This window comes from Rhipicephalus microplus, chromosome 4 (assembly GCF_043290135.1).
Source record: "Rhipicephalus microplus isolate Deutch F79 chromosome 4, USDA_Rmic, whole genome shotgun sequence".
Taxonomy (NCBI): Eukaryota; Metazoa; Arthropoda; class Arachnida; order Ixodida; family Ixodidae; genus Rhipicephalus; species Rhipicephalus microplus.
Genome location: NC_134703.1, coordinates 49427483 through 49499571, shown reverse-complemented (window position 1 = coordinate 49499571; position 72089 = coordinate 49427483). Strand labels below are relative to the sequence as shown.

Sequence of the window (72089 nt, the reverse complement as noted above, 5' to 3'; positions counted from 1 at the left end):
CTGGTTCTCTTGTATGGCTCTCAATCCCGACCTCTGTAGCTGGCCTTTCTTCCAAACTACTCCCGAAATACGAAGGCCCCTACCGTGTCATCGAGCGCACATCTCCGGTCAACTATCTGATCGAACCAATTGAACAAACTTCGGACATGCGCCGTCGCGGGCGCGACATAGTCAACGTGGAGCGCCTAAAGGCTTACTATGACCCGCTCATAGTGACAAGCTGTTAGGTCGCCAGGCGGCTCCCTCTTCGACCCCGGGGTAATTGTAAAGAAGCTTCCGAACACTGAAATTGGTGGAACTCTCAGGTGCCTTCTAGTGGGTCTACCCAAAAGGGATGCCGCTCGCGCTGAGAGCCCGTGCTTGGCCGTTACTGTCGCCATTGTGCTTGCTCGCTGTGGGCCGGCTAATAAACGCCTTAACAATATATATATATATATATATATATATATATATATATATATATATATATATATATATTTATGTATATATATATATATATATATATACAAAAACAATCTTTTCAGATAGTATGCTACAACCTAGGGTCACTTTGAATTTCTTGCGACAGTAAAGTGCTACATGACGCCGACACGCAAAATCAAAAAGACGCGTTGTTCCAGACTCACCGTAAAGGCTACTGGCGACTCTGACTGACACTCTACGTTTAACTGCACATATATAGTTGACGGAGAGTTGACCGCCGCCGTAGCTCAGTTGGTGTAGGACACGTTATTGGAATGTCTTTCATTCAGTCCCTGCCGGCTGCAAGTTATCTTTTCGCCCGCCTATATTTCTTCAAATTTACATTACAATTGCGAATAATAACATCCGCTATACCTTCCGCAGCATCTTTGTCTGTTAATTCTTATTAATGCGGTAGGAGGAGTGTTCTTAATATCTCAGCAGAATCCTAGACTCGATGTCAAAACATGTGAATAGCGCAGGGATAGAGTGGTTTGTAGCTTCCCTCGTATTCCAAAGTGTGTAGCTGCACAGATGCGCGTGGCCCGTACGGATGCATGGTGGGTACTGCGTGAACTTACAAAAAGAAACAATGCGGTGCAGTGGGCACTTAACAACGCGACTTGCAGTATGCGTACCGGATAGGATGGATGGATGGATGGAAACAACTTTATTTATACGTCCTGTACAGGGTGTAGCCACCTGCCTGGCTAATCCCACGTTGGGACTGGGAGGTCAAGCCTCCTAGCCCTGTCATGGGCGTACTGGACAGCCAGTACTTTGGGGATACGGTCGTGAGACTTTATCATTCCTGTAAACCGTTCCCGGGAAATGCCAAGGCCAAACCACCCACATTCTCAGAGCATATGATCAAGCGTGCATACTTCTTTCTTACATGCCTAGCAAACAACATCCATATCTTTTATATCGTACCATTCTTTTACCTGTGCCGGTGAGTAGTAAGACTGTGTCTGTAATTGTCTAAGTGTGACCGCTTGTGCTCTGTTTAGTCTACTGTGAGGGGGTGCAAACTCTCTCCTCCCCAGGTAGTAATGTTTAGTAATTTCATTATATGTCATGGGCGTATCCCGTTGTAGATTTTCGAATCCAGCAGAATCAAAGCCACTTGTAAAAGCGTCCCGGTCCGTAAGTTTGCGGGCAACGCTGTTGGCCGATTCATTTGGATTCGTGAGAATGTAATCGAGTGATCCAAGGTGCGCTGGGAACCAATATATGTAATGTGTATCAATGGCCTGTTTACTAGTAATAACTCGAACTGCTTGTGGTGTGATCCTGCCCCTGCAGAAGGCTCTGATGGCTGGTTTTGAGTCACTGTATATCTCTGTGTATCGATCACCCGTCAGGGCCAACGCGATAGCAACCTGTTCAGCGACTTCCAGTTTGGAAGTGTAAACTGTGGCGTAGTTGGTACACCTGCCCTGGTGGTCACCTACTACCGCGGCGAACTTATTTCGGTCTTTATATGAGGCTGAGTCGACAAAGCAAACCCCACTGCCTCCTTTATCCAACTTAGTAGTAGTAGTAGTAGTAGTAGTAGTAGTAGTAGTAGTAGTAGTATTTTTATTTACAGTAAGCCAGATACAGAGCTCACTGCAGGGGCAAAGGGCTAAAGGCGAACAGCCTGACAAAGGCCCTTGTTCCTCCGCAGTCCGTGACAGTGCAAGCTTAAACAATATATATATTCAATACATTAGTTTCAAGCAACCTGAAGTTGTAAACACAAAATTCAAACATAAATAGCATAAGAAGTTTACATAACACATTTAAAAAATTATAGGTCACTCTCGTTATAATTCACAACTAAACAATATCAATGAAACAACTCAAAAACAGACATAAGAGGCATGTGGATACAATGAATTCCGCGGTATACACTCGTGTAATTGACTTATAAGTTTATGAACAATTTAAGCATTTGTAGAGGCATGAGACTCCAATACGTAGTTTCGATAGTGTAGACCGGTGGTTATGAATAAGTTCTTTATTTGTTTCTTGAAAGTCGCACTACTAGCCCTAAAGTTCAATTGATCTGCAAGGGTATTTAAAACCTGAGGCACCTGGTAAGCAATACTTTGTTTTCCATACTTGGTTCTTGTTCTAGGAGCTCGCTTCTTTTGTTCTCGCATACTGTAGTGTGGTCTTTAGGTGCAACTTTCTTCATATAGCTTAGTCTTTTGTATTAACTGAAGTAATTTAAAATGATATAATTGATCAATTCTGAGTATCGAATGTTTAATGAATAGTGGAGCAGTGCGCAAGTCTTGTAGATTCCCCCTGTAATTTTCAAAGCAGCGCAATATTTTCTTTTGTATAGTTATTAACTTATGGTAATTCCCTTGTGATGTCGTTCCCCAGACTAACATCCCATAACTTACTTTAGAATGGAAGAGTGCATAGTACATACTTATTTTTAACCTCAATGGGATTAAGTGCATTGTTCTAAAAAAACAACCAACTATTCGCGCTAATGCGGTGATCAAATGATTTACATGTGTATTCCAGTTTAATTCCTCCTGAAACCATACACCAAAAAACTTTTCTTCCCTAACATGTGCGATGCAATTTCCTTCGAATTTTATAGCTATGTTACTAATAGGTTTATTTACAGGTCGGAATATCATATAGGTTGTTTTTTTTGCATTCAAGCGCAGTCCATTTTGCCTTAACCAATTTGAAAGATTGCTTAGATAATTATTTACACTGACCTCAAGCGATATTAGATTGTCTGATGAAAAGAAAACATTCGTATCGTCAGCGTACATTATAAGTTCAGGAGAATGAGGTATATCGACAATATCATTTATATAGACAAGGAACAATAATGGCCCCAGTATAGACCCTTGGGGGACTCCTTGGTTCAACTTTATTTTTGCAGAAATAGTGTTATTCAGTTTTACATATTGATAACGATCTTCTAGATAACTTTCAAACAGTTGTAGTGCAACTCCACGCACCCCATAGCTTGATAATTTATGAATCAATGATTTGATTATGAATCAACTTCTTTAATAAAGCCTTAGCCCGGGCTACCCTTCTGGCGACGTTGAAGGTTGGGTGCATATTTCTTGGCAACGGGGCAACGACGATGCTCTCAGCATAGTCCTGTGGTATCTTGGTGTACCTATCCTGGTCTATGACAGGGTTGAGCATGATTCTATCGAAGATCGATCTCCCCGTGAAAGTGGTAGAGAGTCTTGCCATTTGTGACCTTTCTTGAGCCTCCGCAATTTCTCTAGTCATGTTGTGTAACCCTAACTTGAGCAATGTTTGAGTGCTGGTGCGAAGCGGGAGACCCAGTGCACTCTTGATGACTTTCTTGATCACCGCGTCGAGCTTCTTTAGTTCGGTTTGTGTCCAGTTATACATAGAAGCTGCATATGAAATATGACATAGCACGAATGAGTTGATCAACCTGATAAGATTGTCCTCTTTCATGCCTTTTTGTCTCCCTGCAAGTCGTCTGATCATCCGGTATGCATTCTTTGTCTTGAAGATAATTTTCTTGAGCGCCATGTGATTCGTGCCATATGCATCTATAAAAAAGCCCAGTACCCTCATCGTGTCGACTCTGGGTATATTTACCCCGTTTTCGGTCAATATATGTATGTCACTTTCGGATAGTGGCTTCCAGCCCTTAGGTCTCCCCCTTTCTTTGTTCTTTAAAGTAATAACTCCGATTTCTGTGGGGAGCACCTGAGACTAGTGGGCCTCAAGTATTCCTCCACTGTCTGCACCGCTTCTGTGAGTGCATCTTGTACCTGTCCTTCACTACCACCAGCACACTATATACTAAGGTCATCAGCATAGATGGTGTGGTGAATGTTGCTGATATTGCTCAGTTTCCTGGACAGGCCGATCATGCACAAGTTGAAGAGGACGGGAGAGATCACCGAGCCTTGAGGGGTTCCACGATCACAGAGTTGAACCATGTCTGAGTTGGTGTCTCCTACCCTTAACCTCGCCGTACGTGCCCCTAAGAAAGATTTTATGTAATTATAGATTTTCGATCAAAGTCCAATTTCCTCTATCGTTTGAAGGATGTATTTGTGCCTAATGTTGTCGAATGCTTCCTCCATGTCTAGTCCGAGGATGGCTTTGGTATCTCTAGAGTATCCGTCTAGAATGTCGTGTTTAATCTGCTTCATAGCATCCTCAGTAGATAGTGAGGATCTGAAGCCTAACATATTGTAGGTGTATATGTTATTGCCCTCCAAGAAATCCTTAAGCCTGTTGAGCCTGCATACTCGCCAACTTTTCCTACACATGATGTTAGCGATATTGGTCGCAAGTTCTACAGACTTGGAGGTTTACACGGTTTTGATATTAGTATGACTTGAGAAAGTTTCAATTCATCTGGAACTTCACCCGAATTCCATGCTTCGTTAATAAAATTAGTCAGTGATTCAATAGAGGGCTCGTCGAGATTCCTGAGTGACTTGTTGGTGACGCCATCTGGGCCAGGGGTAGACTTTCTGTTTAACTCACTCAACACCCTTCTGATTTCAGATAAAGTGAAGGGTCGATCGGGTTCCGGCTGAGGGGCTCCCCGGTATTCCGATCGTGGAAATCGTTCTGGCTCTTTAGCGACTGGTAGGTATTTGTCTATGAGTTGTTTAGTAACTGTTTCAATGTCCTGATTTTTAAGGGCTGTGTGTATGGCCCGGGCAAGACAATGTCTCTGGTTGGACCTGGTGCCTTGCTCGTCTAGGAGGTGCTTAATAAGTTTCCAAGCTTTGCCGTTCCTGATCTGCCCATCAATCGTTTCACAAAATTCATCCCACTGCTGCTTACATAGGTTGGTGCAGTGCAGTTCGATTTGTTTATTCAGTTCTGCTATTTTCTTCCTTAGTTTATGATTCAGTCATTGAGTCCGCCATTTTTTAGTAATGGCCTGATTCGCTTCAATTAAGTGGGCTAGTTTAGAACCCATGGCTTCGACGTTAGCGTCAGTGAGAAGCTTTCTGGAGGCCGATTTGATATCATTCCTGGTGGATTTGCACCACTCTTTGAGGCTGGTTTGGTAGTATTTGGTTCGCTTTGCGTTCTAATTCTGTGAAAGACATTCCAATCAACAACATCAAATTCTCGAGTGCGGCCTTTCTCAACCTCCAGCGTAACCTCGAGAACATAGTGATCACTGCCGAAGTTATGACCGGTACTTGTCCATATGGGATGCTCTATGTTCTTGACAAAGGTTAGGTCGGGTGTGGTGTCTCTACAGACAGAATTGCCGATTCTTGTGGGATACCCTTTATTTGTAATCAATACCAGGTCTTGCTCGTCAGCATAATGCCATAGATTCCTGCCTTTGGGGTTTGTCGCAGTATATCCCCAGAGTTCATGAGCAGCGTTGAAGTCCCCTAATATGATTAGAGGCCTATCTTCCGCGAGTTTCGTAGCTTTCTCGAAAATTATCTTGAACTGTTGCTTGTAGTGCTTCGGGTTACTGTAAATGTTGAGGACTAATAAGCTGTTGCATCTTTGACTTTTGTATGAGACCGGCACTAATACCTCCACCATGAGATACTCTAAGTTATTGTCCCGAATGCCTCGATCGTGAGAGATGTGTGTCAGCTGCCTATTTAGAAACACATATAAGCCTCTACCACAGTTTTCGCACTCTATAGCTCTATACCCAGTGAGCGTGACGTATGCGTACCCAGTTTCTTGGAGTAGTATTATATCCGGCTTAGATTGTAGTAATCTGAGATATTGCTGGAGTGTGGCACGTTTGTTGTTGTACCCCCCGCAATTCCATTGCCACACTCGAAATTATCTTTTAGTGTGGGTCATATTAAATATTCGTATCCCCTGCCTGGGGAATAATGGGGGCTGTGAAAAACGATGGTCCACGCTGCGCCCTGTCGTTGCCGGACATACTCATCACTTCAAGAGTTTTCACTCTTTCGCTAAATGCCTTAAGCTCTTCCCTAGGATCATTTAATGTACTCTGCATTTGTCCCACACTCATCGTCAGCTGTAAGACGCTGTCCATGATCAATTTCATTTTATCTGCAAATGAGGCTAGTGTTTGTTCCAATTCCTCAATGTGCGTTTCAGTATTCTTGAGCTTACTTTCGACGGCTCTACGCTTAGCTGACATGGCCCCATCACCCACAGGCGCGGGAACTGGCGTTTCCTTTGGCGTGTTTTTGTTCTCGGCCTGCTTGGTTTCACTTAAAAGTTTTTTATTTGCTGCTAATTCTGTAAGCATAATTTTGTTCATTTTCCTTAATTTTTCATTTTCTTTCTTAAGCCTCTCTATTTCCCTACTTTGCTCTGGGGGTGGGTCGCAAAGCATGACACTTACCGGTTCGGTTCACACACCATCGGCCCAGGCAAGTCGTCTGTTGTCGGAAGATTGTCCTCTGGTAGTCGGCGTCTTGTCCGTCCTTGCCAATCCCTTGACTTTGTCGGCCCACGTGCAACCAATGCCTCCTTCGGATTCTGGGTTGATCAATGGACTCCGATTCCCAGACCTCATCCCGGATTTGGACCTGTATGCACTCCTTCTTCTCGATATAGATACACTCCTTCCTCTGGATCGGGAGCGATTTCGAGACCTGGACCTGCCGCGAGATGCTGCTGATGGCTTCGAGTCGTCCATTGGAGCTGATGCCGTGGAGTGCAGCTCAGATGAGTGCAGGTTCAACAGATTGTCGACTTGTTCCCTTTCAGCGTTGGCTGCCATTGCTCTTTCACTTTTTCTTCTTCTGACAACGTATGGAATTGTGTAACGCTGTCTGCACATCTTGTCCGCCGTGGGGTGTGGACTATATCTTGTCCGCCGTGGGGTGTGGACTATTGGACTATACCTGACGAAATTTGGAACCTTGTAACCGTCGAAAGCGATGATCACCGTGCCGGTATTCTTAATTCTTTTAGCCGCGAGCGCCAAGGGGTTTCTCGGGTTGACAATAATTCTCTCAAGCTCTGCGAGCCCGTCGGCGATGTCGATGTTTCTTATCACTCCTTTGCACGTATCGTCTGGTGCAGCCTCATAGGCGTTGATCTCATACTTGCAACCGCCCAGGTCTATTGACCTTATTCTCACGTACCTCTCAGCATTTTCCCGCTCCGGTGTACTCGCCACCATTATGTTCTGGCTGACGTTGGGGCAGATGATGTCTGACGCCGTCAGATCTGAGTCCAACCCTGCAGCTTCTACGATGGCTTTGCCTACCTTGGTGGAACCCATCTTGCTAATATTGATGCCGCCACGTAGTCGTACGATAATCTTGAAGTGATCCTTAGGCATGTAGGGCATGCGGGACGCCCTTGTGACTCTGTTCTTGACCTGATTGCCTTTCTCAAATATTCTAGACACCACGTCCGTGTTAGGCCCAGCTCCGGCTGAGTCCCCGCTAACAGCGGATTTGGTCGACATTCGCTTGGAAACTGCTGCTTGCCACCCGTACTCTTCGGTACCCTCATCGGGAGATATGCTCTCCCCGTCCATCATTACTTGCATGTCGAACGCGCGGCCACTCACCCCCGACGAACGCCACTTGGCGCGCGTCCGTGTGGCGTTGACCCGGCTCGGCGTAGGCATACCTCAAGAACGGCGTCGTCGGCACAAAAAGTCTCGTAAAATGACGAATAGTTTACCCACCGCAGAAAATTTATGTAGCCTTGTTCTCCTCGATGTTATGCGTTGATCGATGTAATCCATTCAATGACACACATTGATTCAATAGCGGAAACAGAAACTGAGAGCGGGAGCCGATATTTTCCTTCCTCACTGTTCGGCGCCTCGACGGGCGGATGCATGCGTTCCGGATAATTTGATACGGTCAAAGTTACGTGCACAAACGTTTTTTTTTTCTTAAGGCGCGGTTAAAGACAATGCGCATGGGGCCCCATCACATTTTTTGTTGATCTTTTCAGTAACAAGCTCAAGCGACCTAGAAGGTTTCGCACTGCCTCCCTTACCATCCAACCTTCGACCAAGCGGCGATGACATGTTATTACATATCATTTGGTGCCACGCTACGTGACGTCAGGATGACGACACAAATTGTGGCGCTATCGGACGCCAGATTATGATGCCATCACTTGGCGTCACAAGGTCCTAAGGATAACGACTTGTTGCCTCTCTTATTTTCATGACGACACAAATTGTGGCGCTATCGGACGCCAGATTATGATGCCATCACTTGGCGTCACAAGGTCCTAAGGATAACGACTTGTTGCCTCTCTTATTTTCACGCTGACACCCTCGATTAGCAACTGCCACGTTTTATTAGGCATCTAAAGACAGACTGATGGTCACAATAAAGCCAATAGATTGGCAACGCCTGCAGCAACACGAGTGAGACAAAACCTCACCTTCACCACGCCCTCGAGATGTCACAAGGTCGTGGCGATGATGGCTGTTCGACATTAACGATATCGGGTAACGTTGCGCCGATGCCAATCCCACCGATGATGAATTGTCACGATTGATTAGTCATCTAAGGCATTCACCATAACACAAATTAATGGTCACAGTGAAGTTATATAAATGAAAAGCTACGTTGTACATTAGCATATAAGACAAGAAGCTAATAGGTACCCGTTTGGAATAAATTGGCGCTGACTTGGACTGTGTTTACAAAAAGTGTTTAATTATTTCGTGTACTTCGTACTTAACTAAGAGCCGTCCGGATTACTAATAATAGTTGATAGAGCTGACCATTTTTTTACATGTGTTTAGAAAAAGAGGTAAGTGACTTAAGGTGAAAGAAGGAAGAAAAATAGGAGGAAAATAACGGAAGGGAGGTTAATCATGCCTACAGACAGCCGGTTTGCTACCCTGCGCATGGGAGGGGGATGGGAGAGATGAAAGATTTAAAGTACTCGGTGCTTTACTAGGGGAAAGGATAAAGCCATCCCGTGGTCCCGACACTTGATGAGGCCATGTTGACAAACATTACACTGTGAACGAGTTCACTTCGACGTGTCAGCAGCCGCTCACTAGCAAGATTGGACTGTCAGCGGAGATTTTCGGGCTGGAGACAGGGAAGTTTATTGCAAACAACTAACAGCACTTCAGATGAGTACAACTGTCTAGTGTAACAAAATCCCTTCAGTGGCGTGTACGAAAAAGGGAACATAGACACGATGAAACTTACAGCACTGCAATACTCTCACAGGTCACGAATCACCGAAAGAAACCAAAAGAAAGGGAAAAAGAAAGATCTGTTGTGTTGTGAATAACAAATGTTTGAAGGAGGAGGAGGACGATTGAAGGAGGAAGGACAAGGAGTTTGCCAGTTTTCATGGAACAAATGTTCGACGATTTATAATGCAGCAGTAAGCTGTCCCGGTAAAAATGAAACAACGCAACTGTGTTTGCAGAAAATGTTTAACAATTTCGAGTATTTCGTGCTCAACTATGGGAGAGCACTGAGCCATCCCGCTAAAATACTACTGCCGCGTGTAGCGGATAGAACGAGGCGCGGACTCGAATGAGACTACGCTTTCAACCAACTCGGAGCACACGAACTGTTAATCTGCGAGTGTGCGGTCACTCACATTTTCTTCAACGTTATGGTAGCTTGTCTACCAGGTTGATTGCCCAGGTTTATTTGTTCACGTCTTTCTACTTTTCCTCCGCTTGCTCGTTCCGCAGTGAAGAGCACCCGACCTGTCATAGTCCTGGTTAACGTCCTTTCCTAGTCTTTATTCTTTTACTTCTTTCACGCAAATAAATATAAATGAACGATAACAACAACAGCGAGAATGAGAACAAAGCGTAAGTATTTTGCTTTTTAATGCTGGCCGGGCTGGCCATCTGGTGATATCCATATCAAATTGTGATAGTGACATTGAGAATTGAATGGGAGAATTCCATAAGAAGGTCTGCAGCATTTTGAACACTTGAGATATCAATGCGTTTTGAAATGCGCTTACAATCCGGATAAAGGGCGTAAGGCACAAACCGTTCGCAATTCTCGTGCGTCACCCTCTAAGCCCCGCCCAATACGTCAGCATTTTGTGTAGAGCTGCGACCACCGGAACTAACAAGTTTTTGCTTTAAAAAAAAAGTGCATGTATATAGATGAAGAGAGATTCAGAAGGAATCAAAGGTTGCCAGAGTAGAGCAGAATAAAACAAGCTTCCTGCAGAGAGCTGCGGCCCTCGTGGAAGAGCCGGGAAAGGAGGACGTCATTAAACGCACACCTGCTACTTCGAAACTGAAAGGACTGGAGCGCCCACCGCCCATCTGCCTGCCTGCATACCCTGGCTGACGTTATAGCTTATCAATTTTTCTATCCTTGTTTATCAACGCATCTGCATCTCACGCGGTTTACCCTTTCTCTCCTTGACCTTCTCATTCCCTATCTCTTCTCCCTTAGTGCCTTGGTGTGCCTTTTCGTGCACGCTATTTCCTCCTCACTTCCCCAATCTTTTGTCTATCCAGAGGCAGGAAGTTACCGCGCCGTCGCCAGCTGGCCGGCGCTTAGTTAGCGTCTGTTGAAATTACTCGCGTACGCTGAGCTTGCGCGACCAAGTTGCACGCACGATTTTTTCCCCTTTTTCTCTCTTACGCGAGAGCGCTGAATAAGCGCTTCGCTTTTGGAACGAGCGACGCTTGCGGCTTGGACGCCACCGCGGCGACAGTGGGGCCGAGAGCTGCGTGCGCCTGACACTGTTGAGAGAGAAACCTGCTTTCTCGCCCGCCTAGAAACGTGCAACGCTGTAGAAGCCTTCGCCGGCACTTGACTGCCGCTTATAGTTACGTTTACGATAAACTTTGCCGACCGTAATAGTAAAAATTGGGCCACAAACTTGGTTTAATTTGCCATTTTCTCGACGATTCATGCTTGTGAATGTCGATTTTAATGTTGGCTCATTTGCTTTTGTTTCATCTGCGTTTATGAGGCTGTACACGTATTCCAAAGCAATAGAATACATTTTTTAATTACATAATAGTATATTGAGGCAGAACTTCGAACAGGCCTTGTTGGGGAAAATCTAAATTGAAACGCTTGCGCAGCCACACGGAACACAGGAGAGCACACCAACGGGCACAATCTAACAACTAGATTGCGTCCATTTATGTTCTTTTCCGTGTCCCCCTGTGCCTGCGCAAACATTTCAAGAAAGAAGAAGAACAATAATGTATCACGCACAATGATCTCGGCGATTCGTGTCTTGCGAATTGCAATATTACTGTGAGATACATATGAAACATTCATGACGAAGTAGAGGCAAATTTTCGGCATATGCGTGTCTTAAAATGAATCATACTTTGCAGTAACCACCATGGTTACAACAAAACTTGCTAGAAATTGCATGGTTTATAAGCATCATCATCGTATTGGCTTGTGGGCGCTTTGCGGCTACTCGTAAGCTATTATACGTTTCTCAATTAATATAATTGTCACTTTTACATACGGGGCTTCCAAGCAGAGTTTTTCGTTAGATAATCGCATTGTGGTTGCCTGGCCATAAACCTCGAATAAAGGTGCGCTATTTTTATCCTCAAAAACTCTCCTTTTTACGAACTACTCAAAATTTTCTGATGCTCTTTTGGTTTCTCTGGTGCTGCGCGCAACTAATGAGGCAAAGCTTTGGAAGCACCCCATGTTGGATCTATGATGCAGAGGAAGACCAGACAATAATGGAGTCAGCCTCGACAGGGGCGAAGTTTAGTGCAAAGTAAAATGGCTCAAATCTCGCAAGTTCTAGTGTGGCAGATAAGAAATCGGCGCAGCGATTATGGCTTGGTTTCGCGGTGCATATCAATTCAATATTTAAACGAACGAGATGCCACAGTGCATGCGTTCACCAACACGTGCACGGTATTGCAGATGCCAAGAGACGTAAGCGTCTTCGTGTGATAAACATCTCACGTGAAAATGCGATGACGAAAAGGTCACAAGTTTAATGAGCTAATTTTTTTTCAAAGAGGTGCCCAAAATATTTCCCTGATTAGGAAACGGCTTTCGAAAGGTGATTGTGGCCGTCTGAACAAAAATCAGTCTTTGTCCATTACCCGTGGCGCTTCGACCAAAGAAGCACTGCCAATGTATCTATACGTGGCGGCTTAAGACTACAAATTTCCTGCTTGTGTGTCACAAGGTGCTATCAGCTTTGGGATAGGGCTCAAGTTTTCTACCATAGTTGAAATTTCATCGCGTAATAGGAATCACACGGGAGCTGAAGTGACATACATGTCATCGTTAACGCCACCATTGTAGGCGCATCTTGCTCGATGGTGCACACGTGCCTCACGTGTTTATGGCTTATAAGACGTCCAGAGACGCTACCGACATGGGCGTCGTGAGCGCGCCACTTTAAATAGCTATGGTCTTGCACTGTTGTTTGTAGGCGATTTAAGGCATCATTCGAAGCTGAGCGCTGTTATGCCTGCGAGTCCGCAGCGAACGTCCATGCCTCGGAAAAAAAGGAAATCTGTGTCAAGGCCAGCCCACGAGCCCGCCTGACGCGATGAACAACTCAACGGCGTCAACACGCGACGGCGCCTTTCTGTCTGGCGGGTCTGACGCAATGCCTGGCGACGTCACTCGTCCTTGGGTGCAGCCACCTGCAGCGCAGCCTCTCCAGATTCGATAAGAAAGAATGACGCGGCCCAGCGGCAACCCCATTGGAGGAGTCTGACCTCACAACCAGCGGTGCTTTTGGTTGGACATTTGGTTGCTCAGAGAATCCACCTGGCGCATATAAAAGAAGCCCTGCGGCGCGTCGCGAGTAGCAGACCCATTTGAGAGCAGACCTATGTGTTAGAGAGGAGTGCTCGGCTCTTCGGGTCTCTAAGCTGTCGGCCCCAGTGCCGAATTTGTAACGCCTCTGTATATATATGCTGTACATAAACCTTGTTTAAATCACCGCCGTCTCGTCCGCTCGTCTATCAGCTCTGCGCAGAAGCAGTCGCGAGCTGAGAAACCTACGCTAACAAACAGCTGGTGACCGTGTAGGCGGAGATCGGAGCAGTGGCGCCTTCGGGACCGTGTTGGCGTCGCCGTCTTTCGCAACAGTGGTTGGCAGCTGCGGGATCGGCCGGCGTCAGCGACATCGATGCGGTGAGTGCCTGAAGTTTTCCCCTCAGTTCACCAGACTACTCTAGCTCAGGTTATAGTAGTTTAGAGAAGGGCTGTGTGAAGCATTAGAGTGAGCTTTGATCGTTTCAAGTAAAGTCGAAGTGCTTTAAAACCAAAATTAATGTGGAGGGGGCTAACACGGGAGTGTTAAAAATTGCTTGCGCGTCTTGCTAGTTGAATTATAGTGGGTACGGCAAGTAAATTCTTAACAGGGGCAAACAGCAAGAGGCTAGTGTGAACGATGGAGAACCTTAATGTGAAGGAGCTCATCGAAATTTGTGAGGAACTCGGCATTACTTTGGGTCGTGCGAAACGAAAGCAAGCGATCCTTGAGATCATGAGGGATGAAGGAGTGTCGGCTGAGGAAGTCGATGAGGCCTGGGCGGATATCAAAGCACGCCGCGAGGAGGCTGAAAGGCGAGAAGTAGAAGCTCGCGAACGTGAAGAAGCTGAAAGGCGAGAAGTTCGCGAACGTGAAGAAGCTGAAAGGCGCGAACGTCGCGAGCGCGAGGAGGCCGAGAGACAGGTACGTCTAAAGTTGAAACGAATAGAATTGGCAATCCTACAGTGTTCGCAGGCGCCTAGCGTAGCTTCTCCGACGATTCACGTCAGCGGTTATAGAATTCGGGACCAACTGCCACCGTTCGTAGCAGGCGAGGACATGGCGAAGTATCTCGTCAAGTTTGAACACGTCTGTGAGCGAAATGCTTTGGAGCGGTCTCTTTGGGCGCGGAACCTGTTAGCTCTTCTTCCCGGCGAAGTGTCCGACGCGATAACTTGCTTGTCGAGGGAAGCGTTTGAGAGCTATGACGAGGTTAAGGAAGTGCTCTTGAGACGGTATAAGTTGTCACCCGAGGCTTTCAGTCAAAGGTTCCGGTATGCTAAAAAGGGGAATGAGTCACACGTTCACTTCGGGTTTCGTCTTAAAGCCGATTTAATTGAATGGCTCAAGGGCGAAGGTGTTTATGACGACCGCGATAAAGTGGTGGAATGCGTTGCATTGGAGCAATTCTACCGCTGCATCGAGGAGGATGTCAAACTTTGGCTGCAGGACAAACTTGGTGAAGTACAGCTAAACAAGGCAGCAGAGTTAGCTGAGGAGTATTATACTCGCCGAAAGTTGCATAGCAGGGCAGTGCGCGTTGGAAAGGATGAAAGGAAAGAGGGCTTTTCAAAGAAACCTGATCAACGGAAACCCGCTCCGCACCGTAATTTCAAGAAGGACCCGTCTCTTACGAAGGACAGTGTAGGGGAAGGGCAAACGGAAGCGGAGAAATCGAGTGAGGTTCCTAAACAACACACTGATACCACACGGGCGTTTGAATCACGGAAGCCACTAATCTGCTACAACTGCAAAAAGGAAGGGCACATCGCGATAAACTGTAAGCAAAAGTTTGCTTTTGCAACAATTCGAGAATCGGAAAAGAACATGCGGTTGTTAGAGCCGTATATCCAAGAAATTAGTGTGAATGGGAAAACGTGTCGAGCACTTAGAGACTCCGCGGCAACCATGGACGTTGTCTATCCTTCATTGGTGTCTCCGGATGACTTTACAGGAGAATGCGCGTGGATCAGGCAAGTCGCCGAGGAGCAGAGTGCTTGCTTACCAATCGCCACGGTTGTCATTGAAGGCCCGTTCGGTAAGCTTCGCACCGAATGGCTGTGTCTGCCGCGCTTCCCGATCGTTTTCCTTATCTTTTCTCCAACAACTCAGAGCAGCTTCTCTGAGAGCAGGGTAAATCGTTCTTCCCCAACTTAGCGTACATGGCCTTCACGCAATCGCGCGGAAGCTTTCGCAGGAGCTTGATCTTGTTCAATGCCGTGAACTCTCAAGTGACCTTGTCGGCGGGTCGACGGAACCTCAGAGAGGAAATAATCCGCGTGATTCATGTGAGCAGTCACGCGAGCGGCCCGTCGCCGAAGCGACCGGTGCGGTTTCCGTAGCAGGGGGAGACGACATGGCGCCATTAAATCAGAGCGAGAGAGCTGCAACGCTCTCGCCTGTAGCGGAAAGTTGGAGTGAGCTGTCGAGGGTTGATCGAGAAACGCTCATTCGAGAGCAGCGTGAGGACCTCTCGATAAAAGCGCTAATAGAAAGCGTAAACTTGGGAAAAAAGAAAAAGAATGTTTCTTTTTTTGAGAAAGCAGGGCTTTTGTATCGGAGCTACACAAATGCGCACAGGTCGCAAGTATGAGCAGCTCTTGGTGCCACAAAAGTATCGTCGCCAACTATTATAACTGGCGCATGAAAACGCATGGGCAGGGCATCTCGGCATAAAAAAGACCAAGGCTAGAGTTTTCCTTGAGTTTTATTGGACGAAATGCTGGAAGGATATCGAAGAGTTTGTACGCTCATGCGACACTTGTCAGAGAGCGGGGAAATCCACGGACAAGTGGAAGGCACCCATGAAGCTTTCTGACACCAATTATGAAGTGAAATTAGGAAGGCGGCCAAACAAAATTTACAACTTGATGAAACCATACGTTCTACGTCAAGCGGTCGTAAATCTGCTGTTGAATGCTTCAGAGGAAGAGGGAGCAGAAATTTGGAGTTTTGGTGATGTAATCGGAAGGGGATCGGAGGTGATCTTGGAGCAGTTGAACCTAGAGCCTAGTTTAAGTGAAGTCAAGAACAAGGAGCTGAGAAGGAATGTTCCTTTTCATGAGAAATCTGGACTCCCCTATTTTAGTTACACAGATGTTGTCACTGGTCCCTTTAATTAGGGAAGCGATCACCGGGCTAATTTCAAGGGCCGAAGTATCGGCCCCCCGAACCGCACCACGAAAGCGTGGACAATTTAGAAGTGGTCCTTTTTGGCGCGCCAGCGGACGCCAGCTGTGGCCCAAAGAACAAGTCAGAGCCGAGAGTTGATAAACAAAACAGAATTATATTCTCAATGATGGCAGATCAAAAACAATACACAAGTATGCACACTCCACAATAGTTGAATACAATATGTCACCCACCAAACAATGAACTACACAGTACAATCAGCCACACTGGAAACAACGGACACAGACAACAATACGCACTACAATGTAGGCGTATGCATTGAACAACCACGACACTTAAAAACTAAAGAGATAGAAAACCTATTCAGTCCAAAGTTCTTGGAAGAAAAGCCTAGATGATACTCTTCCGAGAATCACTCACTCAAAGTCCAGCGTTGTTGTCGTTCAGCTGCCCCCGAAGTTTCTCTTCCAGGAAACTTCGCCGAAGTTTCTCTTCCAGGAAACCTCGCGTCTTCAATTGGCCACTCTCCAAGCTTCAAACTTCTTCGCCGGAAACACGTCGGCTTCACACACGCGGCGGTTGCCACGCGTTTTCGCACGATAGCGGTAAACACACACTCTTGCCTGTAGCTCGAGTCGTCACCCCTCAGGTGGCAATCATCTTCTTCTCCTGCTTTGTCTCTACGGACAAAACCTTCGCCGACTACACGGCGGGATACCCTACGTGCTCTGTCGCTAACTTCCGTCTTCTCCTGATCTTTCGTCTCGGCTGCTCGATTAAATACCTTCCGCGCGAGATTCCAGATAGTTCTCATCATTTCGTCGGCGCAATGCGCAGCGAAGGCTGGGGGAAAGGTCGAGACGATACGAGGGCCGTCCGCGACGGATGACTCACGACGGATGAAAGGGATGAAAGGGGCATCATCACGCCCCTTTCCATCTAGAAATTTCGAGTGCTTGCTCGGCCGCCGATGTGGGGTGAGAAGGTTCTTCGGTGAGCCTACATTTCCGAGGGGAGAGGGAGCGTGCCCGGGGAGCTTGTTTTCTTTTTTCTTTTTCTTTTGACCTCGCAGTGTCACTCCGGCGTTTCGTCGCGAGTATTTGGCGGCGCGTCCTTTTTGAGCGCTCGTTCTGTGACACTGCCCTCCACTTTAAGAATATTATCTCATAATATTCAAAACCACACAAACGAGCGCGAACAGTCACCACACACTCTTTTTTTTTATTGCCTCCTTGACTACAGGTCAAGCTAATATGACAATCACTATTACACGTGTTTCATGCGTGACAACGCGTCAAACAAAGATATTACATCTTCATTACAGTCGGTAGTCTTATACACATCTCGCACTTTAATAACAGCTTTCACGAAACACTCATTAACGGATAGAACTCTCACATCACAGTGTCTGTACGATAGCATACTACGCCAAACCGAATGAAGACCAAGTACAAATATAACATCCAAATTTTGCACAGAACTATCACAAGGCAAAAAACGAATTCCATATGAAGTAAGAGGTAAATCTTTTTTTTAAAGTTCTCTGTAAAATGTCCCAAAAGAAAATAGCGTTCTTACAATCAATAAACACATGTTCAATGGTCTCAGGTTTGTTACACAGGAGACAGCTGCTTCCCCATGGTACATACATCCCTCTCTCTTCAAGCCACGTTTTTACTGGCAAGGTTCCCGTATGAAGTTTAAAAAAGAAGGTTTTCACATTGGGTGGTATACACATGTTTTTCACTCGCTTTAGTACGTCATGACCATATGATTTTTCATACCTTGAACGGTACAGGGGCACAGGAAAAACATTCTGTATTAGGTCTTTCATAAGGCGCTTTCTTTTCACATTAGTTAGGTAATCTATCGAAAACCTCGCCCTTAAGTTCTTTTGGAAATATTCAGTGGCTCACGACGCCTAGTCGTTACCTTGGGGTACCATTGGACAGGTATCAAGACAGTGAAGCATTTTGGCTTGAAAAGGCTGAAGAACTGCACGCAACCGCCGAAGGATGGGGCGGTCATGGCTTATCAATTTTCTTTCGGTCAGCTGTATGCAACGTTTTTCTGGCTGCTAAAATTATGTACCTTTTGCAAGTACTTAGCTGTAAGCGTAAAACCATTCACAAAGTCCACAGGATATTCGCCACGTTCATCTGGAGCTCTACGTGGGAGAGAACATCTAGAACGAACTTGTTTCGGCGAGTTAAGCAAGGAGGGCTGTCTCTGTGCCATCTGTTTCTTAACCAAGTAATATCACGTTTCCTGCTCATTAGAGACCAGAGAGACTCTTTTTTACGTTCTTTATTTCAAACAACGCTGTTACACCACATGCCTGACTTCTTTGTATCTTCAGACAGGCGAGAACGACACACCTTGTCACCGTTCTTGCGCGAAGTTGTGTTCTCAGTCACCACACACTCTGAAAGACTGTAACACAAACCGTCGCTCATGACACTTCACATTCACAATAGATCACTCAATACAACTGTACATTGCAATTCAATCTCACAACACATAGAATATAGCCACCGGTACATGAATACAATACTAAATCACATATTCCAAACAGTACAAATATACAAAGTTCTCTCCTTACCACAATTGCACAATACTATACATCACATCACCGCAACAAACATTTTGATTCGCTCGACATACAGTTGTGACACAGGATAACAAAACACAACACATTGAGGCTCAACACAGCCAAACGCATTCCGATTTGACCTCAGCACCTATCCTGTGCATTTCGAGTGGCGCTTGCGCCCTTTCTTGCGGTGCTCGCTCGATCTCTTCTTGTGTTTCCACGTTCTTTTTCGGCAAGCCCTTTCTAACGACGGTATCTGAGGCGGCGTCTCAGCCGTCGTTGTCACTTCCGACATTGTTAACGGGTCATGACGCTCAACCGATCCTGTCCGGTTATTCACCCGCTTGTTCACGTCCCGACATTTGGCCTGGCTGGCCGACTCCGTCACCTTTACACTGTCGCTCAGTTGAGGTCGTGCCGACGTAAGTCCAGCTGCCCATTATGTGAACTCATTCAACACGATCATCTTCTCATTCACTGTCTCTTGCCCCGCGGCTTCACCTTGGGCTCTAGTGAGATCCATCACGGGCTGCTCCTCCACTGTATCTCGTGGTCGCTGGGTTGGCGAGGGCTCTATCTTAGGGTCTTCTCCTAAACATTCCAGATCATTCGGTCCTCGCGCCCCGTCGATGTTTCCGATGACAAGGTCGTACAGGGGGGTCGTCATGCATAAAGCAGTAACCTTCCCGCTGAAGTACGGGGTTCCAACCTCAATTTCTGCTTCGGGAAGCATCCGAACCGTACGGTCAATTAGGCAAACCGGTTTCGGTTGCCTGTTAACTTACTTTCCCGTACCAAATTTCTCCGCACGATAACAGTGGAGCTGCCGGTATCTCTTAACACTGTAATCTTTTAGTCCGCAACTTTTCCAGGCAGCGTTGGCATTCCCTTCGAAACACCGGTTGGCTTTTTTGTCATTACAGCACCCACAATAGGGATTTTCTTCCCATTTTGAACTCTACAAATCCGTCGGTGACGGCATTATCATCGGATTTCAGTGCTGCTAGCACACAGGATACCTGGTGAGTTTGACTCGCTCCGTTTCGACATGCGTCTGCTTTGTGCCCAGTCTGACCACACTTGAAACATTTTACAACCGTAGGGCTCGTAAAGATCGTTCGACAGTTTTTCGCGCGATTACCCACTCGGTTAAACAGAAAACATCGCGGAATGCTCTCAGGTGCACGCTTCTTTTCTTCGGGAGCCGATTTCTTCGAATCTTCGGCCCCGCCGCGGTGGTCTAGTGGCTAAGGTACTCGGCTGCTGACCCGCAGGGCGCGGGTTCGGATCCCGGCTGCGGCGGCTGCATTTTCGGTGGAGGCGGAAATGTTGTAGGCCCGTGTGCTCAGATTTGGGTGCACGTTAAAGAACCCCAGGTGGTCTAAATTTCCGGAGCCCTCCACTACGGCGTCTCTCATAATCATATAGTGGTTTTGGGACGTTAAACCCCACATATCAATCAATCAATCAATCGAATCTTCGGGACAATCCTTCTTGACCTTGGCCAAATTAGTGCCACCTTGCGCTTTCAAGAATTGATCAGCTAATTCAAGCATGTCCTCAAGTGACATAGCTTTCCTCTCTTTCAAGTACAGCGAGAGGCTTGGATGGCAACTAGTTAGAAATTGTTCTCTAATTAAGAGCTCTCTAAGCTCATCGTACTCCTGCGCTGTCCCTGAAAGTTCAATCCATCTGTCGAAATAATGGCAACGTCGGGTGGCATACTGCGTAGCCGTCTCCCCATCAGCTGGCTTTCCTGTCCGAAATCTATCCCGGAATCGTTCCATAGTAAATCTAAATCGCTTCAGCAGAGCAGCCTTCACCTTTGCATAGTTGGCTGCATCGGTCGGCGTCAGCATACCGTACACACTGAGCGCTTCACCACTCAAGCAAGTACTCAAAGCAGTTGCCCATTGATGTCCCGGCCAATTCTGGCTCCTCTCAATCGTCTCAAATCGGTGAAGGTACGCGTCCAGGTCGTCCTTCCTTTCATCAAACGCTACGAGCACCTTGCTTGGGTTCAAGCGGAAGCCATGATCTTCTCATTCGCTGCTTTCAACTCTAGGTTGGACGGGAGTTTCACTTCGCTGTTGCAAACGGAGCCGCTCGAGTTCCATCTCGTGCTGCCGCTGCCGTTCCCTTTCAGCCATCTCCGCTTCTCTTTCTTCTTTCAGCTGTCGCTCCCTCGCTTCTCTTTCTTCTCTCGCCCTTTCGGCTGCCAACTTCTCTCTCTCCAGATCGAACTTCAATTGCTGCTCTCTTTCTTCTTTCAGTTGTCGCTCCTTTGCCTCTCTTTCTTCTTTCTCTCTCTCAGCTGCCAACCTCTCTCATTCCAACTCAGCTGCTTTATCTTCCTTGGCCCTTTCTGCCGCCAGCTTCTCTGGTTCCAACTCAGCTGCTTTTTCTTCCTTGGCCCTTTCAGCTGCCAACCTCTCTCTCTCCAACTCAGCTTCTTTTTCCGCTTTGGCTCTTTCGACCGCCAACCTTTCTTTTTCCAGCTCAGCTGCCTTTTCTTTTTCTTCTTTTTTCTTCTGGGTGACCCACTTCCGTAGTTTGGCGCCAGAAAGACCAATCTTCTCACCAAGAGCGACTAACTTTTCGAGATCCATAGTGTCTCGCAAATAAAACCTTGCCGTGTGCAAAAAATATCTGCCTAAATCAGTCTATGGGAACACTCCCCTGCACTCGTTAACGAGAACACTGAGCAACACACAAAATCGTTCCGATAGCACTATCAACAACTCGAGGCTCTTTCTCACTACTTTGGACACACTGTGCACCAAAAGGTCCTCATCGCGGACGCCAGATTAATTGTCACACGGGTCCCGTTAATTAGGGAGGTGATCGCCGGGCTAATTCCAAGGGCCGAAGTATCGGCCCCCCGAACCGCACCACGAAAGCGTGGACAATTTAGAACTGGTCCTTTTTGACGCGCCAGCGAACGCCGGCTGTGGCCTAAAGAACAAGTCAGAGCCGAGAGTTTATAAACAAAACAGAATTATATTCTCAATAATGGCAAATCAAAAACAATACACAAGAATGCACACTCCACAATAGTTGAATACAATATGTCACCCACCAAACAACGTACTACAGAGTACAATCAGCCACACTCGAAACAACGGACACAGACAACAATACGCACTACAATGCAGTCGCATGCATTGAACCACGAAGACACTTAAAGACTAAAGAGATAGAAAACCTATTCAGTCCAAAGTTCTTGGAACAAAAGTCTGGATGATACTCTTCCGAGAATCACTCACTCAAAGTCCAGCGTTGTTGTCGTTCCGCTGCCCCCGAAGTTTCTCTTCCAGGAAACCTCGCCGAAGTTTCTCTTCCAGGAAACCTCGCGTCTTCAATTGGCCACTCTCCAAGCTTCAAACTTCTTCGCCGGAAACACGTCGGCTTCACACACGCGGCAGTTGCCACGCGTTTTCGCATGATAGCGGTAAACACACACTCTTGCCTGTAGCTCGAGTCGTCACCCCTCAGGTGGAAATCATATTCTTCTCCGGCTTTGTCTCTACGGACAAAACCTTCGCCGACTACACGGCGGGATACCCTACGCGCTCTGGCGCTAACTTCCGTCTTCTCCTGATCTTTCGTCTCGGCTGCTCGATTAAATACCTTCCGCGCGAGATTCCAGAAGGTTCTCATCATTTCGTCAGCGCGATGCGCAGCGAAGGCTGGGGGAAAGGTCGAGACGATACGAGGGCCGTCCGCGACGGATGACTCACGACGGATGAAAGGGATGAAAGGGGGCATCATCACGCCCCTTTCCATCTAGAAATTTCGAGTGCTTGCTCGGCCGCCGATGTGGGGTGAGGAGGTTTTTCGGTGAACCTACACTTCCGAGGGGAGAGGGAGCGTGCCCGGGGAGCTTGTTTTCTTTTTTCTTTTTCTTTTTACCTCGCCGCGTCACTCTGTCGTTTCGTCGCGAGAATTTGGCGGCGCGCCCTTTTTGAGCGCTCGTTCTGTGACAGATGTGCAACGTCCCAAGTACGAGCAGCCCTTAGTACCGCATAGGTATCGTCGCCTAAATGTGGCCGGTTACTCAGATGGAGCGTGATACTCCGACAGCGCAACTTTGACGTTCGCTAAAAAAAAGGAAAGGTAAACGCTAATGCAGACGCATTGAGTTGTGCGTTTAGTTAGTACCTTCTCCACCTTTCGGTTTCTCGCTGGCTATTCGAGGCAAAATTTTGACCTCATCACGACCTGGGCTGAGCGCTCTCGTCCAGAGTGAGCTCAAGGAGCCAACTTTATGTTCTATTCTTATTCGTTACGTTGTTTTACGTGAAAAAAATTTGAGTTGTCATTTTAAGAGTCTTGTGTCACACATGTGCCTCTTGATGTAGAGGGAACGAAATTTCGATAGACACGTAGCTAGGTATGTGTTGTACTATACTTTGTCTGTTGTTCTGTCGGGTGACCGAGGGCACTTGCTTGTGTCGTGTGTTGTCTGTTGTCGATCCGTTCTTGACAAGTTGCAGAACCATCGACAAGTGCTGAAACCAAGGATCGTCAGCGACGAGCGAAGCTGGTCGACAAGTTGTGGTGACAAGCCAGTGGAGCTGGGACACATCCTCAAGAATGGGATGTGTTCCCGTAACAAAGTCTGAAGCTGCATTCTCTCCATGGCCCTGGAGGCGAACCTGGAGGGATCTGGCGAACGAGCGCACCTGACATCCGAGCCCCGTGGAAGCAGCTCGTCTTTCCGGCGCATTGTCTGGCGGCGGGGGTGCTGTTATGCCTGCGAGTCCGCAGCGAAAGTCCATGCCTCGAAAAAAAAAAAGGAAATCTGTGTCAAGGTCAGCGCGCGAGCCCGCCTGACACGATGAACAACTCAACGGCGTCAACACGCGACGGCGCCTTTCTGTGTGGCGGGTCTGGCGCAATGCCTGGTGACGTCACTCGTCCTTGGGTGCAGCCACCTGCGGCGCAGCCTCTCCAGATTCGATGAGAAAGAATGACGCGGCCCAGCGGCAACCCCATAGGAGGAGTCTGACCTCACGACCAGCGGGGCTTCTGGTTGGACATTTGGTTACTCAAAGAATCCACCCGGCGCATATAAAAGAAGCCCTGCGGCGCGTCGCGAGTAGCAGACCCATTTCAGGCCATTTGAGAGCAGACCTATGTGTTAAAGAGGAGAGCTCGGCTCTTCGGGTCTCTAAGCTGTCGGCCCCAGTGCCGAATTTGTAACGCCTCTGTATATATATGCTGTACATAAACCTTGTTTAAATCACCGTCGTATCGTCCACTCGTCTATCAGCTCGGCGCAGAAGCAGTCGCGAGCTGAGAAACCTACGCTACCAAACAGCTGGTGACCATGTCGGCGGAGATCGAAGCAGTGGCGCCTTCGGAACCGTGTTGGCGTCGCCGTCTTTCGCAACAGCGCGCAGTAAACGCCAAGAATTATCGTTATCCAGTATTTCACTGAGTCTGCTAGTTCTCGTCAGTCTCCCATGATGCACAAATTGAAGTGCGGCGTTCTTGAGAACATTGACGACATTCAATATTTCGTCAGCATTGTGAGGGCACGGGTTCTGACCAAGCAGGGGTTGTCAGGTTGCGGCATGGAGTCATCTCATTAGGGTTTCTTGAAAGGTAGCAGGTACAATAGAGAAGTACTAGTAATTCTATGAAGATTTATTTATTAAAATACTGCATGACCGTCCTGGCTAACACTCAAACATAAAGAAGCCGTAAGTCTTGTCAAAATATTTTGACCCTTTTACTTCCCTGGCGGTTCACTTCAGGAACCATGCCATACTTCACTTTCAAGCAATTGATTTATAGCGCAATGTCTGCATTCATAACGATTCATCATATGTATACAGTCTTATCTTTGCGAGTTCCCAAAGAAGCATCTTCAAATCTTCCATAACGTATGTGCATACCTCACAAAAATCAAAGCACAATTATATTATTATTATTATTATTATTATTATTATTATTATTATTATTATTATTGTTGTTGTTGTTGTTGTTGTTGTTGTTGTTGTTGTTGTTGTTGTTGTTGTTGTTGTGTTTGTTGTTGTTGTTCTTGTTGTTGTTTGCGGTGAAATAAACAGTATTACAAAGGACAAATGTGAATCGCATAAAGAGCAGCCTGGCACTTGCCGCCGATGGAAGTAGAATAGATGTACAAATACAATAGAAAAGACAGCAAATGTACGAAATTCTAACGAATATAGTGTTTTTTCTACTTCTATTCTTAAGTTTTCTTTCTTGTGTGTTCATGTTGTACATTACTATGATAATGTTGGGATAGCCGGATCTAACGTAGCCTACCTTCCATATTTTGCCTATTAAAAAAATTCTAACGTGACAATTTGCGGCATGCGTTAAAGTGAGTGGCTCAATTTCGTATTAAAGTCGCTGTTCTATATATAATTTACGTAAAAATCTTAAATGAAGTTGTATTCTAGGGAACAAAGTTTTCCGTAAAGAAAATATTGCTACATTATCGAAGCTTAATTATTCTGATATTTATCTCAAGTAAATATCTAAAAAAAAGAAGGGGACTGCTGTGCGCCCGTACATGAAAACACTTCCTTTTGTACGGCATGCCACATTTTATGCTTACTGGTGCAATCTAGGTAAAACTTGAGTGAGCCTGTGACGGAATACAGAGTATACAGCCAGACGCTTTAGTCACACCCTCTTTTTTTCTCGCAGAGATGATGGAGCTTTTGGTTCGGGAGTGGTTCTTACTTTGTGTGATCATATCCCATCCTTTCTTATGATAATAACCAGTGACATATCCAAATGATCTCTATCGTGCAACAAAAAGAAGAGGAAATAGGAGGTAAGATAGCGAACATAACGAGCGCGTCTCGTTTACATGAATTTTCATATCTTATCTGACCTTGAAGATGCCCTATTTTGGTTGGGCTTGTTTTTGCGCTCAGCCGGGAGCTTGTGATTCTGCGCTTTGGCAACATTTCGTAGTCAATGATGTCGCGTTTTTAAACAAATATTCAAATATATATTTGGCAGGCCACCAGTAGGACCTTACGAATATGCTTACTTCCATAACACCTTTTAGAGAACAAAGCTTCTCTGTTGTTTTTAGGATTTCATACAGACGATGTTATTGGGGAAATGCACATGTAACGGCGTTTTAAGCTTCTTTTATGAAAGTGTATATGTCGGCTTGGACTGCATGTCCAAGACACTTGTTGATAGCGTAACGGATATTCCGAGAAAAGCTGTGACATTCATCCTCGGTAGTAGTTCACAGCTTTCATGCGCACCAACTAACGCACGCACGCAAACACACACAATCGCACACGCGCACACACACCCAAACACAAGCACACGCACTAACACACACACACGCACGCTCACTCACTCACACAGACACACACATGTGCACACAGGCATTCACAGTTGTGTGCACATATAATTACACACGTGCCAAAACACATAAATGACCGAAAGGGCGCAGTGATACCAAATCAACGAGACGTCTTTTTCGCTTTTGCCATAACAAATTAAACAGTAGTCACGCTCCTTTTGACGTATGCATGGGGGAGGTAGTGGCCAGATACTGCACCAGGGGGGCCAATCCTTCTCAGGGGAGGGAGTGCGTTCCCGGTGGTGGTTACCGGTGAGGCCGCACCCCAGGCCTCTTAATACACTTACATTCCACGCAGATTTTTTTATCCAATCGGGAACTGCACAGCACCGGGATTTGAGCCACGGACATTTTGCATGCGAGGCGGATGCTCTAACCACTACGCCATTGCTGCCTTTAATGTATCGCCCGCATTCTTAGGCAAATATCTTTGTGTTATTCGTAACAGGAGCTTTGCATTAAAGTAGTAGCGAAGTGCTACAGTTTCGTAAACATCCGTCGTCATCCCTCAGCGATCTTCGGTTATCAACAGCGAGAGATTGGCGTTAAAAGCGGCCTCTCATTGTTTGTTTTCTCCCGCTGTCGAAGAACGATAAAAATGAAAGCGAGTGAGTTAGGAACATAGATACAGCTTCGACGCGGGGCTTGCTCTAGACCTCCACGCATTCAGCAACAAAGCTAGCAGGTGACGACGGACAAAAGACAAGCATGCTCAGCCAAAGGACCAGCGTTTTACTCACAGCGCTGCTCGTCGTATGCCGGATAAATAGTGCTCTAGGAAGTGAGTACTTTCACGCGGCAATTGGTATATACTGCATGCATGAGCGTGTCGGATTTTCAGAAATTTGTGGCAGTATTTGGTGCAGGCATGGCATTTTGTCATTCCTGCAAGTTCAATGTTCTAAGTCCGTCTGTATACACTCAATTCTATTACACGCTCGTAACCTTTCCTTGTTTTTTTTTTGTAGTTTACTTTGAAAACACCGCATTGTTGCCGCAGGAAATGGTATGTCCTTGCCTTGCATGACATGGTACGCTCAATTTAGGCTACAGGCTGCTGGGATAGTAACGATCAGTTCTAGGCTTCTATGTAAAGCGCGTAATTTGGTAAACAAATTATTAACCGGTTCATATGTGTGTAAGCTGTTTTAAAACAACATGGCGTACCAGGGATAATACGTCAGTGCAGTAACCTTTTGTACCAATGTATCTCACGACAACGCCCGTTCCTTACAAACGCACTATCACTAAAATTGGCAGATCCCACGTACAGTGGGAGACGATAATATGCGAAGCACGATTGAGAAATTTCTATATGTCACTTTAAAGTCAGCACTGCGTTACTAGGTGGAAGTAAATGATGCCGTACATGACTCTCGTGTCATGATTATTATGTTCGCATGTGTCGTTTACCTTCGTCATCCATTGAAGTCACGTGATACCAAATTTAGTATAGGTGGAGCTAGCAAAACGGCCACCAGCACGCTATGAGCTTGGTATGTTGTCATGTGCTTACATGAAACGCATGTCTGGATTATCATGTTTGCACCAGTCATATATTTCACCATCCAACGACGTCACGTAACAACAAATTTGGTACATGTGCAGCTAGCAAAATGGCCGCGAGCGCATCATGAAGGGCCCAATATACTCCAATGTAGCGTTGACGCGCACGCACGTTGGGCACAGTGACGCTACGCGAGCACTTATAGTTTGATGACAGGCACGACAAGCGTCCGTCGGCGCGGCCCGAGGGCAACCGGCGCGAAATGCGACATGCTGCATTTCGCGCCGATGCCTTATCCAGACGACACTGCGTCTCCCTCTTTTCGTGACGGAGGAACGCCGGACTTGCTGAAACGCGCATGCGTCAAAGCAACGCAGCGTGACGTGCGCCTACGAGTATATGGAAGGACCGGCGCCTGGCATGGCAATGCCGGCGCGAAGCGACAAAATGAACGCCGGCGAGCACGCGCATGGCGCCACGTCGAAATGTATTGGCGTCTTGATTGGGGCATGTAGTCACGTTCTCACGTTCTCACATGACACGCATCTGATGATTATCATGTTTGCACCAGTCGCATACCTTCGTCATCCATTGGCGTCGCGTAATACCGAGTTTGGTACATGTGAAACTAGCAAAACGGCCGCGAGCGCGTCATGAGTGTAGCCTGCAGTCATGTTGTTACATGACACGCATCTCATGTTTACCATGTTTGCAAGTGTATCATATCCTCGTCATCTATTCACATCACATAATACCAAATTCGGTATATAAGTGAAGCCAGCGAAACGGCCACCAGCGCATCATGAGCGTGGCATGTGGTCATGTTATTACGTGACACGCATCTCATGGTTGTCATGTTAGCACTGCTCACATACCTTCGTAATTCATTCGCATACCGTAATACCAAGTTTGGTATATGTGACGCTAGCGAAACGGCCGCGAGCGCATAAAGAGCGTGGAACGTAGTGATGTTGTTACATGACACGCATGTCATGATATTTATGTTAGGGTCTGTCACTTGTGTTTGCCATGCAATCAAGTGATACCATAGCAGTTTTGCAACATGCCATCTGAATGAAACCACCGCAAGATGTGCAGGAACATGAAATGTACATCATGACAATCGTGACATACATGTCATGATTTTCTTGTTATGACTAGTAATATATGTTCGCCATACAGTCATGTTATGTCATACGAAGTTTGGTATTGATACCAATATCGAAATGGTCAGGAGAGCGAAAAGTCGGAGGCGGCTAGATAGATAGATAGATAGATAGATAGATAGATAGATAGATAGATAGATAGATAGATAGATAGATAGATAGATAGATAGATAGATAGATAGATAGATAGATAGATAGATACGCTCAAAGTCGCCTATGTTCGCTAAGAAATGCTTCGCATTGAAAAACATTACGGCATATTCATGGGGTGAATGATGATGAATGGGCGAAGCTCCGGAGGGATTCATCGGTAAACTGTGAATCTTCCGTGTAATTCGCCCAGTCGATCATCATGTAAAGACGTGAGAAACGCTGTGTGTGTATATACACAAATCAACTTTTATTTGTTCTTAGACGATGGATGGCTTGCGATGTCCCTTGCCTCGCGCGCTCGCACATCGGGATTCTGTCTGCGAGCGCGCGCTGCTGCCGCCTTGCGCTCTCTCCGCTGTGCAGCCTTATCCATCCGGCGACTCCGAGCGCGCGCCAACAGCGAACGGATTTTATTACAACGCTCCCCCTAGCGTACGTCGCCGCACTAAATCGAACGATTGCCTTCAACCAATGACACGCGCCATATGTGACATCATTCCTATTTTATAAGATCTCGCGTCTTTCATCAACTACAAGTACCGCTTTCTAGTTTATAACATCTTGCATCTTTTCATCATCAGCTACAAGTACCACCATCTAGTAAACACTACAATAACTAAACGAGAGGTGGCTACATACAGGAGACGGTACCGCCATCTAGTGAACACTGCAAGAACTAAACTAGAGGTAGCTACATACAGGGGGCGGTACCGCCATCTAGTGAACACTGCAAGAACTAAACTAGAGGTGGCTACATACAGGCTACAGAGGACGCACAGCCCACGTCCTAAGGAGCTTCGCCCCTAAAAGACATGGTCCTTTGAGCCTTCTTTCTGAGTTCAGACCAGCAATGTGTGTGACTACTTCTAAAGATACCCGCTTGCTCTTTTGTGGTTCAGACTCTCAGAAGAGAGCATAACGGTCTCGATAAAGAGTGCACAAGCCGGTTTAAAGAGTGCAGTATACGTGGAATGTCAGGACTCGCAAAAAGAGTCAAGTGATTTTTATTTTTAGTCTGTAAACCCGGTTATGCTAGGCCAATCTTTAATGTGAAATGCAGCAAAAACGCATCAGAGTGTGTAATAATAATGAGGGTTAGCAGGCAATGGCGCTAAAAAAAGTATAGGAGACGTTATCACTAATAGTAGAAATTTAATATTGGAGAAAGAAAAGGGAAGAAAAGTGGCCACGTATATATCTGCATGTTAATCCACAAATGTCTTCGAAAGACGATAGTCTTGCGTGTGGAGAGAATGAACAAAACATTTAATGTTCTGTGCAAGAAATCGGTAAATGGTATTTTGGAGACGCTGTGTTAGAGTGACTCGAGCATGCAGTGGAGGCGAACGAGCGTATCAAGTCACGTCACACATGAGACATGAGCGCTATCTGGCAGTTTTTTTGGAAAACGAAGCGCGTGGCTCTGAGACGGGCGCGCACGACCATCTCAAAGGTGATAAGGTGTAGAACGCAAGGCTATGCGTAGGGGCTACCACCGTATCGTCTTACACATGAGACATGAGCGCTATCTGGCAGTTTTCTTGGAAAACGAAGCGCGTGGCTCTGAGACGGGCGCGCACGACCATCTCAAAGGTGATAATGTCTAGAACGCAAGGCAATGCGTAGGTGCCACCACCGCATCGCCTTAGCAAACCGTTGGAAACACTCGCCTTTTCGTGCAATCGTTGCATGGTCAGCGCAGTGTGATAAACACTACGGTCTTTAGAATTAGTAGTGTATGCCTTTTCTTGTAAAATGCGCACATACAGAATATATACGTGTTGTTATGGTGCCTCAGATATGCGCAATAATTGCTTTGTAATTGACAATTGCACAAGTATGAGCGCTTAAGCATTAGCAGCATTGGTGGGCACTGTGAATGGGGTCCGCCGTTTGGAGCATTGTCTGGTCACTATGGAGCCTTTTAGGGTATCGTTAGGGGGGACGAACAGACGAATGTACACAGACAGACAGACAGACCAAAATTTTTGCGTTGGAGGTCCCCAAGAAAGACTGTCGACTTTAAAAGGTAGTTTGACGTGGGCAGGGACTGGACCTTCCACCTTAGAATAACGTGTCTGATGCAATTCAACTAAGCTACGGCGGTGGCCATCTTCCCATTAACTCTATATATAGGGTTGCGATGTCGAGTTAGAGATCATTCTCTGGATACTGGCTGTGAGCCTGTGACTGCCGTCTCTGCAAGACATCCCGTAGTAACGTGCTCAAGTGAAGATTTTTTAAAGACAATAGTCTTTCTTGGGGACCTTCGACGCAAATAATTTGGTCTGTCTGTCTGTCTTTCTCTCTGTCTGTCTGTCTGTCTCTCTGCCTGTCTGTCTGTCTGTCTGTCTGTCTGTAGTTTGTCTGTTTGTCCACTATTAACGGCACCGGGTACTTGAAATGGCTGACCCCATCCGCAGTGCCCACCAATGTTGCACAAGCTTCAGCGTTCTTACTTGTGCGATTGTCAATAAAAAAGCGATTATTGCGCATGTCTGGGGCACTATAACAACGCGTATATATTCTGCATGTGCATCTTTTACTATGCTAAGGACCGTAGCGCTTCTCACGCTGCGCTGACCATGCAACGCTTGCCCGAAAAGGCGAGTGTTTCCAACGCTTTGCTAAGACGAGACGGTGGTGCCACCTACCCGTCACCATGTGTTCTACACCTTGTCACCTCTGAGACGGGAGCGCACACCCGTCTCAGAGACTCGCGCTTCATTTTCTGAGAAAACTGCCAGATGGCGCTCATGTCTCACGTGTGACATGACTTGATGCGCTTGTTCGCCTCCGCTGCACACTCGAGACACTGTAACGCAGCGCCTCCAGAATATTATTGACCAATTTTCTTGCGCAGAACATCGAATAAATGTTTTGTTCACTCTCTCAACACGCAAGAATATTGTCTTTCGACGACATTTGCGGATTAACATGTAGGTACGGGACCAATTTTTTATGGAGTAAGCTGCACTGACCGAGGTTGAGCAATTTCGCGTGACTTGTTGACAGCCGTGCTGCGCATGCCCGAGGAGCAGTGAGGTCACACGGCACGCAGTTTGATCGCCGAAGAAGGCCTGGAAGCTCCTGGTACAAGCCACTGGTACCGAGGCTACACACTTCATCGTAGCTGTCGCAGTGAAGTGAGGTTGGGGAACGCACTTGCCGGCAAGTGTACTATGCAGCGAGTGACACTTGACTTGCTCGTGTGACAGCGCGCAAATGACACTCACGGCTTTTGCTCAAAGTGCACTTAAGTTTCTACGTTTGACACGGGTATAATGTGTCACTCGAGGACTAGGGCTTGACTCGCGTAAGCTAGCTCGCTAGTCCATCCGTCCGTCCATCCGCTTGTCTGTCTGTCTGTCTGTCTGTCTGTCTGTCTGTCTGTCTGTCTGTCTGTCTGTCTGTCTGTCTGTCTTTTCGTCTGTAGCCCGCAATGAATTTCCAGGGAAAGCCAAGTGAGCCAATGCTAAGTATTTCATTGTATCACATTGTGTTGAAGACTGCAGTCACTTGTTGCGTTTGGTAAGGTATTTAAAGGGCTTTCCAACCTTATCGTTTTACATTTGTTCTTTGCGGGTCGCGTAAACTGTAGGCTGAAGAGATTAGTTCATCAAGAACGGCAGTGATAGGGGCATGCAGGGCGAAGTTATTCAGCATTGAACTTTCACGATACGATAAAATGAATTGCTATACCTATCGCGATCTCCATGGAGGAACCTAAACTCGTTTCACTAACCCTGTGACTTTTGATGGCACCCTAACGAAAGAGAGTGAAAGCGTCTACGCCAGAGAAGCTTGCATGCTTTGCACGTTATTTCCAATGTATTGGTGGCACCATTGCGATCAACGTTACTAGAACTACGTTCTAGTAACGTTGGTTTTCATTTTAACCAAGTGCTTGGACAGTAAACTGAACGTGCGAAGCGAGGCCACTTGTGAACTCCTATATCATATTTCGCATATACTTTTATTATGACCGCTAAATGTCTAACGTTTCATTTATCTAATACGCGATATCCATCTTAATTCCTCCACCCCACCTCCTCGCAAAAGTGTGGGCGAGCGCCACAACCGGTTGATGAGGTCGGCGCCAACGCCAATGTAGGCGCTTTAAAAAATTAGGAGTAGCTAAACTAGGCTTTGCCAGGATATGCTTAGCATAAACTATGGGTGAAATGACAGACAGGCAGACAGACAGACAGACAGACAGACAGACAGACAGACAGACAGACAGACAGACAGACAGACAGACAGACAGACAGAGAGACAGACAGACAGACAGACAGACAGACAGACAGGCAGGCAGGCAGGCAGGCAGGCAGGCAGGCAGGCAGGCAGGCAGGCAAATGAATGGATGGACGGATGGACTAGCACGCGAGCTCTCGCAAGTCAGGCGTCCGCCAGCTGCCTCTAGGCCCTTCCAGCACGCCAGCTGTGAACCGTCGACTAAGGAGGTTTCGAAAAATTGCAGGAGTAGAAATTCTTGCCCACGAGTGAAGCCACGCCAACCATAAGATGGTGGCTGCGGCACCCATCTTACTAGGGGCATGATGAGCTGTTGGCGTTCGGCGATTGAGAAGAAGGGTTTCCTTCGCACGCCCATCGAGTTTAACGTGGCAACCTTTTGGGGTCAGATAATGCTCAAAGTGCGTCCTTGTGTTGCTAGTTTCCTTTAGTAAGCCTTGAATTAAAGGCCAATCTCATTGGAGATTAAATCACCGATACTAGTCTCTGCATATTATTACAGCGAAAGCTGTTATGAGATCACAACTCGGGTCTTGCACAGCGCCGTAGCTGTCCGCCGCCACCGCCACCGCCGGTGTCCGTAAGCACATCGCGTGAAATTAGGAAAAAGACCTAGTACTAATGACACAGTGGGGCTCAAACCCGGACCCACTGGATGCCAGCCCAGTATTCTACCACTGAGCCACGCCATTGGTTGGGACTTGTTGGCAAACTTTCCTTAGGCATACTTGATGTCGGGAAAGCAATCGCGTTAATACGACTTATAAAGCGTTTTAAAACAACGAATGGAAAAGCTGTCGTCGCAAAATGTGAATAGCGTAACGAGTGGGTTGTGCGATGTTCCACCCCATTACAAAATGTCGTTTTTGTTCAGCTATAAACTGTGGCGCTTAACCACTTCAGGTATAATTCCTCATCGTCTTCAGCCACTGCACGGACAATTCACACAAAAGTCCTCAAAATCGTTTAGCGGATACCACGCTTCTCAGAAGAATGACGAAAAATAGAATAGTGAATGCCGGCCTACTACCCTAAAATTTTTATCAGTAATGCCGGGCATCAAGAAGTGTGCTTGCAGTGGTTACCCAATGAGTGTTTTGAAAAGGCTCTGAAAGGCCACTTTTCTAGCTTTCGCTGTGACTGTGCTGTGCTTTCCGCGCAGGGCTGGCGTTTTTTTTTCTTCGCAAACAACTATCTTTTAAATTATAATTAACGTAGCCTTTGGACTAACAAGTCAAAGCCAAATGATGTCTAAGTTGACACCACCAGAAAATAGCATGTTTTTGAGATCTTGGGTGGGCAAAAGCAGGCTTCACTACTGCTGACAAAACATTGTGGGAACTTCCACTGCAGCAATTTATTATAAACCTCCTTGGAGTCGTCACTGCTCCCCGAGCATTCGCAGCAAACATCTTGTACGTGCACGTGAAACCGTTTTGTTTCGGCCTGTGTAGCTAACGCTACAAACAAAGATGTTTCGAAAGAAATTTAAAACCTCCTTGGTTACGAAATTGCTTCGTAGCTTTCGTCTTAATAAACCTCTCGAACACTATCCATGCAAATGCAGTACGACTGTTCTTCGCCTCTAAAAGGGAGTCATGCAATCAGTCTCTTCTTGAAGCCGAAGCGCTTTCGTTTTCCTATAACAGAAAAGCGTCGGAAAGTAAAAGAACCACGTCTCAGTCCATAATATTTTGTTTAACTTAGCTTTGTTCACTAAATCTGTGTGAAAATTTTCTGAGAAGTCCGAGTCTGCGACTCAAAACCAGTGACGCAAATGTATATCCTGATAATAAAAATCTCTTTCTTAAGCAATGAGAACCGACTACGGTTTTAGAGTTAAGTAATTTAAACCACCACAAGATCCGCTCTAGGTTGCTAAGGCCCACGGGACGGCCTAGTGCTCTCCCATAGTAAAGTACCAAGTACTCTAAATCGTTCACCAGTTTTTTCCTACACACAAATCCCAACGGTCGGTTTCTCTTGGCCTTGCTGAAGGGCTCACCACCCTCACGTCGTGAAGTACGCATTACTTGAAATCAACCGCATGTTTTGATTGCGAAACATTTCTTAGCGAACCTCAGCGACATTGAGCGTATCTATCTATCTATCTATCTATCTATCTATCTATCTATCTATCTATCTATCTATCTATCTATCTATCTATCTATCTATCTATCTATCTATCCGCCTACGACTTGTAGCTCTCCTGGCCGTTTCGATAATGGTATCGATACCAAGCTTGATATGGCATAACATGACTGTATGAACAGCATATTTGACTAGTCATAACATAAAAATCATCAAATGTATGTCATGAATGTCATGATTTATATTTCATGGTCCTGCAGCTCTTGCGGTAGTTTCGATCAGATGGCATGTTGCAAACTGGTATGGTATGGCATGATTGCATGGCGCACACAAGCAACTGACCCTAACATGAAAATTATGACATGCGTGTTATGTAACAACATAACTACATGCCACGCTTATGATGGGATGCGCTCGCAGCCGTAGCGCTAGCGTCACATATACCTAATTTGGTATTACAGTACGTGAATGGATGACGAAGGCATGATACACTGCAAATATGATAAATATTAGATGCGTGTCATGTAACAACATCCCAACATGCTACGCTCATGATGCGCTGGCAGCCGTTTCGCTCGTTTCATTTCTACCAATTTTGGTAATACGGGACGTGAATGAATGACGAAGGTCGAATGGCTGACGAAGGTCATCCATTCACGTCCCGAAGACACTGGTGCAAATATGATAAACATGACAAGTCTGTCATGTAACAACATGACTATGTGCTACGCTCAGGATGCGCTCGCGGTCATTTCGCTAGCTTCACATGTACCAAACTCGGTATTACGTGACGCGAACGGACGACACAGGTAAATGACACATCTAAATATGATAATCATGACATGCGTGTTATGTAACAATATGACAACATGCCACACTGACGATGCACTCGCGGTCATTTCGCTAGCTTCACATATGCCAAATTTGATATTACGTGACGCCAATGGCTGACGAAGGTATGCGAATGGTGTAAACATGATAATCATGAGATTCGTGTCATGTGAGAACATGACTACATGCCACAGTCAAGGCGCCAATACATTTCGACGTGACGTGGTGCGCGTGCTCGCCGGCGTTCATTTCGTAGCGTCATGGCGGCGTTGCCACGCCAGGCACCGGCCCTGAGATATACTCACAGGCACGCGCCACGCTGCGTTGCTTTGACGCATGCGCGTTTCAGCAAGTCCGGCGTTCCTCCGTCACGAAAAGAGGGAGACGCGGTGTTGTCTGGGTAACGCATCGGCGCGAAATACAGTATGTCGCATTTCGCGCCAGTTGCCGTCGGGCCGTGCCGACGGACGCTGGCCGCGCCTGGCGTCAGACTATAGAGTGCTCGCGTTTCGCTAACGTAGCGGCGCTGTGCCCAGTGTGCGCGCGCGTCAACGCTACATTGGAGTATATTGGGCCCTTCATGATGCGCTCACGGCCGTTGTACTAGCTCCACGTATACCAAATTTGGTGTTACGTGACGTCAATAGATGATGAAATATATTATTATTGCAAACATGATAATCCTGGCACGTGTGCCATGTAAGAACATGACAACATACCACGCTCATTGTGTGCTCGTGGCCGTTTCGCTAGCTCCACGTGTGCTAAATTTCGTATAACGTGACATGAATAGATGACGAAGGTAAACGACACATCAAAACATGATAATAATGACACGGAACTCATGTATGGCATCCTTTATCTCCACCTCGTAACGTTGTGGTGATTTTAAAGTCACATGTCAACATTTCTCATTCGTGCTTCGCATATCAAAGATTCCCTCGTATACGTGGTGTCTGTCATTTTTTTTCTTCTAGCCTAACCTTTTAGAGTTGTAGGTGGGTGGCTAGGACGGCTTTGTGCTCTCTAATAGTAGAGTACCAACGCTCTGATTCGGTAAACACTTTTAAGTGTGAATACACTTTATAAGCGACCCCAAACCATCCACCGCCGTCGGCGGCGTCCACAGTCTTCTCTCTATCTTTAAAAGAAAGAGGACTTGGCGGGCCGCAGCGCGACGCTCTACCGAATAAGCCACGGACGCGACGCTGATATCGGTGTCAGTAACGCGCCTTATACCCCCTCCCCTTTCGCTTGCTCCTCCGCTCTCCTCGCTCGCTGCAGCTGCGCGCGCACCCCTCTCTCTCGCGCGCCCGCCTTCTCTCTCAGTCTCCCGTCGAGAGCGGGTAATGAGGGGGAGTAAAGTTAAAATCCGTTGGCATTCGCCAGTGAGTTAACGTAAACTCCCCCGTGTGATCAAATTGCGATTCCCAGGAACCATTACACCATAAAGGCACCATACTGTGATTAATAAATATAATAGTGCGAATTAATAAATACCCCTCATAGCATCACCCCGTGTATTCGCACTTAACCATGTGCACCCTCGGGGAAATGCTTGGGAGTGTTTTGTTTCTAAACACATGGTTTTCGTCAACACTCAACTCAACTAGTTGAAACCGTACATGACTTTGCGAAAAGTATTAACCACGGAAAACAATTAGATGCAATTTTTATGGATTTCGCCAAAGCCTTCAATAAGGTTTCCCACAAAAAATTACTTTTTAAATTAGAGAAAATACTTAAAAACAAAAAGTTAATGGGCTGGCTCTCTTTCTACCTTACTAAACGACAACAATTTGTTTCTTTTCGCGGTTGCAACTCAAAATGTGTAATGGTTGGTTCTTGCGTTCCCCAGGGCTCAGTTCTAGGGCCTCTACTGTTTCTTTTGTTCATTAATGATATTGTAGAACAAATTCCTGTTAAAGTGAAACTTTACGCAGATGACTGTGTTTTGTACTCTGAGGTTCATAGCACATCCGACCAACTTCTGTTAAATCAGGCATTTCAAAAAGTAGCCTCCTGGTGCGAGGAATGGCAGATGGTCATTAACTTTGATAAAACTGTTTTTATGCGAATTACACACAAGAAAAAACCTTTGCATTTCAGATACAATGCTAACAACACCTTTTTGACTGAAGTCACTAATTATAAGTACTTGGGGCTTTTCATATCGAATGATCTCTGCTGGAACAAACACATTACACATGTAACCGCCAATGCAACTTACAAACTGTTTTTTCTATGTCGTGCTCTCAAACTATCCACTCCTTCTGTCCGCCTTTTAGCGTACAAATCAATTGTTTTACCAATATTAGATTACGCCGCTATTATATGGGATCCTTTTACTAAGACTAACATTAACAAATTAGAAAAAGTGCAAAAAAGAGCAGTTCGTTTTGTCTACAATAATTTTTCGAGGACTTCCGTTACTGACCTATTAAGCAGAGCTCAACTTTCACCTTTATCATTAAGATACCGTAACTTAAGGCTTAAGTTTCTGTACCAACTAATTAACGGCCAATATCAAGTAGACATAGCCGATATTTTTCTTTTTCTTCTGGCTACTCTACCAGGCAGAGACATGACCTCACCATAACCCCCTTTCCCACACACAATAATTGCTTTAAGTATTCATTTTTTCCTCGCACCATAGTCGAGTGGAACAAACTAACTAATGCAATTGTTTCAGCACCCTCATTGGCATTGTTTTCCTCGAAATTAGAAAGTGCACTAACCAGTTGAATTGTTGAATCGTATTACATACCACTGTACATGCTTGTATAATTGTAGTCTTCTATTTTTTATTGTATAATATTGCCAGTTGAAGTTTGTATTTGCCCTATAGACATTGTATAACCTGTATATATTATATGACATTGTACTTGCCATTTGTTCATGACTAACTTCATGTACCACCCTGCTAAAATCACCAAAGGTGATTGCAGTATCTGTAAATATATAATATATAATATAACACGGTCCCATCAAGTGTTAGGCCCATGGGAGGGCTTTATGCTCCTCCACTTTAGAGTACCTAGTACTCTAGATCGATATTGCCCCACCGCGGTGGTCCAATGGCTAAGGTACGTACACGGCTGCTGATCCGTAGTTCGCAGGATCAAATCCCGGCTGCGGCGGTTGCATTTTCGAAGGAGGCGAAAATGCTGTAGGCCCGTGTGCTCAGATCTCGGTGCATGTTGAATAACCCCAGGTGGTATATATTTCCAGAGTCCTCCACTGCGGCGTCTCTCATAATCATATGGCGGTTTTGAGATGGTAAAACTCATATATCAATCAATCAAATCTAAGTCGTCATTCATTTTTTTTAACCACAGTTTTCGTCTGTTTGTGTATGTTGTATTCTGTCGAAGACAGTGCCAAAATCGCCGTACTGTACTTCTGTCAACAGGACTTTACCGAGTCTCAGGTCTACGGAACGGATTTACGCTCTTCCATAGAAGAGTACGAAGTACTCAATTTTGTTAACCGCTTCTTTTAAACACCAGTTTCGGGGAATAAATTTCTCTAAACGCGGAAAGTTTACCTTCTTTCTTTTTCGGAAAGCTTTCCGCTCTTCATAGTAGAGTTTAAATAGTACTAAAAAGAGAATGAATGAATGAATGAATGAATGAATGAATGAATGAATGAATGAGTGAATAATACTTTGGACCATACAGAATAGTACGACGTCTCGGCCCTCTTGACTACGAGGTTGTCCCCGACAGCGTTACGAACTCTCAACGGCACCGATCGCGAACTGAAGACGTCCATGTCGTGCACCTTAAGCCGTTTGATGGAAGTTGATGAACTGAAAGAGCGTATTGATTTGTTGTTATTATTGGTGTATCCTACTTTATTGCTTGTACTTTCTTGCAAAATTAATGTAGTTTTATTGTTTGTTAAAGCCTCGGGAAGATGCCTTTTTCATAGAGGAGGCAACGCCACGTTCCTTCTTCGAGCTTTCTAATCACCTCGTTACGCTTTACGCAATTCTCAGCGCAAACCGAGCCTACAGTGTTCGAGCAGCTTCAGGACTGCAGTAGATCTTTTTGTTAAGGATACGCCCACTTCGTGAGTGTTTCAGAAGATTCTGGAACCTACGTCGCCACTAGCATTAACGCTAGAATGTTCGATGGGAAGTGTATAAATGCCGACACTCTACGCCACTTGTCAGTTGATCGAGGGCCGATGCTCCGTTTGTCGCTATCAGTGCCAGTGGGCATCACTGTAATTTGACTTTTAGTTACAGGCCGAAAGTTCGGATGATTAAATAGTTTCATCTCGTAATTACAGTCCGTTTTCTTCTTCCACGTCATGACCTCGAGCCGATCGGAAACAGTGACCGCAGCCACGGCGGAGGCCGGCCCCTGCCCTCCCATTGTCAAACTTTTTTTTCTAAACACCAAACTTCCCTACCTTTAACCACACTCTCATCGTAGAGTGCGTATGCTTAGTGCTCTTAAAAACCAGCATGCGCTATAGGTGGAGACGCGCTGGAAGTTGTGAAGAAATATGTCTGGTAAGAACATGCAGGTAGTAACCGTGGAGCCGAACCATGAGAGTGAAATAACTCAACAAAAAGGATCGGGTAGATCGAATTCGACAAGCACTCTCTAATCATGAATTATAATCTGCCACTAACCCTCAAGAGGAAGGCATATAACAGCTGCATCTGGCCGGTACTTATCTACGGAGCTGAAACCTGGAGACTTACAAAGAGGGTTCAGCTTAAATTGAGGACGACGCAGCGAGCGATGGAAAAGAAAGTGATAGGTGCAACTTTAAGAGACAAGAAGAGAGCTGAGTGGGTCAGGGAACAAACCGGGGTTATGTATATCATAGATTAAATCAAGAAGAAGAAGAAATGAACATGGGCTGGGCACATAGCACGTAGGCAGGATAACCACCGGTCATTAAGGGTAACCGACTGGATTCCAAACACACGAAGGGGAGACAGAACGTTAGGTGGGCCGATAAGATTAAAAAGTTTGCCGTTATAACGAGGCAACAGAAAGCACCAGACCGGGTTGATTATCGGATCATGGGAAAGGCATTTGCTCTGCAGTGGGCGTAGTCAGGCTTATGATGAGGGCTCTAAAGCGTTCGAAATTTATTCTGAACACACATCTGGCTTGCTGTGGACTCTTAATTGTGACTGGGACGGCTCATTGCTCTACCATAGTAGATTATGGAGTATTCTGATTGTTAAACACTTTCTTTAAACTCACCGCTGAAGGATTATTGGGACGCCTTCTGCGCTCCCATGGTAGAGTACAAAGTATTTTGAATCAATAAAGACTTTGTCACTCATACCACACTTGTAGAAAAATGTGATAAGGTCGTCCACTGTCACGGAGTAAGAAAAAGAAGGCAGAATGCTTAAGGTCTACAACATAGAACTTTTGTCACGAAAGCTTACTGCTAAGCTTTTTTGACACCGCATTTAATACGCAGTAATTTAAACTTTTATGTAGCTGAAATGGTGTACATGAGAATTTTGCGATAGGTGTCCCCGTACAAATGCGACCAACAGGCAAGGAACATCATTGACGTCCTCAGGAGTCAGCCAGTGCAGTCCTACAAAGGAGCTGTCGCTTGTTGTCGGCTGACCCCATGTTGGAGCCGGGAGGCCATGCCTCTTTGATCTTTCACGGGCCCTCTGGACTGCTTCGAGCTGGTCTTCCAGCTTGAAGATTGCGATAGACTTTATAAGCGGGACGGCCTAGTGCTCTCCCATAGTAAAGTACCAAGTACTCTAAATCGTTCACCAGTTTACTCCTGTAAATATATAATATTACAGGACCAAGTACGTCAATAATCCGATTCGTCACGGCCTTCATCAGGATTATTGATGAAGGCCGTGACGAATCGGATTCGTGATTTATCAGTAGTCGTGACGAATCCTGATGAAGGCCAGACTCTAGGCCAAAACGTCGAAATAAAGCACGTTGTGACCGCTCACGGAGAATCTGCTGGACTATATATATATATATATATATATATATATATATATATATATATATATATATATATATATATATATATATATATATATATATATATATATATATATATATATATATATATATATATATATATATATTGTGAGCGTAGTCAACGACTCTTATCAATTTGACGTGTCATCATCATTTGTATAATTCCTCATCTGTAGATATAATCATCAGTGTGAGCCAGCTCAAGCTCGTCTCGAATAAAGCTCTCCCTCATAAGTGGTGGACGGTGCTTCTCGATCCCGAAGTCCTCTCGCACGTTACCACTGGAGTTCCGCTCGCGTCGTCGTCTACTACCACCTGCTATGGCAGTGCACCACCATCCTGGTTGATCCAACACTACCGGCCTAGCGCAGACTCCGCCGTTGACCCTGGACATCCACAGCCACCAGCGTGATCCGCCAGTGTTCTCGGGTCTCAAAGGGGATGACGTTGAAGAATGGCTACACACCTACGACCTCGCAAGCGAGTTGAACAGGTGAAATAATCTACACAAATTACGTACGGTCCCTTTCTACCTGACTGATGTTGCCAAAACCTGGCTTTGGAACCACCGCCAAGGTCTTCCCGACTGGGACACGTTCGCACGGCAGATTCGACAGATTTTTGGTTCCCCCAGTGTCAGCGCTGAAGCAGGAACGAAGAAGCTTGCTGAACGCATTCAACTGGCGGGTGAATCATACACCTCGTGTATTGAGAATGTTCTTGCCTTGTACAAGCGAGTAAATTCTTCTATGCCTGAAAGCGATGAGGCATATCATATTGTTACGCACAAGGAGGACCAGGACGTATACGGCTGAAGGGGCCGTTTATTTTGGTCGCGAAGAGAAGCGCCGGAGCGGCCAACAAGTTGATAATCGCAGCGTCGTTGTCCTCTTTTTCCTCCAGCTTGGGGCAGCCAGCATGTTCAGCCATCTTCGTTTTCTTCCCAGGCATGCGTAACAATCCTCCCCTCGCAGACGAAGCCTGCCGGGCGAGGTAACTGATTCACCTTGGTGTGTACAACTTCAATCGAGCGACATGGACTGCTTGGGTTTTAGCGGCTGTTCTACCACTTCTCGTGAGGCGAGCTATTGTGTATGTGACTTCCGTTATTTTGTCGAGAACGACAAACGGTCCGTCGTATGTGGCCAAGAACTTTTGGCATAACCCGCGTCTTCGTACCGGAGTCCACAGCCACACTAAGTCGCCTGGATGGTAAGTTACAGGCCGGTGGCGCACGTCATAGCGTACTTTCGATTTTTCCTGTGATGCCAAAGTGCGTAGACGAGCAATACGACGCGCGTCTTCTGCAAGGCAGAGGATTTCGGTGACTGAGAGGTTCTCGTGCGCCGAGAATGGCAAAACTGTGCCGAGTGTGTGCCGTGGCGGTCGTGCGTACATCAAGAAAAAGGGGCTATAGCCTGTTGTCTCGTGCTTAGCGGTGTCAAACGCGTACGTTATAAATGGTAGCACGTCATCCCAGTTCTTGTGGTCGGATGCCACATACATAGAGAGCATGTTTACAATTGTTCGGTAGGTGCGCTCCGTGAGCCCATTTGTTTGCGGATGGTATGGTGACGAGTGACGAAGGTGGCACTCACTCAATCGAAGCAACTCTTCTACTATATCTGCCGTAAATGGTCGCCCACGATCACTGATGATCACGTGAGGTGGGCCATGTCGGAGGATAACGTGCTGCAGCAGGAACACAGAGACGTCGCTGGCAGTTGCGGTTGGTAGGGCCGCCGTCTCGCAGTAGCGCGTGAGGTAATCGACACATACAATTATCCAGCGATTGCCCTTAGCCGACCTTGGAAAAGGGCCCACGAGGTCAACGCCCACCTGTTGGAAAGGTGTGCTTGGAAGTGGCAAGGGCTGTAGAAGACCAGCCGGAGCAGTAGATGGGCGTTTGTGGCGTTGACACTGCGTGCAGCTGGCCACATACGCCTCGACTGACTGTCGCATTTCTGGCCAATAAAAGCGTTCCTTAGCACGGTAAAGCGTCCGCGCAGAACCTAAATGTCCGGGCGTAGGATCGTCGTGCATAGCACCTAAAATCGCTGTCCGAAGTCTTTCTGGCACTACCAGCAGGAAACGTGTGCCAGTGCTGGAAACGTTCTTCTTATATAGGAGTCCGTTGCGTACACAGAAATGGCATGCCGTAGGAGCTGTGCAAAGCGATGATAGCCTGGTGTCCTTTCGCTGTTCATCTTTGAAAGTACTGAGGTCGGGAAACTTTGGTGACACAGAAGCTACGAGGTGGTCGAGGTCATCGGCGTCACACTCTGTAGTGCTCAGTGGCATGCGCGAAAGGCAATCTGCGTCGGCGTGTCGTCAACCACTTTTGTATGAGACTATGAAGTTATACTCTTGGAGCCGAAGTGCCCAGCGCGCTAGACGGCCGCAAGGATCCCGAAGGTTGACGAGCCAACACAATGAGTGGTGGTCGGTAACGACCGTAAAAGGGCGTCCATATAGGTAAGACCGAAACCGCTGAATCGCAAATACTACCGCGAGGCATTCTTGTTCTGTGACAGTGTAACTCTGCTCGGGCCTACTCAAGGAGTGACTTGCGTATGCAATCACGTGCTCGCGGTTACCATAGCGTTGAACTAGGACGGCAGCAATTCCTATGCCGCTGGCATCTGTGTGCAGTTCGGTTGGAGCTGATGGGTTGAAGTGTTGAAGAACAGGCCGCGACGTCAGGAGCAACTTCAGTTGACGAAAAGAGGAGTCGCACTCCGGAGTCCACTCGAAGAAAGTATTCTTCCGTAGCAAACATGTCAGAGGATACGCGACATCGGCAAATTAAGGTATAAAGCGGCGAAAATAGGAGCAAAGCCCCAAAAAACTGCGGAGCTCCTTCACAGAGCGCGGCACATTGAACGTTTCAACGGCTGCTGTCTTCTGGGGATCTGGACGGATGCCCTCCTGATCGACTAGGTGTCCGAGAACAAGGGTTTGTCGGTCCCCGAAGTGGCATTTATTTGAGTTAAGAACAAGACCAGCATTTCTTATGCAAGTCAGTACAGTATCCAGACGTGAATTGAGTTCGCTGAAGGTGCGGCCAAAGATGACGACGTCGTCGAGATAGCACATGCAAATGCTCCACTTCAAGCCACGAAGAACAGTGTCCATAAATCGCTCGAACGTCGCCGGCGCGTTCCACAGTCCAAATGGCATCACGCTGAATTCAAAAAGGCCGTCAGGGGTTACAAAGGCTGTCTTTTCCTTATCTTCAGGATGCATGGGAATTTGCCAGTAGTCCGATCTTAAGTCTACAGAGGAAAAGTAAGAGGCCGAATGCAGACAGTCTATGGCATCATCAATACGTGGAAGTGGGTACACGTCTTTTTTGTTACAGCATTCAATCGGCGATAATCGACGCAAAATCTCCAGGATCCGTCTTCCTTTTTAACGAGAATTACTGGAGCTGCCCATGGACTTACCGACTCTTCAATGATACCGTTTTCAATCATTTCGTTCACCTGCTCATTAATAATCCGCCGCTCGGACGGTGAAACCTGGTATGGCTTTTGTCTAATCAGATTGGCCAAACCCGTGTTGATAGTGTGACATGTCCGAGAAGCAAGGATTAGGGGCGCTTTGTCTTTCTGCGCAAAGTCGAATGCAGAGACGTGCTTCGAAAGTACATTGACCGATGTTCGGCGTTCACTTGTGCTCAGCGACTTATTCAGCATTGATAGAAGAGCCGTTTCAAAACTGTGACTACGATGCTCTTCCGGCGCATCTCTAAGCTCGGTCACCAGTAAGGCCTCGTGTTGTCCACTGACGACGGCTAACTTTAGACCATCAATTAACATCACGGGTTCTGTAGAGCAATTGACAGTCTATAAACCAGCGCGTCCACGTCTGATCGACACCACACAATGTGGGATCAACACATTCTCTTTCATGCAGTTGGTGTACACTGGTTCTACACTGGCATCAAAGTTGGCGGAATAGCTGTCGCTGCAACCAACAGGTACACGAACAATTGATAACGGTGGTATGATAGTGTCATTACAGACACACAATGCCGTCTCACCACCCACAGGGTTTTCCAAAAGTGCTGGCGGAACGTGATCACTCAAGACTATTGTCCCTGTGCGGCAGTCGACAGTCGCACCACACTCCCTCAAAACGTCTATACCCAAAATAACATCATGTGTCGCCTGCGGAATAATCACGAACTCCGTTGGGATAACGCGGCCTCCGAGAAACACGTCAGCTTGACACACACCAACAGGATGCAGTGCCTCATCACTCACTCCGCAAAACTTCGAAGCTTGATTCCACTTAAATAAAACCTTCCGCCCCAAGGTATCTTTAAAACACGCACTCATGACCGAAATGGTTGCCCCCGTATCCACCAAAGCCATCACAGGCACATCGTCAACAAAAACACGTACTTTGTTCTGGAGCATCAACACAGGAGGTATTTTTGATATTAGCACGTCTCCGGCGACCTCGCCTCCATCGGCCGCGCTTGCTAGTTTTCCTGTGGCAAAGGAGACGTGTTGCGACACCGTGGTGAAGGAGAACGGGGAGCACGAGGCGGTGGAGGCGTCAAGCTCCTGTCAGATGTAGGGGAGTGGTTCCGAAAGCTGCGTGTCCAGTAGTCGTCGCGAGGCAGCAGGTGTGTTGCCTTAGGGTCGTCGTACGGTCGATCAGACGATCGTGTGAAGTGTTGTGGTGGGCCATAGTACGTTGCTCGCGGGTCATCGCGAAGGCCGTGCAAAGCGTGGTGGGTAGCCATACCGTGGGGCTACACGTCCACGGTTGCAAAATCGCGAAATATGTCCTGGTACACCACAGGAGTAGCAAACTGTAAGAGGTCGAAACTCTATTTGTTCGTCGATGAATCGAACATCGTCTTCCCTGGCGTAGTGGGTCGGTTCGTTCCGTATATCATAGGGCTATACCGGGCATCGCGAAGAAGGCGGACGCTGGGGGCGTCGGTCATGGCGAGGAGCTGGCAAGCGTGGTGCTCTCCTTGGCTGTGGGGGTGCGCTGTACTCAACAGCTGCTGCACTAACCATCGATTGCCAAGGGGTCGTAGAAGGCGGCGGCGCAGTCACAGCCTCACGTGACACATATACCGAATGTTGGTCGTTTGCAGAATGGTGATCAACTGCTGAATGCGTCTGTTCTCTATAGCGAAAAAGTTCTTCGCGAACAATCTCTCGAATCGTCGAGGACAGGTCTGGGCAGGTGCTCGTGTCGATGCTGGCAACCGTTGTAACATTTGTGAGCCGGCCGAACTTTGGAGCAATCCTGCGCATTTTCAGCTGTTCGAAAGTTCGGCAATGCCGAATCACGTCGGACACCGAGCTCACGTGCTCTTTTTCGATGAGAAAATTAAAGACATCTTCGGCTATGCCTTTCAGCAAATGACCTACTTTGTCGTCTTCTGACATCTGATCATTGACCACCTTGCAGAGCTTCAGCACATCCTTTATATACGTGGTACATGTCTCACCTGGAAGCTGCGCGCGTTGAGACAATGTCTGCTCTGCCCGCTTCCTTTTGACGCTCGAGTCGCCGAAACACGCTTTCAGCTCTGCAACAAAAACCTCCCACGTCGTCAGTGTGTCCTCGTGGTTTTCGTACCACACGAGCGCAGTATCCGTAAGGCAAAAGACCGCATTGCTGAGCTGAGCGGCGGCATCTCAGCCGTTGGACTTGCTGACTCGCTTGTACTGGACGAGCCACGCGTCGACATCCTCTCCCGATTTTCCTCCAAAGGTTGGCGGGACTCAGTAGTAGGGCAAGGAACCCATTGTAGTTGGCCTTGAAGCGTTAGATGGCTGATCTTGGGCCATTACGATCGGTGCAGGCGGGAGTCCGGCATGGCGGCGGCTGTGGCGTAGTCCAGGTAGTGAAGCTCCCGTCGCTGGGCTTGTCTTACCCAGCACGCTTCCACCAATCTGTTACGCACAAGGAGGACCAGGACGTATACGGCTGAAGGGGGCCGTCTATTTTGGTCGCGAAGAGAAGCGCCGGAGCGGCCAACAGGTTGATGATCGCAGCGTCGTCGTCCTCTTTTTCCTCCAGCTTGGGGCAGCCAGCAGGTTCAGCCATCTTCGTTTTCTTCCCAGACATGCATAACAATATATCACAAATACGTCATATTATCAAAGGCACAAATACCGTCGCCTTCAACGCCCTTGTATCGCAAAATCCTACCACGACTCAAGATGACATCATCAACGTGCCGGAGACTAGAAGAACTTCAGTCTCTTCGTCTCTGCCATCATGCCTCGGACACTCGTCTTCCTGCGGCCCTCGACATCCGTGCCCTGGTCCGCGACATCGTTCGTGCGGAGCTTCATGGGCACTGCTCTTCCTGTGCTCCACCATCTACTTTAACCTCAGCTCCAACCAACTTGCGGGACATCATTAGGCAAGAGGTTGCATCTGCGTCACATCTACCATGTTCCGCCGAATCCAGACCTCCTCAGGTACCAACGTACACAGAAGTTGCGGCGCTCTCAGCACACACCACTATCCCAGCGGCTACACCAGGTGGTCATGTACCTGTGGCGTCAGTGTCACCACTGATGCGCCCACAGCCCTATTACACCGTGCCGCCTACTCCTCACCCAATCTGTTATTATTGTGGGTATAGGGGTCACATATCTTGCACCGAAGGTGCCAACGGGACGATCAACGTGGCTACGCTACAGAGGAACGTGGACGCTTCAGTCCACTCATGAACTACCAGCGCACGCCTTACCGGTCTTCCTTTCAGCGTTCACCCTCTCCACCTTACAGTATGGGTCTGCCCGTGAACTCCCGTGAGTCTCGCCGCCGCTCACCATCTCCCAATCCCCGTTCCGTGTCGCCTCTGCAACCTGCCTCCAATGTTCTGAATCCCCACTCGGAAAACTCCCTAATGCAGTTTTAGGAGGGGAAACTCCATTTACCGGACAGCCAGCAATTCCTGCAGACAGACCATGGAACTTGTTAACAGTGTTAGTAAAAGGTATACGCGTCGAAGCTCTAGCGGATACTGGCGCTGCTATTTCAATTATTCTCTCTGACCTTTGCTCCCGTCTTCGCAAAGCCACAACACCTTACTCGGGCCCGTCTCCCCGTGCTGCGACGAACGCCTTTACTCGCCCACTCACCCAGTGTACAGTTCGTGTTTTCATAGACGGTATTCGTCATTATATTGCCGTTGCAGTTCTCCGTGAGTGCACCCACGAACTCATTTTGGGTTGGAATTTCCTGTCGTCTGCATGCGCTTCTATATCTTGTCGTCAGTGCCTCATCCACCTCCATCCCACCGACTCTTCTGTATCGAAACACGAAGAGTGCATTCGTCTCGTCACCATTTCAGATTTTGTTCTCTGTTCATCTCGAGAATAAGCAATTAGCGCTCATTGCATCAATATTGTGGATGGTGACTTGCTTCTACTACCTTATGGCATTCTGATCATTCCAGGCCTTGTTCATTTTTCAGCTCTTATTACTGCGTTAAATCAGACCCCAGAATCCTTATTGTTACCCTGTGGATCAGCAGTGGCATGCGCTATTGACCCGCATCCCGTTGCGATAGTTACCCTTCCAAGTGAAGGCCTACCAGAGCAAAGCGCGCCGCCACTCAACTCTCCCACTCCTCTATCGGTTACGATAAGCCCTCATCTGACAGCAGCCCAGAGTCAAGAATTGCTGAAATAATTTGAACAAACATCGCTCTTTGTTTGACGTTCATTCCGCTGTCCTTGGTATGACAACTTCTGCGACTCACCCAATTCAGACTGACGGCTCCCGAATAATTCACCGGCACCTATACCGCGTGTCTCTTACAGAAAAGAAGATAATCGAGAAAAACGTCTCAGGCATGCTTCGACGGAATATCATACGTCCTTCCGCGAGTCCATGGTCTTCGCCAGTAGTTTTGGTGCAAAAAAAGATGGAACAGTACGTTTTTTGAGTTGATTACCGGGCACTGAACAAAATAACGGGCAAAGATGTTTACCCACTCCCACGAATCGACGACGCACTAGATTCTTTACATGGTGCAGAGTATTTTTCCAGCCTAGACCTGCGATCAGGCTACTGGCAAATACCAGTGTCCGAATCTGACAAAGAGAAGACGGCTTTTGTTACCCTAGATTGGCTATATAAATTTAAAGTAATGCCTTTCGGTCCTTGTATTGCGCCCGCTACCTTCGAACGTATGATCGATAGCGTACTGCTTGGCCTGAAGTGGAAAACCTGCTTATGCTACCTCGACGACACCATAGTGTTTCGTCTACCTTTTCGCAACATCTGCAACGTCTCGAAGAAGTCCTAGGTTGCCTTGCAAAAGCTGGTTTACAGCTGAATACAAAAAAAATGCACCTTCGCAAGCAAGATGATCAAGGATCTATGGCACTTAGTCAGCAAATACGGTATTTGACTGAACCTTGAAAAGCTTGCCGCCGTCCTCGAGTTTTCCCGTCCGTAGCGTCAAAAAGGCCTGCGCAGTTTTCTCGGCTTGGCATCCTACTTTCAACACTTCATACGCGATTTCGCAAGGCTTGCATCTCCGCTCCATCAGCTGCTCGCAAGTAACACGGCATTCGTCTGGTCCGAATACTGTGAAAAGGCTTTCCTGGTGTTGAAGCAAGCCCTGATATCCAACCCGGTGCTATGTCACTTCGATTCAGGTGCACCCACCATTCTTCAATCTGACGCCAGTGGTCATGGTCTCGGTGCCATTCTACTGCAGCGTGACAACACCGCACGCGAACGTGTCATCGCTTACGCCAGTCGTGTTTTTACTGCTGCAGAGAAAAATTACACAATAACCGAACAAGAGTGCATCGCTGTTGTATGGGCGGTACAAAAATTTTGTCCATACCTCCACGACCGGCACTTCACAGTCGTCACCGGCCACAACGCATTGTGCTGGCTTTCGTCGCTAAAGAACTTATCAGGCCGTCTTGGCCGCTGGGTGCTTCGTTTACGAGAGCGCAACTTTGATGTCATCTACAAGTCTGGTAAGAAGCACCAAGATGCTGATGCTCTCTCTCGCTGACCTCTACCCAACCGTGATAGCCCACTGTCACCAATTTCCACGGTGGCATTACCCATCGCGGGTCTAAGTTGGCTAAGATCCGGCCACCCATCTACCCTTGTGTCGCATCAACGCGGTGACTCTTACTGCCGCTCCATAATAGCACGCTTAGAAGGCACATCCGCTCCTCCGAACGCCCGGCTTCATCGACAACTGAAACAATTCAAGCTTCACGATGGCATTTTACATCGCTCTATTTACCACGTTGAAGGAAACAAAGGGTCTCCATTATACCGCGTTGTCTACAACGTCAGGTTCTTGAGACATTCCATGATGATCCTGCTGCTGGGCTTCTTGACTATCACAAAACGTACGACAAAATACGCAGTCGGTTCACCTGGCCTGGCCTCTCACCCGCCATTGCCAGATATGTTTCTTTCTGTACCTTATGTCAACGGCGGAAACAATCCACTACTGCTCCTTCTGGCTTTCTCCAACCTCTTCATTGTCCCGCTTTGCCATTCGAAGTCGTCGGGATAGACTTGTACAGCCCCCTTTCCGTGACCTCCAATAGAAATCGTTGGATTGAGACGGCTGTTGACCACCTCACTCGTTACGCAGAAACAGCCTCGCTAAACGCTGGTACAGCCACTGAAGTAGCTGATTTTTGTCTGCGTAACATATTTTTACGCCACGGAGCTGCTCAGAGACCGCGGCAAGGTCTTTCTTTCCTCTATTGTTGCTGAGGTTCTACACGCCGCCAACACCATTCACAAGACAACTTCTACTTATCATACACAAACAAATGGCTTGACGGAACGCTTTCATCGTACCCTCTCAGACATGATTGCCATGTACGTCAACCCTGACCACACGAACTGGGACGCCATTTTTCCATTCGTAACGCTCGTCTACAATACAGCTACGCGATGCACCACCGGCTTTTCTCTCTATTTTCTGGTCCATGGCCGCTCTCCAAGTGTAACTCTGGACGTCTCCTTCCTTTCGGCTCCCGCTACCTCAGCAGGCCCTTTATCCGCACAATTTTTGTCTCGCCTTGAGCACTGCCGTCATCTGGCCCAAATCAACACCGGCATCTCTTAGGAAGCTCGCAAGTGTCGCTGCGACTCAATTCACCGGGCTGTCACCTTTTCTTCAGGAGACGAAGTTCTTCTCTGGACTCCCGTGCGTGTGCCCGGCTTAAGTAAAAAATTCCTCAGTCGTTTTAGAGGACCTTATGTGGTCATTAAACAAACGTCCCCCGTTAATTACCATATCTCACCACTTAACCCTCCGTCTGACCATCGTTGTCGTGGGACAGAAATTGTGCACGTTTCTCGAGTGAAGCTGTATACCCGACGCAATTCTTCATATTGTCTTTCGCGCGGCCAGGAGGCCGCTTCTAGCATGACGGGGAATTAGTGTGAGCGTAGTCACCGACTCTTCATTGTCAATTTGACGTGTCATCATCCTTTCTAAAATTCCTCATCTTTAGATATTATCAGTGTGTGCCAGCTCGAGCTCATTTGGAATAAAGCTCTTCCTCATTCTATATATATATATATATATATATATATATATATATATATATATATATATATATATATATATTCATATATATATTATGAGACCACGTCCGGTACGGCAGTAACGTGGTTATAATTTGTAATCCAGGTGCACGAGCCAAAGACACCCAGCCCTCGTGGCATACGATGATGATCAATACAATGGTTTTGTCATACAGATGAAGTTGAAGTACATAGTCAGCGCTCACACTATTTTCCGCCCTTCGCGAAAGAGGGCAGCAAGTTAGGAATGGTTGGAACGCCGAATATATGGTTTGAGTCGAGAGACGTGGGCGATCTCGGTGTGGCGGTCAGGAGCCGTGTTGACAGGAGCAACGTGATAGTTGACTTGGGATGTTCGTTCCAGAACGGTGTATGGACCAATATATTGGTGAAGGAATTTTTCGCAGAGCCTAGATGCACGAACAGATGTCCACAAAAGGACTTCGTCGCCTGGGCGGAACAGAACAAGTCGACGCTTTGCATTAATGTCGAGCTTTCTCTTGTCCTGAATGGTAGCAGTGTTGGCGCGGGCGATTTCACGGCAGCGGGCGACGCGAGCGGTGTACTCTTCCGGGAGAGATGAAGATAGAACGGAAGATGTGGACAAAAAGGTGGTGTCCAGAACAAAAGTCGGTACACGGCCACAAACGAGAAAAAAGGAGCTGTAATTCGTCGTACGCTGTATGGCAGTATTATATGCGAACGTGACGAAAGGAAGTATAGTGTTCCAGTTTTTGTGATCCGGTTGAACGAACATTGAGATCATGTCGGACAAAGTTCGGTGAAAACGTTCAGTCAGACCATTAGTTTCTGGGTGATGCGCTGATGTGGTCGTGTGGATGGTGTTAGAGGCCTGGAGGTCTTCAGCAAGGACACGGGAAAAAAATATTTTGCCGCGGTCACTAAGAAGCACACGCGGTGCGCCCTCTCGTAAAATAACGGCGTGAAGAAAAAAAATCGGCGACTTAAGAGGTAGCACCAGATGGAAGAGCTGCCGTCTCCACGTAGCGAGTAAGGTGGTTCACCGCAGTGACAATCCAACGGTGACCGGCTGGCGTAAGCGGAAGAGGTCCGCATAAGTCTATGCCCACAAATTCAAAGGGAGTGGACGGGCATGGCAGTGGTTGCAGTGGTCCCACGGGAAGACACGTGGTACGTTTTCCGTGCTGACATGACGCGCAGGAAGCGACGTACTTGGCGAGAGAAGTGGAGAGGCCAGGCCAAAAGCAGCGAGTTTTGAGGCGGTCGTAAGTCTTGTGGAACCCTAAGTGGCCAGTTGTCGCGTCGTCATGAAACGCCTGTAAGACTTCCAGACGAAGTGAGCGACGAATGACGGGAACCCATTGGTCACCAAGAGGATGGTAAATTTGCCGACATAATGTTCCATCTTGAAGCTTGAAATGGGCAAGTTGTCGTCTTAGGCAGCTGTTTGGAGCACGCGATAAGCCAGTGAGCCGATCGATGATTGTGCGGCAGTTGGTATCAGCATGTTGGAGCGAGGTGAGATTTGTTCACGAAAGAAGGTCCGCCGAGGCAATGAACTCCTTCGAACTAGCAGCTGTCTGCTTGATCACTTTGGTGGGTGGTGACGAACAGATGGAAGGTGACTGTTCGGCGCTTTGCGAGAGCGGGCAACGTGACAAAGCGTCGGCTTCTTTGTGCTGTTGACCAGACCTATATGTGACGCTGAAGTCATACTCTTGCAAACGTAGCACCCAACGGCCAAGGCGTCCCCACAAATTTTTGAGAGACGATAACCATCACAGAGCATGATGGTCAGTCACTATTGTGAAATGCCGGCCGTATAAATAAGGGCGAAACTTTTGTACTGACCACACGATGCCGAGATATTCTTGCGCAGTGAAGCTGTAATTTCGCTCAGCAGGTGAAAAAGTACGACTCACGTAGGCCAAGACTTGTTCTCCGAAAGCGTGGTTCTGCTGAAGAAGGACAGCACCGATTCCAAGTCCACTTGCGTCAGTGTGTAGCAGAGTAGGTGCTGCAGGGTCGAAATGGCGAAGCACTGGCCGTGATGTGAGGCATCGCTTGAGGGTGTGAAAAGCGGCTCCGCAGTCATCCGAACAGACACAGAGTGCGCTAATGGTCAGAAGTTTGTTCAGAGGAGCCGCAATAGTAGCGAAATCACGCACAAAGCGGCGGAAATACGACGCCAAGCCAAGAAAGCTGCGGAGGTCTTTGGGTGTGGTTGGTGCAGGGAAGTGTGCAGTAATGTGAGCGCTGACTATGTACTTCACCTTCATCTGTATGACAAAACCATTGTAGTGATCATCATCGTATGCCACGCGGGCTGTGTCTCTTTGGCTCGTGCACCTGGATTAAAAAATATAACCTGGTTACTGCCGTACCGGACGTGGTCTCAATATATATATATATATATATATATATCAGCTGTGTGTGTGTGTGTGTGCGCGCACGCGCGTGTGTGCGTGTGTTCCCCGCACGATTGGTACTTGCTATCATTTCGGATATTGGGCGATCATCGCTGTATACGAGTAGTGGAGGTGGCGTAGCCAGGGGTGACACACAGGGTCCGTGCCCCTCCACCCCCAATTTTTAGCCATGTCATAAACAGCGAGAAACGACAATTTTAAACAGGTGCTCCCAACGAAAAATATTTTTGCCAACGCCCGTGCTGTACGCCACCGGGTTTGAATAGGTGTTGCTTTAGAGGAGGTGCCAAGACACGGTTTGCGGCTGATGTGTGTCTGTCAGGTGTGCAGGGGTACTCACAGCCATCGCCAAATTATGTTACTGTGCAATTTTATTGTAACTAACAATGCAGATGTAGCTGCAGCTGCTTCGAAAACCGCGCTTGTGTCATGTGTTATTTGTAGTAGTGTGTTCACGCACTTAATACTTTCTTAGGCAAATAATTTGTTCTACCTTAATTAATTAGGTGATTTTGGGTTTGTTGTTTTGCGAATAAAGCTGGCGTTCCGCTGAACTGATCTGCGATCCTTTCTCGCTTACAACTGCTGCAGGTGGGCTCAACAGCACTGTTTGCAACGGCCTTTGTCTTTACTCTGTCGATGCCGATTTGTTTTGTGAAGTCGCCTTCGTAGCGCCACCATGCAGCACGAAACGTCAGTTGTGCTGCACTGAAATCAGAGCCATTGAATCTCTGGCTAGAGTGAAAGAAGATACGGCAGTAATGGACAACAACGTGTGGTCGGCTAGAGCGAACAACAATCAAGGCAGCATGCGCCAGGACAGGAGCATGTACATGGACCTTCTAAGGCTGATTGTGATCCAAGCATTAAGGACGGCTATAAGTTCAGAGTACAAAGCCATCAAGGAAAAGTCAATGCCTGCCACTGCCATCTCAACGACCACAACGGCACAGTATGATCCCACATGGCCTGAGGAGAACGACCGATTCAAAACGTTTAAGCCTGCGTACGCTTTCAAGAAAACTTCATCCATGCCTTCAGCTGTTCTTGAGCTCCCTCAATCATTCACCGTGACTGCGCCCTCTCAAGATCCGCCTTTGCTTGGCGCATCTTCCTCGGGAAGCTCTACATTGGCACCTCTGGCCGAGAGCGCACAACCGACAGCATCAACATCTAATTTCAACGATGCAGACACTACAATGGAGAAGCTCCTCTACCCGTGTCCAGGAAACTGCGTGCCCACATTTCTCACGTGGTTTTGCGACGCCACCAACTCTGACTACGAGTGCTCGAGTGGTAGGGTTTGCTGCATGCCTACCACGACTACGACCCCGGCCGAAGACGTCGTGCCCGAGTGTCCCGGTACATGCATCCCTCCGGCGATCTCTGGACTGTGCAAGAGGCCTGCTCGCCTGGTGCTCAAGACCACCACGTGCGGCAGAGATTTGATCTGCTGCACTGAGACGCCGAGGCTTTTGTAGAATGTAATCATTCTGGCAGTGTTCATCGCCTTAAAGGAAAACCGACGAAACAACGGAAATCACAGTTTTTCATGCTTAGGACTCCTTGATATACAAAGAGCAGCCTTTTGGTGTGTTCAGCATTGTCGTTCAGTTCAGCAGAAAACTCGTTCATGTTCTAATCCTCGCCTTCGTTTGTTTTCAATCGTTTCAAGTGTTTGAGTATGCTGTATCATTAAACAGTGAAAAAGAAACATTGCATGTGCACCGCGTTTATTTACAATATAATGGCAATAAACGGATCGTACTACGAAAAAGTTGTTTAAAGATACGTATAAACAAAAGGTATTTGCTCACTAATCAGCCCGAAATCGCCATTCTTTTCGCCGCCTTTACACGCTCACTTTGAATGACTAGTAGAACCAAAAGGAAAATGAAAGAGAGGAAGGCAGAGATGTTAACCAGTTTAACTTAACCTGTTTGCTACCCCGCATAGAGGGAACAAAGTAGAACCAATAATGCCTGACATAAGTATGTATCGGTGCCTTATTTGTGCGATCTGGCAGCAGCAATCAACTCACTTTACGGATTTCAGGCAGCAGTAGTTCTACCAAGATGTGAAAGCATGGGAGGAACAGAATGATTGATTGATTTGATTTGCATACGCAGATACACAAGGACGCAGAGGAAATAGGGAGAGACCAAGCTGGCAACTGCCACCTGGAGGGGCACAACGCCTGCTCACTCTTTCGGGGGGAGGGAAGAAACAGAGAAAACAAAGATTAGATGTGAAAGAGAGGGAAAGAAGATGAGGAAGAGAGAAAAAATGACTTATACTTCGACAAGTATGATAAAAATAAATAAATAAATAAAAAGCAATAAAAAATAAAAATAAAAAAAGAACAAAAAAAGACCGTCTATAAACGGGTGGCCAGGTCCGTTTGGTTCATAAATGTAAGGAGAGCTCGGTGGGCCTGGTCGCGTCAAGAAACACTACCACTCGGAAAGAGGTAGTCGTCAAGGGTCGCGCACTTGAGTCCTAGGAATTTATATTCCTTGAACAGCAAAGACCGCTGCGTAGAAAATGTGGGACAGTGCACTGCGAGATGCTCAAGTGTTTCGAAAGAGCCACAAGCTGCGCACAACGGGCTGTCCACACGCCCTTGACGATGTAATCGTTCACGAACCAGCACAGAGCCCACTCTTAGTTTGTACAACAGCGCTCGGGAACTACGAGGCAAGCCACGGCCACGAACACGTGGACGGAACGATCCATTCGCCACACGCTGGTCTGGGTGCTGCTTTAGGAGATAGAGAACAGAAGGTATTACACAATTACGCACATGCTGTTAACAGCATCTAGTCTTGTAGCCGCAAATGTATCTTGTGTATTTTCGCTGTTTAAAAGAAAAAACAGAATGCACTGTGCAGATTTCATTTAAAGTAGTAGGTTTTCACTGTTGCGTGTATTTATTAGAAGTTTTGTAGGTCAGCATCTTGGTATGCCATAGCGGCTGCATTTTCGATTGAGGAGAAAATACTCGAGATTCATGTACTCAAGGACATAGACGGTGAATCAAGCAGCAGCAACTCTGCACGCTAGACACGGAGCGAATAATTTTTTGACAAAACTACTGGGCACATGGTCATCTCAGGTAAACCGCAAAGCAATGAAAGTGAACCAACATTTTTTTGAAGATACCACGATTCATGATCAGTATTCTCCGAGCTGTATCGCAAGTGTGCATTGCGATTCTGTGTTTAATCTGCCCAAAATACTTTTAAATCTCACCTATGTAGAACTGTGTGTCTTTATATATATATATATATATATATATATATATATATATATATATATATATATATATATATATATATATATATATATATATATATATATATATATATATATATATATATATATATATATATTCTTAACATTGAAATGGAAAAGAGCAGTAGCTGTCATCACCGAGTAGTGGTGGTAACAGTTCCTTCGTTTCTTTTTTTTTATCTTGATAGGAAAGCAAAAAAAAAACACTGCTGGTTGAAATTACCGGAAACTTGTGCTACAAAGTTTCTAATAATTATGGTTTTAAGACGTTAAGCTCCTAAATTATTATATCTGTTATAAAATCTTGCTATGGCGCAATATGGTCAAAGAAATTGAAATATGTTTTCAGGCAGCTTACCTAATTTCAGAGCATCGAGTCGTGTTCAAATTGTGTTTTGATGTAGGTGGTGGTAAACTGTATCTGAAGAAAAAAAGATATTGTGCGCTGAAGAAGAACAACAAAACTTTATTTCTGGAAAAGACTGCTTTGTCGCTAAAACAGGGTGACGCTGCGCTGTCGGTCTCCGAATTTAAAGCACCGCTGGCTCTCATCATCCTTTCAGCCCTCCTGACCAGCCTCAGTTGGTACCCAAGGGCTGAGCTGGACAGCTGAAATATAGTTTTTGCAGGCCTCTTTCCACAATTTTTACTTCCACGCCTCTAAGACAAATATCAATTCACACAGAATATTAAGCTGTGAAGTGGTGCAGTAGCGTTAATAAATAATTATATATCATCTTGCTAATAAGAGCGAGAACATGAAGAGATTGGGGGAAGGGGGAGCCGCAACAGCGGCTTCATTGTTTTCTTGCAGACATGAAGACTGCTGTTATTTAGTACACTCTCTATTGCCCACCTATTAACTTCCTAGCTCCGTTTTTCCCAATATATATACTAGATTGTTATTATTGTGATCCCATAAAAATGCTCAATCATACACTTTTTATTATCGTTCACTTGATTTCTGCAGGCAACAAATTTTAGGATAAGAAGTTCAACTGCGTTCGGACGTTTCTTAACGACTACGCTTAAAACGTCTCACCTCGATACGCTCCATGAATTTTTCTCGTTCAAGCTTATAGAGCCGAACTTCAATTACTTTGAAAAGTACTCCGAGCCTTGGTAGCGCGTCATCCTGATCCTTGCGCACCAACCGTAAACGTTTAAAAAAGAAAAAAGAATTAGGTAAACGACGATGGTCCCGCAACTTTATTCCGTATACTTTGCCGAGACCAGTGCCACAAATCACGGTGGCGAGCGACCCGGCCTTTTCTTAAGCACGTTGTACATAAAGCTTCGGGAATGGTTGTCCCCATGGGTAAGATAAAGTAAAAGCGCGGGGATTCGTTTGTGCGCACTAGCCAAAGTGCTTGTATTGATGTACTGGTTGATATATATGACGCGATTTGTCGCAATGGTCCAAATAGCCTTATTGAATGCGCTGTTTAATCTGAACCACCACGCATACTTAAGATCGTTCGTTCTCTGAAGCCATGTAACGTTTTCATTCAGCGTTATAGTCTTTTTCATTGGTTTCCCATGCGAACAGAGAAACGAAATACGGTAGTTCTAACCCCTGTTTGTCCTTCTCACACGAATAGTAATTTCATATAGAAGGCTTTAAAGAGGCCGCATATATTGTTGGAGTTAAAAAGACCGTCGCGTATTTGTCTTAGGCAGGCAATTTTTTTAAGTGGCTTCGCTAGTAAAAGAGTAATACGCGCATTTGTATTCACGAAGCCGCTCAACGGACGAGCAAGCAATATTTCATCTGCCCCGCAGACAAGTAGGATGAGCTCTTTTCGCAAACGTCGAAAACTTTTATGGCGAGTGTGGCACCACGGGCCTGAAATAAAAATTTTGGCAATATAGCGTTGGCCACATCACATCCGCTTGGAGACGCTGTCCTTGATAGAAGGTCGAATCAATGAAAGAAAACTCAATTTTGTGCCATACATGAATCAAGTGGGCCTAACTCATTGTTTACTTAATAAGTGCAAGCGCCATTTGATTAATTGGCCAGCGATAGATAACAGGTGAACGTCTATTGCGACAAATGCAAAGGTTTAAGGCCGGCTGTGAACTTTCTCTAAAACTCGTAAGGCCTCAATGGAGATTTTCTGATGAAATCTATGCTTGGCACTGCATGCGCTGCTGCAAATAGCCGAGGCACCCTTGTCAACGCGTTGTATGCCCTTCTTTCTATACGAAGCGCTTGAAAGCATGTGCCCATTTTTTAATAAGGAGGGGCTCTATTGCGATGCATACTTCATCACGTCAGTTAGAACTTATCATAGTAATGAATTTTTTTAAGAGCTGACTGTTTTACGAAAGTGTAGTAGAGGAATGACCAATTTTTTTGCATTTTTCATGGCAGTCATTCTCTATAAATAACGCTGCTGTCAACAGCGGCTTTATTTGCAGCCCGGTGCTCGTCTCTGCGAGAGCATCTCTCTTAATGTGCACAATCCTTCTACCATTTATCACTCCGAGTACGTAAACAAAAAAAGAAGCCTCCCTTTGAAACTTATCTTTTTCACGAGTACATAAAAACGCCCGCAATGATTGTCGGCATATATAGTTGTCACGCCACAAGCATAAACTTTAACAGCCTTGTATATACGACACCGGAACTACTTCGCGAAAACCAGGACTGCTGTAAACAAGGAACAGTGCAAGACAAACAAAAACAAAAAATAATAAAATGTCGAAGTGTTAGAAGCGCGCTTTCTGTGGTTGCATGTTTTGTTTTACCCTTAGAACAAAGAATACACAGTAAAAAATCATTTGATCTCTGATACGGCCGTATAAGCTTTGGGTGCGCAGTCCCGTGGTGGGATTGGAAAGTTGACTCCTCATTGGTATTAGCTTGGCTCGCTTTCCTACTCTCGTCGCCGTCCTTTTATGAGAACTCCTTGATGGGCACGTGACCTATAGGCTGTTGTGCTCATTGGTTGAAAGCTCGTGCTCAAATAGCACTGCGCAGTCTTTAAGAAAGCCGGAGAAATTCGCAGATGGGTCGCATGCTACAGTTGTATGTAGCTGGCTTCACGGCATCTCAATTTATGTGATGGCCTCGAAGCGGACTTTTATACGGTTCCGCGTTTTCATGGCAACTTCATCTTCGTAGTCCCGCCAACTTCCCCTCAACCAGCTATGGCTCTATTGTTACTTGTACTCATATTGTTCCTCTTGGCACCTTTTTAGGGATGAACGTATGTTCTGTGTTAAACGACGGTGACCCGAAATTGCCAGTCAGTGAGCTTCCGCGTCTTTATGTGTATTTTTGGCACGTACTGAGACAATAAACTTGACCATCACAAAACATTGTGGCTTCGACTTATAAAACACCCTTTGGGGGGGCACCATGCAATCACTTGGAGCTGCAAACACACACACACACACACACACACACACACACACACACACACACATATATATATATATATATATATTTATTTATTCATTTATTTATATATATATATATATATATATATATTCTATCAAATTTTTCCATTTTTGTTGCTTATTTTTTTGTTAGCTTCTCCTGAAACTTCAATGCCTCGTTATTTGGCGCGACAATCAACTTTTTACTCAAATTTTAATAATGAAAAAAAACGTAAGTGTAAGTGACCGCACGCTGAAAAACTGTCGAGGCCACGCGGGATATCAAGGTCAGAAAGTGTTCCAGATATGCAGTGCAATCAAATTTCGATGTGTTATTGTGCATTTGGATTATTGCTACTTAAAAAATTACGTTCAAGAATGCACGCTAAGCCTGATCTACCGAGGAAAACCCGATCAACCACGTCACTCATTAAGACATCAAAGAATGGACATTTGATAGGAACAAGACACATTACCAGTCAATAAAGCACAGGTCAGTCAGCTTTACGCTAGCAAGTATTTGTTGCCTTCGGTTATCTGACTCCATTGATAACACGCCCACCATATTGACTGGTGGAAACTAGCTCATCCGGAAGACTATCTCGTAAGCGTGTCTCGTGAACACGTGTCCAGAACCCAATTCCACAAGGGTTCTTACTCGTATTTGCTCGTAACCCATGACCGACCGCGTTCTTTGGTATGACGTCCCGCAGCAAAATTGCCTGTCATTATCCCTTGCGATAAATTACTGAGTGAATGACTTTCATTGTGCGAGTTCCAAAAAGATATTATAAAGGCTGGTGTTTTTAAAACAGGCAGTGTGAATATTCACTAACAGTGCCAAAAAAGCTAATTAGAATTTGCAAAGCTACAAATTACGCCCATTTTATTCGCGATCTGAAGAAAAAGGATACCGAAAAACAAGTGTGCTGACGAAGACATAGCGGTTCGATACATAAGGTCATAAGCCACGATCTATATGAACGTGTAGTATACACTGAAACCTGCAATTACAGGAAAGCTGCCTCCACTCATAGTGTCACGAGCACAACATCAATGCTTCTGACGATGACAGCTGTTCCAACTGAGACCTCGTCGACACTCAACTGCGAACACAGTGATCCATCGTGGGGCAGCCAAAGGAGAAAAAAAAAGAGTCAAAATGGCGAAAGTGCAAATTCTTGACCAGCGGCAGCTCCGTCCTATAAGTGCTGTCCTACTTTGATCCTTCATTGGCAACGTTCTTATTCTTTCAATTAATGATGATGAAGGCTGTGGAGACGTGGCAACACTCCTCATGAAAGGCATCGAGGCAAAAAGCCTAATGCATGAGTTTCAAAGGCTTAGTAGTCAATGATCTGTTTTTGTGACCCCGCATCGATACTCTCTTATGAACACTGAACGATGGTTTTTAGTGCTCGTTAATCTGTTGTAGAATATTTTGTGCCTCGCAAGCACTGGGTAGCTTAAATGAAATTGGGAAACTTCATTTGACTACAAAATGCATAGTGTTACTTGTGTAAGTCAAACGTCACTAAAGCCATAATAAAGTGCCAGAGTCTTCGCATTGACTGTTTAGGCAGCTAAACAAGTATGGTGAGAAATTAATGTGGTTGTACTTTCTTCAAAACCTAAAAGATAAGAATTATTTGGGCTAAATTGACTTCCATAGCCCTCTTGAATTCCAGATACTCATATCGAATGGCAGTGCCCCAGTTTCAAAACAGTTCCACAGCAGCCACAAAAAAAAAACTACTAGACAAGCAGGGCCTTGATTTCCGTATTCATTAGACAAATAAGCGAAAAGTGCTTTAAGTCGAATGTGAACATCAAACTGCGCAGAGTAACATGTGTAAGACCACATCTATATCGCTGTTAAACAAACGCAGTAACTCCTACATTGCATGCTTGATAAATTTGAAATGATTCATTTAGAATATTCTTTATTCGTTTTTGTTGCAGTCGGAAACAAATGCATACAGCAGTGCAACTAAATATGAGCTGAACAGAGCAAATGACGAAGTGTAGCAGAATTTTCAAAAAAGATTGTTTAACATATTATCAATTAGCACGAATGTATTGGTAAGTCATTCAGGTCTTGAAACAGCGTTTTCTGACAAGGAAAAAGCAAAAACCTAAAGCTTGACTGGTAAATGGGGTTTAACACCGAAAAACCATCTTATATTATGACACCGTAGTGGAGGGCTCCGGAGATTTGGACCAGCCGGGGTTCTTTATTGGGCACCAAAATATGAGCACACGGTCCTACAGCATTTTCGCCTCCATCGAAAAAAAACACAAAGTTTACCAGTGTATGCATCTTCTCTTTTATTGCGTTCTCTGGTAGATCTCTTCCATGCGCTTGATGCACATATAATAACTCACTGACAGAATGACACGGCTCTTCTTCGTCTGCACATTTCTCGACGTTACAGGAAACTGCCTTATTGCGATGTAATCCGCTCATGCTTTACTTGGATGTTCAGACCACAATATTGTTGCGATCATTGGATTCGCTGTAGTGGTGTAGTGGCTAAGGCACTTCGCTGCTGACCCGCAGGTCGCGGGATTCAATCCCGGCTGCGGCGACTGCATTTTCGATGGAGGCGAAAATGCTGTACGCCCGTGTGCACAGATTTGAGTGCGTGTTAAAGAACCCCAGGTGGTCGTAATTTTCGGAGCCCTCCACATCGGCGTTTCTTATCATCATGCGGTGGTTTTGGGACGTTAAACCCCATATAACAACATGTTGTGAGCATTGGGATATATAGGTACAGAAAGTACGCCTGGACATTAGGCATGGGTGAAGACGCTGAGTGCTAGGCTGTCCTCCAGAGGTCAAATGGCTGTTGACTGTAGTGGCCACCAGAAGATGTAGACAGCCGCACCATACATACTCATGTTTATAATTTGCGAGCAGTCAATCCTTAAAACTATCAATAGAAAGTCTCAGAGCTTGCATAAAAAAAGCTCCCAAGCATTTCCCCGAGGGTGAACATGGTTAAGTGCGAATGCACGGGGTGATGCTATGAGGGGTATTTATTAATTCACACTATTATATTTGTTAATCACACTATGGTGTCTTTATGGTGTAATGGTTCCTGGGAATCGCAATTTGATCACACGGGGGAGTTTGCGTTAACTCACTGGCGAATGCCAACGGATTTTAACTTTACTCCCCCTCATAGCATCCCCCCCCCCCGTGCATTCGCACTTAACCATGTTCACCCTCGGGGAAATGCTTGGGAGTTTTATTACTGATAGTGATGATTAAAGTGTAATAATGAATTTAAGTGTTGTTTGTCATGAAGCATTTGTACAGAGATACATTATATACGAAGTAATATTTATTTACACTTCACGATTTTCGTACGATGCATTAAATGCACACATCGCGAGCTCGTCACACACACACACACACACACGCAAACTACACCACAGATTAGCACTTATTCATGTTATCGTTGTAGCTCACGGTTAGTACCAGCGCTTTGTGATCTGAGAAATGTACGGTGAGCGGATCCGGCAAGACAGAGCGGACCGTACAGTTCCTACTGAACGCCAAGTCTATGAAGCATGAAGGGGAGTCGAGGCGAGATGAGGCGCTCTTCCACCGGGTTCAGATCGGAGAGGTCCGCGGGACGAGGCGGGTATGCGTAGCCGTGGCTCTTGCTCAACGGCGGAACCCGCCCGGCCAGCAGGGACTCTTGGCAAGACGCACACACCCGGAACGCACCGAAGGGAGCCAGCCGCGGGTCTTGCGCATCCATGTCATCGCATCGGTGTTCGCCCGACCGTCTTCCGAATTCGTTCCAAAGAACCCGCAACGCATTCAACCGTTGGTCTCTTTCCTCACGCCGGAAATGCAGCTCAGGTTGTCATCGAACCACAGCCGGTCACACACGGCGCAGCTGTGACCAAAGCTGTGATCCACAAAGTCGCGTTTGAAACGTGCGTCCGGACGAGCAAAGTCCAGGGCTCGCACCCTCTCCTGCAAGGCACGTTCACTGGCTCGAACGGCTTCGGGAACGTCCACTCGCCGTTGACGATTGCGAGCGGCGTCTTGACGCCGGCCTTCATCGCCCTTCTCCGTCTGACGCTTGCGTTGTCGTTCCGCTTCTTAGGCCGCGTTCGCGGCTCGATGCTGACGCCTCATCTCGGCCTCGCGAGCGCGCAGTTCACCATCCGCTGCACGCATCGCCCGCTTGTCCTCGGACTCGCGAGCGCGCAGTTCGGCATCCGCTGCACGCTTCGCCCGCTTACGTTCGGTCTCACGAGCCCTTCGCAGCGCCACCTTGTCTTCCAACGTCGGCGAAACCACCGCGGTACCGTCACCTCCAACGACGGGTGCAGTGCTGGCATTCGGTTGTACTGCATTCGTTCTTGATGGTAGCGTTGCCTCCGGGACGTCCATCGCACGACCCGCTCATGACGGGAGACAGAGAGAAGGCGGGCGCGCGAGAGAGAGGGATGCGCGCGCAGCTGCAGCCAGCGAGGAGAGCGGAGGAGCGAGCGAAGGGGGAGGGGGACGCGCGCAGCGGCGTTAAAGATATAAGGCGCGTTACTGACACCGATATCAGCGTCGCGTCCGTGGCTTATTCGGTAGAGCGTCGCGCTGCGGCCCGCCAAGTCCTCTTTCTTTTAAAGATAAAGAGAAGACTGCGGACGCCGCCGACGGCGGTGGATGGTTTGGGGTCGCTTATAAAGTGTATTCACACTTAAAATGGAATTGTGGTTCTAATGCAGTCTGTCCCATGAAAGAAATTCAGAACGTGGATGGCTGTCACATGTTATATGGGACGTTGAGCACAGAAGGAAGTGAATGCCAAGCAAGGGGAAAAATATGTGAGGAACGCGTGTATTTGCAAGAGTGTTAGGTGGACATGTCTCGCAGAGAGAGCATCTCCCGGCACCATTGAGGCCCATTCATGAGCGGGAACGAATGGAAAGGTAGACTTTCAAGGATCGCAGTGATTGTATGGGAAGGACGTATCAGATGTTAGCAAAATCTTTTCACTTTTTAATGCTCTCTGCGTATGAACTTGAGAAACAAGCAAGAAAGACCCAATGTCACCAAAAAAGCATGTTTAAAGGTTGTTTATCTTTCACTCGCTTCTTTCTTGAATGGCGAGTGGCGTTAGTGCAGGCCGCTAGTGCTTCATGCTTTCCAAGCTTCTCTTCCCAAGGCAGAAAGAACGTTCCAACCTCATTTTTACCGCTTTTCGACAAATGGAAAGGTATCGATATCCTATAATTGAAAAAGGGCTCATGTCCGAGGGAAAATATGAGACCTCGTCTGGGATGTTTTCCTAAAGAGCTCGAAGGAAACAGAGCAAAGAAATTGGGCCTACGTACACGTCGCATACACTACAGAGAATAGGTATCGGGGACAGCGTATCCAATTGCTCGCCCACTGCTGTCAGGCAAAACAGAACATGTCCGTGTTCATTCTTTACGCCTACTCGTTTATTTGTGTTGGCGCAATGTTGTTCCTCACGTCGGCCCTAATTTGCTCGATCACTGTGGCCTCTTTCCAGCGTGTTTCGTATAGTAACGACCATAGACTTCTCTTGAAAGCCCTGGAATACACATTCCCATAGGGCAAGCTAATCCAAAATGTGTCTGCTTATTTTCCTCACTGCTGCAATTATTATATTCACGACACTTCAGTAAAAAAATGCCGTTCAAGTTGATTGGCCACATTATGGTTCAACCAGAAAGGCAGGGACTCGTTTCACCATGGTTTGGTTTGTAAGGGCAGGCTTATTGTCGGTTGGACGGGCGCCAATTCCGCCAGTCAAAACTTCTAGTAAATGCATTGTAAGACCTTTTTTTTAACAGCATTTTTTAGCGACCGTCAGCCTGTGCTCCGTCGTGTAAAACTGGGCATGCGTCACACGAATTGTCAAGCCACGCTAACGAGTACGTCAAAGAGAGAGACAGAGTGAAGAAATTCGACCAGAAAAATTGGGTAGAAAAAATATAAATAGAGAGAATAAAGAAATGAAAAGGTATAAAAACAAAGACAAGAAAAGAGAGAGAGAAAGAGACATGAAAAAATGTACAAAAGACGGAAAGTATCACATAAATCATACAAATGAAATAAATAGAAACCGAGAAAGATGGAGAAGAAATCAGACCAAGAATAAAAAAAAGGGAACCAAGAAAAATAACAATAGAAAATTTGAGAAGAAATAAATAGAAAGTAAAAATTGAAAGAAACAAGTAAAACAATGATAATAAATTATACAAGAAACAGATAGACAGAAAAATAGAAAATGAATGAAGAATAATATAAGGATAAACAAGGAAAGCCACCAAGCTCCTCTTTTCCGTCAGGCTCAGCATCACTAGTGGGAAGCTGCCAGAACGTTCTTCATGTGCGTGCGTTAATATGGACACTCAAGACGGTAAATGGATGGTGAAAGCCTCCGTGTTGAAATGAGTCCTGCTTACGTACTACTTTTTACAACAAAAAAAGAATCCGACATCGGGAAGAGTGACTTCTACTGTTAACATGGAGGAAGATGAAAAAGCTATAAATCCCACGAGTCGGCTTTTTAGTCTACAAAGCTTGTGTGTTTGAGTTTTTTTTTAGCGTAAACTTCATATCAGGTAAGTCGAGACTCATTAGTGGTGTCCGTTTTCTCATCTCAACAGTTGTCGGCTGGACATGACACGGGCAGGTTTCAATCAAAAGTGTTGAATGGCGCCTTGGTACTAAGAGGTAGTGTAAAAGTGTGAAGTGGACAGACTTTCATCAGCGCACCTAATCTTGGTTCCTTGTCATGACCATTCAATTCTGCTGTGACACGATCTCATCAGCTGGACTCGGCTCAGAAAATTTGAAGGCAGCAATAGTCTCCCCACACAACCTAGTCACCCTTTTCCCTAAAAGTAGATCTTTAAGTCACTCTACGATAAAGATCACTCAACACTGATGAGCATACGAAAAAAGGGAAATCGTCTGAAGGGTCCACTTTGTTTATTCCCGACAAATGAAACTGACAGGCAATAAGGAATGCACACAAGACATTGATTGTGGTTTCTCATTTGTGTTGTAATGATTCTCACCTATACTGAAATACGAAAAAAAAATCACCCGTTCCGTCCGTGGATCTGAAATGACAAGCTGCGAAATACCTGTTTGATGCTCTACCATTCGAGCAAGAAAGGTAGAGGCTCCCTCAACCCCCTTCCTCCTCTTTTGTCGGAGGTTTGTTTATGTGGGCCTAATTACTGGCAAAGTTTAGGGGAGCAAGTGTGGATCAATTTTTTTTTTGCCGGAGGGTGTCACGGACGTCACCTGCCCCTCAATAATTATCCGCACTTGCATCACCCTCACCCGCCGCAGTGCAAGTGATTTTCCCCCTCAAAACAAAATCCTGCGCACGCCGTCGTTGCATGTCCTATGCAATAAGCTTCGTATAAACGCAAATAATCACTCACACGAATCGATGAAAAGTACGAATGAGCTACGGACGCTTACAAACCAGCTGTAGCATAATTGGCTGCATTGTAGATCTCTCCTCGAATACTGAGGTCTCTCCTCGAATACTGTTGCCACTCGTGACAAAAGCCACGCAAAGTGGCTTCCTTGCCCTGCGTTTAATTATTGGTCTGATATGCATCGCGCAAGAGGAAGAGTGCCGGCACGTGCACTGCATCCACCCATTCGTATAGAGCTCGTATATCTCCGTTACCGAGTTGAAGGTATACGTTCATTTGCGCGCTTTCTCGTTCTAAAATGACCTCGTCCTCGTACTTACACAACCTAGTGTGAGGTAATCACAGGGTGCAATTCGGAAACTTTGCCATATGCAGAAGTTTTTTTGCATTCTCAGCGAATATCACGGTGGCCTAAATGACATGCTATGGTAGCGCCTTACTGCGGGAACGTGGGATAATGACGCACACACCTTCCTTTCTTTGTTTGTTGTGTGCTTTATTCACTTAAACTAGCTTATTCTTTCATAAACGAGATATGCGAAGGTTTCTATATTCGGCGTTCCAGCCTACAATGCCTCGAGCGTCGCAGTAAGCTGAATAGAACTGCTTACGCAGCGTGCGCTTTTGCAAGGAGCCGCTACGTGAAGTTACAGCTGGCGCGAGAATTGCTTAATCAACACAAGACAAACTAAACGCCTAACTAAGCTCATCGGCCAGCTGGCGACAGACATGCGACCCCTTTGATGGCATTGCCCAGGGAAATAATAGAAAAATTTCGAAAACGTGGCAATAGGCACCCGGCAATGCAATTTACGAGATCTCATGGTATCGCCAGAACCCACAGCCTAGCGTTTACGCGCAGCAAAACCTAGTCTTCCAATGCGTAGCCTAGCGAGTAGACGCAGCAAAACTAGACTTGCCCGTGCATATTATTTGCTTTTTTAGTTAAGAGCAGGGGGTCACGGCTGATTATGTAAGCGCCCAGAAGCGTTCATTGCAAACGTGCCGAAAAGGGCACTGACAATTCAGCGTGTCAATATGTTCAGCGAGAGTTTCATTTTCTTGGTATCCCTGGCTGTCGGTACCAACAGAGCTGAAGAGGCCCAAAAAGCTTCATCGCGCCTTCTTGTCCCCTGTCGGGTGCCTATATATCAGTATTCAACGAGGCGATGAAAAGATATGCAGCTAAGGCAGGATGGTAGCAGCTGGGTAATGCAGGTTAGACAGCCTGCTGGCATAGGAGTGGGCAGAATTGCCCATAAGGAGGGGTGGGGGTGGGAGAAGTGGACAAAGTGTCACAGAGCACCACCTCCTCCCCACCTCCTGGGTCGAGTTCAAACGACAATTCGCTTCACAATGAACGAAAATTAAGGCAGCTTCACTAAATAGGGCTGTCTTGTCTGAAGGAAGTACGGAGATGGGCTTCCTTCTTTGTTGATCATGATGATGATTCCTCGAACATGGCTCATAGCCACTCAGTGGGATCAGCCAAGAATTGATTATATAGATGCAGAGGTTGTAATTTGTGGCAGACATCCACGTTGGGAAATGGGCCAAGAACCAGAAAGTTCCAACAAAATATTTAAAGTATTGTTAAATTAGGTCTTTTAAAATGATGAGGGATGAAAAAGATAAATTGGTGAGAATTTTTTCAGCATTTTTCTTCAGTGTTCTTTTCCTTTTTTCTTTTCTCCCCTATTTCCTTCTTTTTTTCGTCCCTTTTTTCCCATCTTAGTTCTGTTCCCTTATTTTTGCCTCTCTGTGAATTTCTTTTTCTTGCTCGTTCCATTTTGAAATTGAAGCATTTCTTAGTGAAATTCGGCGACTTTGACTGTATCTATCTATCTAGCCACTTACTTTTGCGTGCTCTCATGGTCACTCCTTAAATTGGCGTGAGCCCAAATTAGCGTGGAAGGATAAGATTGTTGGACGAATATGACGCGCTGGTCAAGACACGAATAACTTCACAATACCGCCGCGTACGTCGTCAAACGAATCCGGCCAGACAGTGGCGCATATCCATGAGCCGCATTGTGCCTATGATATGCGGGTATGTGCCACTGGTGATAGAGACTTGGTATCTACCAAGGGACGACGAGAACTAACCACAATTGACGCTAACCCGACGTGATGGCTGTATCAAAAGAGTGCATATGTAATGTTTATGAAATGTGCGTAGGCAGCACTGCAACAACTATTTACGTGTGACGAAGATTAGCATCTATTTAAAAAGTAGATTTGGGACCTGGCGTAGTTCTGTGGTAAAATGCTTCACTGCCTCGCACAATGGTCGGGTTCGATTCCAGCTGAAACCCTGACATTTACTATTTCCAATCGTCGGGCGACGCTACCAATGTCGAGTATTTTTTTCCTAACCCTTGCGCGTTAAAATTGCCCATTTGTGTTCTTGTCGTTTAAAAAACTCGTGGGTATGAGCGCGCACTCAATATGCCACAGTGGCTATGCTACATGTTTTGTATTTTCTTGCTTGCTTGCTTCACGACAAGTGACAACAATAGAGTAATATGGCAGCCTATTTAGAAGTTTCGTCACCTATAGAGGGGAGCACACGTGCGGCTGGCACAGCAGTGTTGTTTTTTTTTAATGTGAAGTATTTCTTAGCGAACTTCGGCGACATTGAGCGTATCTGTCTCTCTAGCCGCCTATGACTTTTAGCTCTCCTGGCCGTTCCGATTTTGGTATCGATACCAAACTTGGTACGGCATAACATGACTGTATGAAGAACA

General features: G+C 46.4%; 1 protein-coding gene across 1 annotated transcript; it reads left to right on the top strand.

Annotated features, from left to right (window-relative positions):
• Positions 1 to 26909: 26909 nt before the first annotated feature.
• Positions 26910 to 56911, top strand: LOC142813905 (uncharacterized). The gene is made up of 2 exons (XM_075891864.1): positions 26910 to 27006; positions 55804 to 56911. The coding sequence occupies exons 1-2, from the start codon at positions 26934 to 26936 to the stop codon at positions 56691 to 56693; spliced, it is 963 nt and encodes a 320-aa protein (XP_075747979.1). The 5' UTR covers positions 26910 to 26933; the 3' UTR covers positions 56694 to 56911.
• The last annotated feature ends 15178 nt before the right edge of the window (positions 56912 to 72089 follow it).

Coding starts and splice junctions, on each gene's coding strand:
- LOC142813905 (XM_075891864.1), top strand. CDS start 26,934: ATGCTCAGCCAAAGGACCAGCGTTTTACTCACAGCGCTGCTCGTCGTA. Junction 27,007..55,803: donor GATAAATAGTGCTCTAGGAA/GTGAGTACTTTC, acceptor CAACTGCTGCAG/GTGGGCTCAACAGCACTGTT.